The following is a 72,089-nucleotide window of genomic DNA, read 5'->3' as shown; positions in this document are numbered from 1 at the left end:
GTGCACTCGCCTGTAAACTGACAATGCTGACAAGCTGACCCTTATCAAAATGAACAAGGGCTGGATTGGGACAGACTTCTCATCACCACCAAATGACAGCAGAGTAGCATAAAGTCAAATCCACGGTGTTATTTCGGGAGGTGTATTCCCATGCACCGCTTCACACCCACACATGGGTATACGCTTCCTCATTTCGGCTGTTTTTTGCTCTTCTACTTATCCTCAGCCTCCACCACCACTATAAAACCAGTGTGACCATGGTCCGTGATGCCAGCATTGCAAGTTCCTCCGTCCTAATTTTTGGCAGCTTTTGCTTGGAAGGCATAAGCAAAGACTATGGGAGACCCACTCCCCAATAAAGGGAATAATGTTTTTAATATGCTGTTCTGCATGGCTCTTGTAAGGTGCATTAAAACTGTCTTGTTAAGCTTCTATGTCCTCCACCACTCTACCGAGTGGCATTAAAACCGTCTTGTTAAGCTACTGCGACCTCCACCGCTCTTCCAAGGGGCATTAAAACTGTCTTGTTAAGATATTGTGACCTTCACCACTCTTCCAAGGGGCATTAAAACCATCTTGTTAAACCAATCTGATCTCCACGTCTCTTCCAAAGGGCAATAAAACTGTCTTGTTAAGCTACTGTGACCTCCACGACTCTTCCAAGGGGCATTAAAACCGTCTTGTTAAGCTACTGCGACCTACACGTCTCTTCCACCGGGCATTGATATTGTCTTTTTATTCCACGGTAACATCCACCACTCTTCCAAGGGGCATTGATATTGTCTTTTTATTCCACTGCGACCTCCACCACTCTTCCAAGGGGCATTGATATTGCATTTTTATTCCACTGGGACCTCCACGTCTCTTCCAAGGGGCATTTAAACCGTATTGTTAAGCTACTATGACCTCCACCACTCTTCCAAGGGGCATTAAAACCATCTTGTTACGCTACTGCGACCTCCACGTCTCTTCCAAGGGGCATTTAAACTGTCTTGTTAAGCTACTGCGACCTACATGTCTCTTCCAAGGGGCATTAAAACCGTCTTGTTAAGCTACTGCAACCTCCACCACCTTTCCAAGCGGCATTAAAATCGTCTTATTAAGCTACTGTGACCTCCACCGTTCTTCCAAGGGGCATTAAAACTGTCTTGTTAAGCTACTGTGACCTCCACCACTCTTCCAAGGGGCATTAAAACCATCTTGTTAAGCTACTGCAACCTCCACCACTCTACCAAGGGGCATTATAACCGTCTTGTTAAGATACTGTGACCTCCACGCCTCTTCCACGGGCCATTGATATTGTCTTTTTATTCCACTGTAACCTCCACCACTCTTCCAAGGGGCATTGTTATTGTCTTTTTATTCCACTGTAACCTCCACCACTCTTCCAAGTGGCATTGATATTGTCTTTTTATTCCACTGTGACCTCCACGTTTCTTCCAAGGGGCATTAAAACCATCTTGTTAAGCTACTGTGACCTCCACCACTCTTCCAAGGGGCATTAAAACCGTCTTGTTAAGCTACTGCGACCTCCACCACTCTACCAAGGGGCATTAAAACCGTCTTGTTAAGCTACTGTGACCTCCACGCCTCTTCCACAGGGCATTGATATTGTCTTTTTATTCCACTGTAACCTCCACCACTCTTCCAAGGGGCATTGATATTGTCTGTTTATTCCACTGTGACCTCCACACCTCTTCCAAGGGGCATTTAAATCGTCTTGTTAAGCTACTGTGACCTCCACCACTCTTCCAAGGGGCATTAAAACCGTCTTGTTAAGCTACTGTGACCTCCACGTCTCTTCCACTGGGCATTGATATTGTCTTTTTATTACACTGTAACCTTCACAACTCTTCCAAGGGGCATTGATATTGTCTTTTTATTCCACTGCGACCTCCACGTTTCTTCCAAGGGGCATTAAAACCATCTTGTTAAGCTACTGTGACCTCCACCTCTCTTCCAAGGGGCATTAAAACCGTCTTGTTAAGCTACTGCGACTTCCAACGCTCTTCCAAGGGGCATTAAAACTGTCTTGTTAAGCTACTGTGACCTCCACCACTCTTCCAATGGGCATTACAACCATCTTGTTAAACCACTCTGACCTCCACGTCTCTTCCAAGAGGCAATAAAACTGTCTTGTTAAGCTACTGTGACCTCCACCCCTCTTCCAAGGGGCATTAAAATCATCTTGTTAAGCTAGTGCGACCTCCACCACTCTTCCAAGGGGCATTAAAAAAGTCTTGTTAAGCTACTGCGACCTCCAACACTTTTCCAAGGGGCATTAAAACCATCTTGTTAAGATACTGCGACCTCCACCACTCTTCCAAGGAGTATTAAAACCGACTTGTTCAGCTACTGCGACCTTCACCACTCTTCCAAGGGGCATTAATACCATCTTGTTAAGCTACTGCGACTTCCACCACTCTTCCAAGGGGCATTAAAACTGTCTTGTTAAGCTACTGTGACCTCCACCACTCTTCCAAGGGGCATTATAACCATCTTGTTAAACTACTCTGACCTCCACGTCTCTTCCAAGAGGCATTAAAACTGTCTTGTTAAGCTACTGTGACCTCCACCACTCTTCCAAGGGACATTAAAACCATCTTGTTAAGCTACTGCGACCTCCAGGTCTCTTCCAAGGGACATTAAAACTGTCTTGTTAACCTACTGCGACCTCCACGTCTCTTCCAAGGGACATTAAAACCATCTTGTTAAGCTTCTGCGACCTCCACCACTTCTCCAAGGGGCATTAAAACCGTCGTATTAAGCTACTGCGACCTCCACCGCCCTTCCAAGGGGCATTAAACCTGTCTTGTTAAGCTACTGTGACCTCCAAGTCTCTTCCACTGGGCATTGATATTGTCTTTTTATTACACTGTAACCTCCACCACTCTTCCAAGGGGCATTGATATTGTCTTTTTATTCCACTGCAACCTCCACCACTCTTCCAAGTGGCATTGATATTGTCTTTTTATTCCACTGTGACCTCCACGTCTCTTCCAAGGGGCATTAAAACCATCTTAATAAGCTACTGTGACCTCCACCACTCTTCCAAGGGGCATTAAAATCGTCTTGTTAAGCTAGTGCGACCTCCACCACTCTTCCAAGGGGCATTAAAACCGTCTTGTTAAGCTACTGCGACCTACACGTCTCTTCCACAGGGCATTGATATTGTCTTTTTATTCCACTGTAACCTCCACCACTCTTCCAAGGGGCATTGATATTGTCTGTTTATTCCACTGTGACCTCCACACCTCTTCCAAGGGGCATTTAAATCGTCTTGTTAAGCTACTGTGACCTCCACCACTCTTCCAAGGGGCATTAAAACCGTCTTGTTAAGCTACTGTGACCTCCACGTCTCTTCCACTGGGCATTGATATTGTCTTTTTATTACACTGTAACCTCCACAACTCTTCCAAGGGGCATTGATATTGTCTTTTTATTCCACTGCGACCTCCACGTTTCTTCCAAGGGGCATTAAAACCATCTTGTTAAGCTACTGTGACCTCCACCTCTCTTCCAAGGGGCATTAAAACCGTCTTGTTAAGCTACTGCGACTTCCAACGCTCTTCCAAGGGGCATTAAAACTGTCTTGTTAAGCTACTGTGACCTCCACCACTCTTCCAATGGGCATTACAACCATCTTGTTAAACCACTCTGACCTCCACGTCTCTTCCAAGAGGCAATAAAACTGTCTTGTTAAGCTACTGTGACCTCCACCCCTCTTCCAAGGGGCATTAAAATCATCTTGTTAAGCTAGTGCGACCTCCACCACTCTTCCAAGGGGCATTAAAAAAGTCTTGTTAAGCTACTGCGACCTCCAACACTTTTCCAAGGGGCATTAAAACCATCTTGTTAAGATACTGCGACCTCCACCACTCTTCCAAGGAGTATTAAAACCGACTTGTTCAGCTACTGCGACCTTCACCACTCTTCCAAGGGGCATTAATACCATCTTGTTAAGCTACTGCGACTTCCACCACTCTTCCAAGGGGCATTAAAACTGTCTTGTTAAGCTACTGTGACCTCCACCACTCTTCCAAGGGGCATTATAACCATCTTGTTAAACTACTCTGACCTCCACGTCTCTTCCAAGAGGCATTAAAACTGTCTTGTTAAGCTACTGTGACCTCCACCACTCTTCCAAGGGACATTAAAACCGTCTTGTTAAGCTACTGCGACCTCCAGGTCTCTTCCAAGGGACATTAAAACCATCTTGTTAAGCTTCTGCGACCTCCACCACTTCTCCAAGGGGCATTAAAACCGTCGTATTAAGCTACTGCGACCTCCACCGCCCTTCCAAGGGGCATTAAACCTGTCTTGTTAAGCTACTGTGACCTCCAAGTCTCTTCCACTGGGCATTGATATTGTCTTTTTATTACACTGTAACCTCCACCACTCTTCCAAGGGGCATTGATATTGTCTTTTTATTCCACTGCAACCTCCACCACTCTTCCAAGTGGCATTGATATTGTCTTTTTATTCCACTGTGACCTCCACGTCTCTTCCAAGGGGCATTAAAACCATCTTGTTAAGCTACTGTGACCTCCACCACTCGTCCAAGGGGCATTAAAATCGTCTTGTTAAGCTAGTGCGACCTCCACCACTCTTCCAAGGGGCATTAAAACCGTCTTGTTCAGCTACTGCGACCTCCACCACATTTCCAAGGGGCATTAAAACCATCTTGTTAAGATACTGCGACCTCCACCACTCTTCCAAGGGGCATTAAAACTGTCTTGTTCAGCTACTGCGACCTTCACCACTCTTCCAAGGGGCATTAAAACCATCTTGTTAAGCTAGTGCGACCTCCACCGCTCTTCCAAGGGGCATTAAAACTGTCTTGTTAAGCTACTGTGACCTCCACCCCTCTTCCAAGGGGCATATAACCATCTTGTTAAATTACTCTGACCTCCACGTCTCTTCAAAGAGGCATTAAAACTGTCTTGTTAAGCTACTGTGACCTCCACCACTCTTCCAAGGGGCATTAAAACAGTCTCGTTAAGCTCGTGCGACCTACACCACTCTTCCAAGGGGCATTAAAACCGTCTTGTTAAGCTACTGTGACCACCACCACTCTTCCAAGGGGCATTAAAACCGTCTTGTTCAGCTACTGCGACCTTCACCAATCTCCCAAGGGGCAATAAAACCGTCTTGTTAAGCTACTGCGACTTCCACCGCTCTTCCAAGGGGCATTAAAACTGTCTTGTTAAGCTACTGTGACCTCCACCACTCTTCCAATGGGCATTATAACCATCTTGTTAAACCACTCTGACCTCCACGTCTCTTCCAAGAGGCATTAAAACTGTCTTGTTAAGCTACTGTGACCTCCACCACTCTTCCAAGGGGCATTAAAACCGTCTTGTTAAGCTACTGCGACCTCCACCACTCTACCAAGGGGCATTAAAATCGTTTTGTTAAGCTACTGTGACCTCCACGCCTCTTCCACGGGGCATTGATATTGTCTTTTTATTCCACTGTAACCTCCACCACTCTTCCAAGGGGCATTGATATTTTCCTTTTATTCCACTTCGACCTCCACCACTCTTCCAAGGGGCATTGATATTGTCTTTTTATTCCACTGTGACCTCCACATCTCTTCCAAGGGGCATTTAAACCGTCTTGTTAAGAATCATAGAATGGAAGAGTTGGAAGGGACCTCCTGGGTCATCTGGTCCAACCCCCTGCTCAAAGCAGGATTCACTAAATCATCTCAGACAGATGTCTGTCCAGCCTCTGTTTGAAGACGTCCATTGAAGGGGAACTCACCACGTCTCGTGGCAGCCTGTTCCACTCATTAATCACCCTAACTGTCAAAAAGTTTTTTCTAATATCTATAGAATCATAGAAGCTACTGTGACCTCCATGTTTCTTCCACTGGGCATTGATATTGTCTTTTTATTACACTGTAACCTCCACCAATCTTCCAAGGGGCATTAAAACCATCTTGTTAAGCTACTGTGACCTCCACGTCTCTTCCACTGGGCATTGATATTGTCTTTTTATTACACTGTAACCTCCACCACTCTTCCAAGGGGCATTGATATTGTCTTTTTATTCCACTGTGACCTCCACGTCTCTTCCAAGGGGCATTAAAACCATCTTGTTGAGCTACTGTGACCTCCACCACTCTTCCAATGGGCATTATAACCATCTTGTTAAACCACTCTGACCTCCACGTCTCTTCCAAGAGGCATTAAAACCGTCTTGTTAAGCTACTGCGACCTCCACCACTTTTCCAAGGGCATTAAAACCATCTTGTTAAGCTACTGCGACCTCCACTACTCTTCCAAGGGGCATTAAAACCGTCTTTTTCAGCTAATGCGACCTTCACCACTCTTCCAAGGGGCATTAAAACTATCTTGTTAAGCTACTGCGACTTCCACCGCTCTTCCAAGGGGCATTAAAACTGTCTTGTTAAGCTACTGTGACGTCCACCACTCTTCCGATTGGCATTATAACCATCTTGTTAAACTACTCTGACCTCCACGTCTCTTCCAAGAGGCATTAAAACTGTCTTGTTAAGCTACTGTGACCTCCACCCCTCTTCCAAGGGGCATTATAACCATCTTGTTAAACTACTCTGACCTCCACGTCTCTTCCAAGAGGCATTAAAACTGTCTTGTTAAGCTACTGTGACCTCCACCACTCTTCCAAGGGGCATTAAAACCGTCTTGTTAAGCTAGTGCGACCTCCACCACTCTTCCAAGGGGCATTAAAACCGTCTTGTTAAGCTACTGCGACCTCCACGTCTCTTTCAAGGGGCATTTAAACCATCTTGTTAACCTACTGCGACCTCCACTACTTTTCCAAGGGGCATTAAAACCGTCTTATTAAACTAGTGCGACCTCCACCACTCTTCCAAGGGGCATTAAAACTGTCTTGTTAAGCTACTGTGACCTCCACCACTCTTCCAATGGGCATTAAAACCATCTTGTTAAGCTACTGCGACCTCCACCACTCTACCAAGGGGCATTAAAACTGTCTTGTTAAGCTACTGTGACCTCCACGCCTCTTCCACAGGGCATTGATATTGTCTTTTTATTCCACTGTAACCTCCACCACTCTTCCAAGGGGCATTGATATTGTCCTTTTATTCCCCTTCGACCTCCACCACTCTTCCAAGGGGCATTGATATTGTCTTTTCATTCCACTGTGACCTCCACATCTCTTCCAAGCGGCATTTAAATCGTCTTGTTAAGCTACTGTGACCTCCACCACTCTTCCAAGGGGCATTAAAACCGTCTTGTTAAGCTACTGTGACCTCCACGTCTCTTCCACTGGGCAATGATATTGTCTTTTTATTACACTGTAACCTCCACCACTCTTCCAAAAGCGGCATTGATATTGTCTTTTTATTCCACTGCGACCTCCACCACTCTTCCAAGTGGCATTGATATTGTATTTTTATTCCACTGTGACCTCCACGTCTCTTCCAAGGGGCATTAAAACGATCTTGTTAAGCTACTGTGACCACCACCACTCTTCCAAGGGGCATTAAAACCGTCTTGTTCAGCTACTGCGAACTTCACCACTCTCCCAAGGGGCAATAAAACCGTCTTGTTAAGCTACTGTGACTTCCACCGCTCTTCCAAGGGGCATTAAAACTGTCTTGTTAAGCTACTGTGACCTCCACCACTCTTCCAATGGGCATTATAACCATCTTGTTAAACCACTCTGACCTCCACGTCTCTTCCAAGGGGCATTAAAACTGTCTTGTTAAGCTACTGTGACCTCCACCACTCTTCCAAGGGGCATTAAAACCGTCTTGTTAAGCTACTGCGACCTCCACCACTCTACCAAGGGGCATTAAAATCGTCTTGTTAAGCTACTGTGACCTCCACGCCTCTTCCACGGGGCATTGATATTGTCTTTTTATTCCACTGTAACCTCCACCACTCTTCCAAGGGGCATTGATATTGTCCTTTTATTCCACTTCGACCTCCACCACTCTTCCAAGGGGCATTGATATTGTCTTTTTATTCCACTGTGACCTCCACATCTCTTCCAAGGGGCATTTAAATCGTCTTGTTAAGCTACTGCAACCTCCACCACTTTTCCAAGGGGCATTAAAACCGTCTTATTAAGCTACTGCGACCTCCACCGCTCTTCCAAGAGGCATTAAAACTGTCTTGTTAAGCTACTGTGACATCCACCACTCTTCCAAGGGGCATTAAAACCGTCTTGTTAAGCTACTGCGACCTCCACAACTCTACCAAGGGGCATTAAAACCATCTTGTTAAGCTACTGTGACCACCACGCCTCTTCCACGGGGCATTGATATTGTCTTTTTATTCCACTGTAACCTCCACCACTCTTCCAAGGGGCATTGATATTGTCCTTTTATTCCACTTCGACCTCCACCACTCTTCCAAGGGGCATTGATATTGTCTTTTTATTCCACTGTGACCTCCACATCTCTTCCAAGGGGCATTTAAACCATCTTGTTAAGCTACTGTGACCTCCACCACTCTTCCAAGGGGCATTAAAACCATCTTGTTAGGCTACTGTGACCTCCACGTCTCTTCCACTTGGCATTGATATTGTCTTTTTATTACACTGTAACCTCCACCACTCTTCCAAGGGGCATTGATATTGTCTTTTTATTCCACTGCGACCTCCACCACTCTTCCAAGTGGCATTGATATTGTCTTTTTATTCCACTGTGACCTCCACGTCTCTTCCAAGGGGCATTAAAACCATCTTGTTAAGTTACTGTGACCTCCACCACTCTTCCAAGGGGCATTAAAACCGTCTTGTTCAGCTACAGCGACCTTCACCACTCTTCCAAGGGGCATTAAAACCGTCTTGTTAAGCTACTGCGACTTCCACCACTCTTCCAAGGGGCATTAAAACTGTCTTGTTAAGCTACTGTGACCTCAACCACTCTTCCAATGGGCATTATAACCATCTTGTTAAACCACTCTGACCTCCATGTCTCTTCCAAGAGGCATTAAAACTGTCTTGTTAAGGTACTGTGACCTCCACCACTCTTCCAAGGGGCATTAAAACCGTCTTGTTTAGCTAGTGCGACCTCCACCACTCTTCCAAGGGGCATTAAAACCGTCTTCTTAAGCTACTGCGACCTTCACCACTTTTCCAAGGGGCATTAAAACCATCTTGTTAAGCTACTGCGACCTCCACTACTCTTCCAAGGGGCATTAAAACCTTCTTTTTCAGCTACTGCGACCTTCACCACTCTTCCAAGGGGCATTAAAACCATCTTGTTAAGCTACTGCGACTTCCACCGCTCTTCCAAGGGGCATTAAAACTGTCTTGTTAAGCTACTGTGACCTCCACCACTCTTCCAAGGGGCATTATAACCATCTCGTTAAACTACTCTGACCTCCACGTCTCTTCCAAGAGGCATTAAAACTGTCTTGTTAAGTTACTGTGACCTCCACCACTCTTCCAAGGGGCATTAAAACCGTCTTGTTAAGCTAGTGCGACCTCCACCACTCTTCCAAGGGGCATTAAAACCGTCTTGTTAAGCTACTGCGACCTCCACGTCTCTTGGAAGGGGCATTTAAACTGTCTTGTTAAGCTACTGCGTCCTCCACGTCTCTTCCATGGGGCATTAAAACCATCTTGTTAAGCTACTGCGACCTCCACCACTTTTCCAATGGGCATTAAAACCATCTTATTAAGCTACTGCGACCTCCACCACTCTTCCAAGGGGCATTAAAACTGTCTTGTTAAGCTACTGTGACCTCCACCACTCTTCCAAGGGGCATTAAAACCGTCTTGTTAAGCTACTGCGACCTCCACCACTCTACCAAGGGGCATTAAAACCGTCTTGTTAAGCTACTGTGACCTCCACGCCTCTTCCACGAGGCATTGATATTGTCTTTTTATTCCACTGTAACCTCCACCACTCTTCCAAGGGGCATTGATATTGTCCTTTTATTCCACTTCGACCTCCACCACTCTTCCAAGGGGCATTGATATTGTCTTTTTATTCAACTGTGACCTCCACATCTCTTCCAAGGGGCATTTAAACTATCTTGTTAAGCTACAGTCACCTCCACCACTCTTCCAAGGGGCATTAAAACCGTCTTGTTAAGCTACTGTGACCTCCACGTCTCTTCCACTGGGCATTGATATTGTCTTTTTATTACACTGTAACCTCCACCACTCTTCCAAGATCATTGATATTGTCTTTTTATTCCACTGCGACCTCCACCACTCTTCCAAGTGGCACTGATATTGTCTTTTTATTCCACTGTGACCTCCACGTCTCTTCCAAGGGGCATTAAAACCATCTTGTTAAGCTACTGTGACCTCCACCACTCTTCCAAGGGGCATTAAAACCGTCTTGTTCAGCTACTGCGACCTTCACCACTCTTCCAAGGGGCATTAAAACCGTCTTGTTAAGCTACTGCGACTTCCACCGCTCTTCCAAGGGGCATTAAAACTGTCTTGTTAAGCTACTGTGACCTCCACCACTCTTCCAAGGGGCATTATAACCATCTTGTTAAACCACTCTGACCTTCACGTCTCTTCCAAGAGGCATTAAAACTGTCTTGTTAAGCTACTGTGACCTCCACCACTCTTCCAAGGGGCATTAAAACCGTCTTGTTAAGCTAGTGCGACCTCCACCACTCTTCCAAGGGGCATTAAAACCGTCTTGTTAAGCCACTGTGACCTCCACCACTTTTCCAAGGGGCATTAAAACCATCTTGTTAAGCTACTGCGACCTCCACCACTCTTCCAAGGGGCATTGATACTGTCTTTTTATTCCACTGCGACCTCCACCATTCTTCCAAGGGGCATTAATACCATCTTGTTAAGCTACTGTGACCTCCAAGTCTCTACTACGGGGCATTGATATTGTCTTTTTATTCCACTGTAACCTCCACCACTCTTCCAAGGGGCATTAAAACCGTCTTGGTAATCTACTGTGACCTCCACGTCTCTTCCAAGGGGCTTTAAAACCGTCTTGTTAAACCACTCTGAACTCCACAGCTCTTCCAAGGGGCATTGAAATGTTGTTTTTAATTACCTCTAACCTCCACGACTCTTCCAACTGGCATTGCATTTCCTCCTAATTTTAGTCAGCATTTGCTTTTCTATGCATAGGCGAACACTAAGGGAGATCCACTCCCCAATTATGGGTAGAAGGTTTTTAGTCTGCTGTAATCCACATCTGTTTCAAGGGGCATTGCAGTTCGTCATAATTTTTGGAAAGCCTTCCATTCACTGCTTAGGCCAACAGTGTACAGGAGACCCATTTGCTATAAATGGAAAAAACGGTTTAGTTAAGGCCCTCTGACCCCCATGTCACTTCCAAGGAGCATTGGAGTTCCTCAAAATTTTTGGTAGGCATTGCACTCACTGTATGCCCTATAACTGTGTAGCTGAACCGCTCCTTTTGGAACAGAAACATATCCTACAAGACATGTGTGGTTGACTGGCCTGATATTGATGTGAATGGTCCCTGTTCTTCCTGCTCTTTCTCCTTTGCCACCACCTCATCCTTCATTCATCACCTGAAGCTTTGTTTTAACAGGAGTCATAGAACTGGGATAGTAGCAGGAAAACATCCAGCAATCCTCGGAGGAGGTAGGATATGCGCCAAGAAGCTGACCACGTCAGGCCTAGCCGCTACTACACTGTGTTCCAAATTATTATGCAAATAATATTTTCTCAGATTTTCCCAAATTACCTATATGAATTGCAGTCATTGTAATTTTCCAGTCAAATAACTATTAGAGTACAATTGAAAGGTTTTTGTACAAACTGCCTATGATTACAGTATATTTTTATAAAAATAAAACACTGAAACTGCACTCAAAATGCATGTTACAAATTATTATGCGCACCAGAGTTTTCAACCTTTTCATTTTAATAAAGAACAAAAAAATGGTCATTTTTTAAATTATAAGCATTAGCAGGTTATTACAAACTGAAATCAAACAGTTTTCAACTCAAAACTTTATTCTAGGTGATGTTATATTTGCACATAGGACCCCTTGTTCGAAAGGAGCTTCTGAACTCTCTCGTCCATTGAATTTGTCAGTTTTTGGATGGTTTCTGCTTGAATTGTTTTGCATGAGGACAGAATACCCTCCCAGAGCTGTTGCTTAGATGTGAACTGCCTCCCGCCATCATAGACACTCCTTTTGATGATGCTCCAGAGGTTCTCAATGGGGTTGAGGTCAGGGGAGCATGGGGGCCACGCCATAAGTTTGTCCCCTTTTATGCCCATAGCAGCCAGAGATGCAGATGTGTTATGTGCAGCATGAGATGGTGCATTATCATGCATGAAAATGATCTTGCTGCGGAATGTACGGTTCTTCTTCTTGAACCATGGCAGGAAGTGCTGTTTGAGAAACTCAACATACATTATGGAGTTCATCTTTACCCCTTCAGGGATCCTAAAGGGGCCGACAATCTCTCTCCCCATGATTCCAGCCCAAAACATTACTCCACCTCCTCCTTGTTGGCGCCGTAGCCGTGTTTTCATGGGGTGTCCATCAACCAGCCATCCTCCACTCCATCCATCTGGACCATCGAGCATTGCACGGCACTCATCGGTGAACAAAACAGTTTTGAAGTCAGTCTTCATGTATTATTTGGCCCACTGGAGCCGTTTCTGCTTGTGTGCAGTGGATAGAGGAGGTTGACCGGATGGCTTACGCACAGCTGCAAACCTCTGAAGGACCCTGCATCTTGTTGTTCGGGGGACGTTGGAGGCACCAGCAGCTTCAAAAACTTGTCTGCTGCTATGACAAGGCTTTTTTGCCGCTGCTCTTTTAACCTGATGTAATTGCCTGTAGGAAAGAGTCCTCAATTTGCCCTTATCAGCACGCACACGTGTGTACTGTGAATCAGCTACATACTTCTTGATTGTGCGGTGATCACAATGAAGTGTCTTGGCAATGTTGATTGTAGTCATGCCTTGACCTCAACACTCCACAATTTGATGCTTCTCAGCAGCCGACACATCCTTTTTCTTTCCTATTTTGGCAGAAAATGTAGGCTGCTTAATAATGTGGGACAGCCTTCTTAAGTAGTCTTGCCTTTCATTGGACACACCTGCCAAACTAATTAGCACAGGTGTCTGCAATTGCTTACAGTGATATAAAGAGCCCTGACACACATCACCATCAATGAGTTTAACTGACAAACAAAAAAATTCTTACCTTATCACTCCTAAACACTTTTTGCATAATAATTTGAAACACAGTGTACATACATGCACTTGCATTCCAAGGAACAGAAAGCTAAGGAGATGGATAGCCTCATGATCATGAATAATTTACTCGTTGTGTAGGAGGCCGACGACTGCTGCTGTCTACCTTCTGAACTTTGTGTTGAAGCCTGATTGACCCAGGACCCGCAATCCTCTATGTCTGGAGGACGTGTTGCATCGCAGTGTCCAACTGTGTCCCGGCTTCCACAATATTAACCCAGTGTGAAGGCGTCAGTCAGAAGGAACATCCCTGGCCACATTCACTTGTCCATGTGTTTGTGATTAGGCTGTACTTCAAATAGGGGCGGCTGGGGACCGTATATGGACACCCGGCCGCCCCCAGGCGCCTGGGGACTCTGTGTGGGCACCCGGCCGCGGGGCGGCTGGGAACCGAGTATGGACACCCGTCCACCCCCTGGCGGCTGGGGACCGAGCGTGGACACCCGTCCACCGGGCGGCTGGGGATTGAGTATGGATACCAGGCCGCCGATGCTGCCATGACATTGTTGCCGGCGTCTGCCTCTACATGCCTCAAAGGCCCAATTTCAAGTGCAAGCAAGCTAGCAGTATGGTATTGCAGCCTGGGGGTGGGTGGGTGGCAGGTTGCACACTTACACTTGCATTCCAAGAAAACAAAGCAGATGCCAACTTCTATCATCATCATCATGCTCCTCACCTTGGCACTCTCAACTCCCCTGATGGAGAAGCCAGGGCCCACCAGAAGAGTATGTTTCTCTGGTGGGCTCGTCCAAAGCTGCCCTAAAGCAGGCCAGGCTAAGAAAAGTGGGGGGAAGTTCCCAGGAGAAATAGGGGCGGCTGGGGACCATTTATGGACACCCGGCCGTGGGGCGGCTGGGGACCGAGCGTGGACTCCCGGCTGCCGGGCGGCTGGGGATTGAGTATGGATACCAGGCCGCCGATGCAGCCATGACATTGTTGCCGGCGTCTGCCTCCACATGCCTAAAAGGCCCAATTTCAAGTGCCAGCAAGCTAGCAGTATTGTATTGCAGCCTGGGGGTGGGTGGGTGGCAGGTTGCACACTTACGCTTGCATTCCAAGAAAACAAAGCAGATGCTAACTTCTATCATCATCATCATGCTCCTCACCTTGGCACTCTCAACTCCCCTGATAGAGAAGCCAGGGCCCACCGGAGGAGTCTGGTTCTCTGGTGGGCTTGTCCAATGCTGCCCTAAAGCAGGCCAGGCTAAGAAAAGTGTGGGGGAAGTTCCCAGGAGAAATAGGGATGGCTGGGGACCGTTAATGGACACTTGGCTGCCCCCAGGCGGCTGGGGACCGTGTGTGGGCACCCGGCCGCGGGGTGGCTGGGGACCGAGCATGGACACCCGGCCGCTACCTGGCGGCTGGGGACTGAGCGTGGACACCCGGCCGCCGGGCGGCTGGGGACTGAGTATGGATACCAGGCCGCCGACGCAGCCATCACATGGTGGCCGGCGTCTGCCTCCACATTCCTAAAAGGCCCAATTTCAAGTGCAAGCAAGCTAGCAGTATGGTATTGCAGCCTGGGGGTGGGTGGGTGGCAGGTTGCACACTTATGCTTGCATTCCAAGAAAACAAAGCAGATGCTAACTTCTATCTAGTGTTGAGCCACCCCCGTAGTGTTCGAGTTCGGTTCGGTTCGTCGAACACCCGTGTGTTCGCCGAACTGTTCGTCGAACTGTTCGCCGAACTGTTCGTCGAACTGTTCGTCGAACACCTTCGAACACCGTTAAAACCAATGGCAGGCAAACAAAAACACATAGAAACACATAGAAAACACCTTCAAAGGTGTCCAAAAGCTGACAAACTGCTCAGAAGACACAACTAACACATGGAAAAGTGACAAGTACATATAGTCATGCGAAAAGAAAAGAGGTGGAGGAGTAAAAGGAGGGGGAGACACAGATATAGGCATGTCATGCCCTTCTAAAATCCAAAAAGTGAGAAGCCGACACGTTCAGTCCGCTCCTGCCCGTGCCACCTCCGTGTCGCCGGGTTTGTGCCAGAGCCACGGTGAACCCTGACGGCCAGCCCCCCTCTCCCAATACTGGTGCCTGTCCGCTGGTGGGTCGAGCGAGCCCCCCTGTGGTGGAGGCAGCTCTAAGCTTTTTAATTTAAATTGTCTCTCTAAAAAATGAATGAATACACTTTATATCCATTTACAAGGATCTATTGGAGGGCAAGTCTCATGCCAGCAGCCGCGTAATTCCAGCTCCAGTAGCGTCCACTAAAGCTGCTGCAGTTAAAAAGCTTTTATAAGGATCGAGCTCGGCTGTCCACCGCAAGGCATCCTACTGCCAGTCCCAGCCCCTATGCCTTGGGGTGCATCCTGATGCTCTTCACTGAGTATCCCGTGGTCACGAAGCATTTCCTTTGAAAAAATTAAGTGTCCAAACTACAGGTGGTGTAGCTTGCTTAACAGCCGGGATAATCCGCTGACTAGCAGACACTGCTACTAGGCACAAAGTATTTCCTGGGCTAGATGCAGTTAAAAATTTGTAATTAGATACTCTCGTTGGATGCTGAGAAAGCATTCCATAGAGTCTCCTGGCACGCCATATATGATTCTCTTAAAAAGCTTGGGGTAGGGGTCTAGGGGACCCTTTTATAGCCAAAATCACGGCCCTGTATCACAATACGTCACCTAGGCTGAAGATAAATGGAACTGTAGCACCCTGAGGGCTCGGTTGCTACAGAGGTATTGCACCTCACCCAGAGGTGTGATATGTCACTCTCAGGTAAGGATGGAGTGTGGATCAGGACCCGACACCTGCATGCATTACACCACATTGTCGTGGGGCAGGGCGACCAATATGCCTCTGAGATGGGCACGACAGTCCCTGTCTCTGGCTGGAGTGGGGGGAGGGAACTCTGAGGAAGGGGAACCCTGTAGTGCAGGAGCAGGGAGGAAGCAGTTCCTGGGTGCATTGCGAAGGGAGTATAAAAGGTGGGCACCATCTTAGTTCAGTGCAGAGAAGTCTGAGCAGAAGTGGCAGGGAGCAGGGGCTCTGCATGAGCTCTGCTTCGGAGGCGGGAGGCCTGGAAGAGGGAGAAGGAAGGAAGAGGAGCGGAGAAGGCTCCAGGAACGAGGAATGAAGGGATCCCAGGGGTGCGGACGGGCGAGTCGCCACCGCACGCCCGAATCCACCTGCGTGGAGGGCTCAGGCCAAAGGGGGAGACCGGTCCCCGAAACTAGTGGAGGCAGGAAACTACCCTCAGCTAGAAACCGGAGGCTGTGACATTTTATGTGGCGCAGCCCCTCACTACACCCGCTAGGAAGGCACGACATAGGGTCAGGGAAACTGGCGCCAAGTTTACCAAGAGGAGGCCCGAGGCAGCCGGACAGAAGGGTTGGTAAGAAAGGCCAGACAAAGGACACACAAAGGGGGTCCTGTGAAGCACTCCAAAGTTATCCGGGAGTTGTCTGAGCCCCTCACCTGGTGAGCACAGTACGACATGGGCAGCCGTTACCTGCAGACGTGGTCTGGATAATAAGAACTGTGAGTAAAGGCCCTGGACTGCATCACTGACTCCGTGTCATTACTGCTGCTGCCCTGCACCATCACCCCCATCCTCCGCATACACTGCCCTGAGGCTATACTCCTCCCGTGGTCTGCCCTGCAGCGGCGGTTCACTCTGACCGCAATCCACGGGTGGCGTAGTCGGACATTTAAACATCAAAACCACATAAATAGTTCCGCCACTGGTTTGACCACCCTGAGCCACGGAACCGGGTCGCCGCCACGAAGACTACAACCACTAGCATCCACCAAAAAGGGTCCGGCTCCGGGTGTCCCAAGGCCCAGGGGGTGCATCAGAACATTTTCATCACCTTTCACAATCACCAATGGGACAAGGCAGGGATGTCCTCTGTCCCCTCTCTTATACATCCTAGTGACGGAGCACCTGCTCTCATCAATTCGCCATAACCCCAATATTAGGTGGATTGAGGTGGGAGGCACCGAGTACAAGTGCTCTCTATTTGCTGATGATGTCCTAGTATATATCACTCAATCACATATATCCATCCATGCTGTTATGGCTGAAATAGATCACTTTGTTACATGGTCAAATTTTAAAATCAATGCAGCGAAGTCTGAGGCCCTTGATGTCTCCCTCCCCAAATCCATATAGGATTCCATCCAGTCCAACTTTCCCTTTGCCTGGCCCTCACAGGGTATCAAATACTTAGGAATTCCTATTCATAGAGACCTCTCCCATCTATGTTATCTTAATTTTGGGCCCTTTATTGAACAACTCCATACAGACCACGGTTGGCAAGTTAGAACTGTAAGATTCACTACGTAAACCACTGGTGTTTTGTGGAAAAGCACATGTACACTGTGTTCCAAATTATTATGCAAAAAGTGTTTAGGAGTGATAAGGGAAGAATTTGTTTGTTTGTCAGTTAAACTCATTGATGGTGATGTGTGTCAGGGCTCTTTATATCACTGTAAGCAATTGCAGACACCTGTGCTAATTAGTTTGGCAGGTGTGTCCAATGAAAGGCAAGACTACTTAATAATGTGAGACAGAAACGGCTCCAGTGGGCCAAACATTACATGAAGACTGATTTCAAAACTGTTTTGTTCACGGATGAGTGCCGTGCAGCGCTCGATGGTCCAGATGGATGGAGTGGAGGATGGCTGGTTGATGGACACCCCACGCAAACACGGCTACAGCGCCAACAAGGAGGAGGTGGAGTAATGTTTTGGGCTGGAATCATGGGGAGAGAGATTGTCGGCCCCTTTAGGATCCCTGAAGGCGCTAAAGATGAACTTCATAATGTATGTGGATTTTCTCAAACAGCACTTCCTGCCATGGTTCAAGAAGAAGAACTGTGTATTTCACAGCAAGATCATTTTTTTGCATGATAATGCACCATCTCATGCTGCACATAAAACATCTGCATCTCTGGCTGATATGGGCATAAAAGGGGACAAACTTATGGTGTGACCCCCATGCTCCCCTGACCTCTACCCCATTCAGAACCTCTGGAGCATCATCAAAAGGAGTGTCTATGATGGCGGGAGGCAGTTCACATCTAAGCAACAGCTTTGGGAGGGTATTCTGTCCTCATGCAAAACAATTGAAGCAGAAACCATCCAAAACCTGACAAATTCAAAGGACGAGAGAGTTCAGAAGCTCCTTTCGAACAAGGGGTCCTATGTGAAAATGTAACATCACCTAGAATAAAGTTTTGAGTTGAAAACTGTTTGATTTCAGTTTCTAATAACCTGCTAATGCTTATAATTTCAAAAATGACCATTTTTTTGGTCTTTATTAAAATGAAAAGGTTGATCGAAAAGTTTGGGGGATCTAAGAGTGTGGCAACCCAGTAGTCATGATTACTTCGAATTCTGACAATATGAGGGTCATGTTGCAGGTAGTGCAGCAAGAAGGCACTTATGTGTCTTGCGCATCTCGGAGCCCCAAAATTATTTTCCGGGCTAGATGCAGCTAAAAATTATTATTAATTTTAAATCTGGTGGAGCTTAGTATAGATGGCCTAATAGGATCAGTGCTGCACACTGCTACAAAGCCCAAATTATTTTCCAGTCAAGATACAGATAAACATGATTAGTAATTTTAAATCTGGTGGAGCTTATTATAGATGGCCTAATAGAATCAGTGCTGCACACTGCTACAAAGCCCAAATTATTTTCCAGCCAAGAAACAGATAAACATGTTAGTAATTTGAAAGCTTAAAATGGTTGGTAGGGTGATTTTAACCAATCATCAAGCTTTTACTCTCCCCAGGATGACACAGGGGTAGAAAAGTCATTTCGGATCCATGATTTGTTCATCTTTATGAAAGTGAGTCTGTCTACATTATCAGTGGAGAGCCGCGTGCGCTTATCTGTCAGCACACCACCAGCAGCGCTGAACACACGTTCAGACAGAACGCTGGCTGCGGGGCATGACAAGATCTCCAAGGCGTAAGTGGCTAGCTCCGGCCATTTATCCAGATTGGAAGCCCAAAAAGAGCAAGGGTCCAGTGACACAGTCATGGCTTCAATGTTTACTTGGAGATACTCCTGTACCATCGTCTCTAGGCGTTGACTATGTGTCAGACTTCTTGTCTCCTGTGGCCTTGCAAAGGATGGGCTAAAAAAGTAGTGAAATGATTCCGCAAAATTGATGTTACCAGCAGATACTGTGGTTCTGTTACGGTTTGAGTGCTGAACACTTGACGGTCCCACGGTTGGCAAGTTGGAACTGTGAGATTCACTACGTGCACCACTGGTGTTTTGTGGAAAAGCACATGTAAGATTCTGCAACAGTCTCTGCTGATACTCCTGCATGCGTGCATCCCTTTCTATGGCAGGAATAATTTCTGCAAATTTACTTTTGTACCGGTGATCTAACAGTGTGGCAACCCAGTAGTCAGGATTATTTCTAATTCTCACAATTCGAGGGTCATGTTGCAGGTAGTGCAGCAAGAAGGCACTCATGTGTGTTGCGCATCCAGGAGCACCAAGTCCCTGTTGTGTTGGTGGCGAGGTAACAATCATGCTTCCTTCCTCTGTCCTCTCCCCCCAACCTCGCACAACAGAAATGTGATCAAGGTCTCCCTCATCTGATGAGTCTTCCATCAGTTCGTCCTCCACTTCTTCCTGGGCTCCTGCACCTTCCTCACTAGTTTGGCTGCTACCATGCGCCCTGGTAAAACCATCTCCCCCACCCTCACATGCCTGCTGCCTTGGTGCTGCCAACCGTCTGGACCTTGCAGATGTTAGCCCTTCCGCATACAACTCCTCCTCCTCTACTTCCTCCACCTCCTCTTGTGCCACCACCTGACTCCGAATTCTGTTTAACATGTGCTCCAGCATGTAAATCACCGGAATAGTCATGCTGATAATGGCATCGTCAGCACTAAACATCTTCGTCGCCATTTCAAAACTGTGCAGAAGGGTGCATAGGTCCCTGATCTGAGACCACTCCTCCAGCGTGATTTGCCCCACCTCTGGATCTCGTTGGCCCAGGCTATACGTCAGAACGTATTGCACCAGGGCTTGTCGGTGCTGCCACAGTCGCTGCAACATGTGCAGAGTTGAATTCCACCGGGTAGGCACATCGCATTTTAGCCGGTGAAGTGGCAGGCCCAACGACTTCTGTAGAGATGTAATTCGCTGAGCTGCGGGATGTGAACGGCGGAAGTGAGCACACAGCGACCGTGCCCTCTGCAGAAGGCCATCTAGTCTGGGATAGTGGGCTAAAAATTGCTGGACAACCAGGTTCAACAAGTGAGCCATACAAGGCACGTGTGTGACATTGCCCCGGCGAAGGACCGCACCCAGGAGTGCAGCATTGTCGCACACGGCCTTCCCTGGTTTCAGGTCCAGTGGAGACAACCATTCATGAAATTGGTTCTCCAGAGCTGACCACAACTCCTCAGCTGTGTGACTCACTTTTCCCAGACATTTCAAAGTAAAAACCGCCTGATGACGTTGAGCCCTACTGCCAGCATAGTAAGGAGGTGTGCAGGATCCCTTCTGCGCAGTTAGAAAGCTTGTGGCATGACCAGACAGGCTTTGGGTGCAGGTGGAAGACCGAGAGGAGGTTGAGGAGGCAGAAGCAGTGGAGGAACTTTGACATAAAGAGGATTGACGCACAACTCGTGGGGACGGCAAGACTTGGACAGCAGCCCCTTGTCCTGCTGTCACCATAGTTACCCAGTGCCCAGTCAGCGACATGTAACGCCCCTGTCCATGCCTACTCGTCCAAGTGTCTGTGGTGAAATGCACCCTGTCACACACAGAGTTTCTCAAAGAAGGGGTGATGTTGTGTGCGACATGCTGGTGGAGCGCAGGCACACCTTTCTTTGAGAAGTAGTGCCGACTGGGCATCTGGTACTGGGGCACTGCGATGGACATAAGGTCTCGAAAATCCTCTGTGTCCACCAGGCGGAAAGGCAGAATTTCTGTAGCCAAGAGCTTGCAGATGGTGAAATTCAACCTCTTAGCTTTCTCATGGCTAGGAGGAAATGGTCTTTTACTTGTCCACATCTGAGGGACCGAGGGCTGGCTATTGTGCTTAGACGGGGTTGATAAGGGTGTCCCCGGCAAACTGCCGGTCTGTGAGGAAGATGCAGGCGGACATGTTAGGTTGCCTTGATCCAAAGGTGGTGCTATCGATGTCGGACAGCGCTCAACACCAGCTGGTGTTACCACCTCCAAAGAAAATGATGACCTGCCAATCACGCTGGCTGTTGCGGGTAAAGAGGTGGCAGGTCTGCGCCCCAAAACAGGTCTGACTGCTGTCCCCCCAGTCACAGAGGATGAATAGGCCGCGGATGCACAAGATATGGCAGACGGTGGTTGGCCCGGCCGGCTAGGCCGCATTGTAGCACACTGAGCTTCCCACTGCAACTTATGCTTCATGTCCATGTGCCGGTTCATGCATGAAGTATTCAAACTATGTATTTTTTGGCCTCTACTTAGCTTTTGCTGACAAATGTTACAGATAACACGAGTTGGGTCATCTTTATCGATCTGAAAAAATGCCCAGGCTATGCAAGGCTTAGCACCCATGCGACCTGAAGAGCCACCACGACTTGTGGTGAGAGGCAGAGTTGTGTTTGAGGATGCAGTTGTTGACGTGCTTCCAGTACTACGTCTCTGTCCAGGAAGGTGCAACCTGACCTCGTCGTCACTAGCATCTTCCTCCACCTCCTCTGCTGACCTCATCTCTTGGTTGACTGTGGGTTGACAGTAAGTGGGATCTCCAACCTCATCATCATCACCCTGTGCGTTATCACACCCGTCGTCCTCAGAGCCAACCTGTTCCTGCCCTGACAAAAAACTAAAGTTGTCGCTCCAATCAGGTATTTGAGTCTCATCATCGTCTTCCTCATTGTCTCCACCAACAGGAGTTACTGTTTGGGAATGAGGGTCTACATTATGGTCAGAACCTTCTGCGTCTGGTCCTGGATCTGACTCATAAAGATTCTGGGCATCAGTGCAGATCATTTCCTCATCTGGATTCACAGAAGCGCTGGAGTCGACTTCTGATTCCCAGGCTATAGTATGAGTAAACAGCTCTGCAGACTCAACCATCTGTTCTACCTCATACTCAGACGGGCAGCTGGAGATTTGGGAGCTGTGAGGAAGCAAGTGCGATTGGGGTGACACCTTTGAGGACTGGATTATTTGTGATGTTGAAGTTGATGTGGAGGAGAGCCCACTTAAAGGAGCTCTTGATATCCGTTGAAGCACCTGCTGTTTTTGTGCCTCATCTGGAATTTGTAGCGATTGGCGTGGCCGTAAGAAAGGGATCTTATCACATTGTCCGCTAAAAGAAGTAGACATTTTAGTTTTGCTGGAAGATGGTCTTTCTTCTGCAGATGTTACTGTTGCTTTAACACCTACCCCACGGACACAACCTTTTTTCCCCTTCCCAACACGCCTATTCCCCTTTCCACTCATTTTGGTGGTTAACTAATTCACAACTCTGGAGTTGTTTGCACAAAAAAACAATGGATGGGAACCGAGCAGAGCTGAGTGGCCAAACTGTGGTATTAGGCCAAAACTATTGGCTGGGTTAGATGCAGAAAAAAATTATATTCAATTTGCAACCTGATGGAGGTCAGTATAGATGGACTAATAGAACAAGTCCCACACACAGCTAGAAGCCCAAATATTTTTTCAGAGGTAGATGCAGAAAAAAATTGTATTCAGTTTGCAACCTGATGGAGGTCAGTATAGATGGACTAATAGAACAAGTCCTACACACAGCTAGAAGCCCAAATATTTTTTCAGAGGTAGATGCAGAAAAAAAATATATTCAGTTTGCAACCTGATGGAGGTCAGTATAGATGGACTAATAGAGAAAGTCCCACACACTGCTAGAAGGCCAAATATTTTTTCAGAGCTAGATGCAGACAAAAAATTATTTTAAATTTGCAACCTGATGGAGGTCAGTATAGGTGGACTAATAGAACAAGTCCCACACACTGCTAGAAGGCCAAATATTTTTTCAGAGCTAGATGCAGAAAAAAATTATATTCAGTTTGCAACCTGATGGAGGTCAGTACAGATGGACTAATAGAACAAGTCCCACACACAGCTAGAAGCCCAAATATTTTTTCAGAGGTAGATGCAGAAAAAAATTATATTCAGTTTGCAACCTGATGGAGGTCTGTATAGATGGATTAATAGACAAGTCCCACACACAGCTAGAAGCCCAATATTTTTTCAGAGGTAGATGCAGAAAAAAAATATATTCAGTTTGCAACCTGATGGAGGTCAGTATAGATGGACTAATAGAGAAAGTCCCACACACTGCTAGAAGGCCAAATATTTTTTCAGAGCTAGATGCAGACAAAAAATTATTTTTAATTTGCAACCTGATGGAGGTCAGTATATATGGACTAATAGAGAAAGTCCCACACACTGCTAGAAGGCCAAATATTTTTTCAGAGCTAGATGCAGATAAAAATTATTTTTAATTTGCAACCTGATGGAGGTCAGTATAGATGGACTAATAGAGAAAGTCCCACACACTGCTAGAAGGCCAAATATTTTTTCAGAGCTAGATGCAGAAAAAAATTATATTCAGTTTGCAACCTGATGGAGGTCAGTATAGATGGACTAATAGAACAAGTCCCACACACAGCTAGAAGGCCAAATATTTTTTCAGAGGTAGATGCAGATAAAAATTATTTTTAATTTGCAGCCTGATGGAGGTCAGTATAGATTGACTAATAGAGAAAGTCCCACACACTGCTAGAAGGCCAAATATTTTTTCAGAGCTAGATGCAGACAAAAAATTATTTTTAATTTGCAACCTGATGGAGGTCAGTATAGATGGACTAATAGAGAAAGTCCCACACACTGCTAGAAGGCCAAATATTTTTTCAGAGCTAGATGCAGATAAAAATTATTTTTAATTTGCAACCTGATGGAGGTCAGTATAGATGGACTAATAGAGAAAGTCCCACACACTGCTAGAAGGCCAAATATTTTTTCAGAGCTAGATGCAGAAAAAAATTATATTCAGTTTGCAACCTGATGGAGGTCAGTATAGATGGACTAATAGAACAAGTCCCACACACAGCTAGAAGCCCAAATATTTTTTCAGAGGTAGATGCAGATAAAAATTATTTTTAATTTGCAACCTGATGGAGGTCAGTATAGATGGACTAATAGAGAAAGTCCCACACACTGCTAGAAGGCCAAATATTTTTTCAGAGCTAGATGCAGACAAAAAATTATTTTGAATTTGCAGCGTGATGGAGGTCAGTATAGATGGACTAATAGAACAAGTCCCACACACTGCTAGAAGGCCAAATATTTTTTCAGAGCTAGATGCAGATAAAAAATTATATTCAGTTTGCAACCTGATGGAGGTCAGTATAGATGGACTAATAGAACAAGTCCCACACACTGCTAGAAGCCCAAATATTTTTTCAGAGCTAGATGCAGAAAAAAATTATATTCAATTTGCAACCTGATGGAGGTCAGTATAGATGGACTAATAGAATGATGCTATGCCCAAAAGATTTTACTTCACTAGGTGCAGTAAAAAAATTGGTATTCTATACACATGTGGTATATCTTGCAACACAGATAGGCTACTCCACTGACTAACACACTCTGCAATAGGCCAAAAAGGATTAGCTTTGCTAGATTCAGCCAAATGCTGTGAAAAAAACTTGCACAGCACTGGCACAGACCTGCCTGGCAAAAACTGATAGGAACTGATGTAACCTAGTACTGAAAAGGACTGCAATTACAATTAGTCTTTACTCCCACAATCTATCTATTTAAGAGCACAGACCTGCCTGATAAAAGTCGTAGGAAATGCTGTAACCTAGTCCTTAAAAGGACTGCAATCACAACTATTCCCTACTCCCAAGCTATCTGTAGATTTGTGCGAAAATTGGCTTGAAATTAACAAGGTATAGCGCACACAGCAACAGCGGTGCCGTCTAACACGCAGCTGCAGCAGTGAGAAAATGGTGGCGACGGGGAAAATGGCTTGGTCTTATAGGGCAAGGACATGTGACATACACTGCCAATGACACATGCCCTTGCTTGTGTGAAAGAAAGCACTTCGCTCCGTGTGTGCGCTGCTGATAGGCTGACAGATTGCACCTCCCCACTGTAAATGCGGGAAAGAGAAAAAAAAATGGAGATCTTCATTATTCCTGCAGAGATCCATCCCCTGCCCCTCCCCCCACCCCGCTGTACACTCAAACTGCGTATTAACATTAATTTTCATCATTACTGAGAAAAAATCCAGTTATGATTTTGGTGCACGAACAGTTATCGAACATAACCTCGAACAGCCGAATTTTTCTCAAATCGTTCGTGTTCGCCGAACGGCTCGAACACCGCCCAAAACAGCTCGAATTTGAGATTGGCGAACAGTTCGAGTCGAACAACGCTCATCTCTAGTGGTGATACAAAATATGTTTATTTATCAATTTTTATATTTCTTTATTTTTGGATTGGGAAGAGTGAGCAAGACAAACTTTCATATATTTTTTATATTTTTAAAACTTCTTTTATATTAACTTTCAAATATCTTTTAGCCCCTATTAGGAATATAAACCTGCAGTCGAACAACGCTCATCTCTACTTCTATCATCATCATCATGCTCCTCAGCTTGGCACTCTCAACTCCCCTGATAGAGAAGCCAGGGCCCACCGGAGGAGTCTGGTTCTCTGGTGGGCTCGTCCAATGCTGCCCTAAAGCAGGCCAGGCTAAGAAAAGTGTGGGGGAAGTTCCCAGGAAAAATCGGGGCGGCTGGGGACCGTTTATGGACACCTGGCTGTCCCCAGGCGGCTGGGGACCGTGTGTGAGCACCTGGCCGCGGGGCAGCTGGCGACCGAATATGGACATCCGGCCGCCCCCTGGCGGCTGGGAACCGAGCGTGGACACCAGGCCGCAGGGCGGCCGGGGACTGAGTACGGATATCCGGCCGCCAACTCAGCCATGACATGGTGGCCGGCGTCTGCCTCCACATGCTTAAAAGGCCCAATTTCAAGTGCAAGCAAGCTAGCAGCATGGTATTACAGCCTTGGGGGTGGGTGGATGGCAGGTTGCACACTTACTCTTGCATTCCAACAAAACAAAGCAGATGCTATCTTCTATCATCATCATCATGCTCCTCATCTTGGCACTCTCAACTCCCCTGATGGAGAAGCCAGGGCCCACCGGAGGAGTCTGGTTCTCTGGTGGGCTTGTCCAATGCTGCCCTAAAGCAGGCCAGGCTAAGAAAAGTGTGGGGGAAGTTCCCAGGAGAAATAGGGACGGCTCGGGACCGTTTATGGACACCCGGCCGCCCCCAGGCGGCTGGGGACCGTGTGTGGGCACCCGGCCGCGGGGCGGCTGGGGACCGAGTATGGACACCTGGCCGCCCCCTGGCGGCTGGGGACTGAACATGGACACCCGGCCGCCGGGCGGCTGGGGACTGAGTATGGATACCAGGCCACCGATGCAGCCATGACATGGTGGCCGGCGTCTGCCTGCACATGCCTAAAAGGCCCAATTTCAAGTGCAAGCAAGCTAGCAGTATGGTATTGCAGCCTGGAGGTGGGTGGGTGGCAGGTTGCACACTTACGCTTGCATTCCAAGAAAACAAAGCAGATGCTAACTTCTTTCATCATCATCATGCTCCTCACCTTGGCACTCTCAACTCCCCTGATAGAGAAGCCAGGGCCCACAGGAGGAGTCTGGTTCTCTGGTGGGCTCGTCCAATGCTGCCCTAAAGCAGGCCAGGATAAGAAAAGTGTGGGGGAAGTTCCCAGGAGAAATAGGGGTGGCTGGGGACCGTTTATGGACACCCAGCCGCCACCAGGCGGCTGGGGACCATGTGTGAGCACCCGGCCTGGGGCGGCTGGGGACCGAATATGGAGACCCGGCCGCCCCCTGGCGGCTGGGGACCGAGCTTGGACACCCGGCTGCTGGGCGGCTGGGAACTGAGTATGGATACCAGGCCGCCAATGCAGCCATGACTTGGTGGCCGGCGTCTGCCTCCACATGCCTAAAAGGCCCAATTTCAAGTGCAAGCAAGCTAGCAGTATGGTATTGCAGCCTGGGGGTGGGTGGGTGGCAGGTTGCACACTTAGGCTTGCATTCCAACAAAACAAAGCAGATGCTATCTTCTATCATTATCATCATGCTCCTCATCTTGGCACTCTCAACTCCCCTGATGGAGAAGCCAGTGCCCACTGGAGGAGTCTGGTTCTCTGGTGGGCTCGTCCAATGCTGCCCTAAAGCAGGCTAGGCTAAGAAAAGTGTGGGGGAAGTTCCCAGGAGAAATAGGGACGGCTGGGGACCGTTTATGGACACCCGGCCGCCGGGCGGCTGGGGACTGAGTATGGATACCAGGCCGCCAACGCAGCCATGACATGGTGGCCGGCGTCTGCCTCCACATGCCTAAAAGGCCCAATTTCAAGTGCAAGCAAGCTAGCAGTATGGTATTGCAGCCTGCGGGTGGGTGGGTGGCAGGCTGCATACTTGCGCTTGCATTGCAAGGAATGAGGGATGTACAATTGAACACTGCCCTGGGACAAGAACTTGCACGGGGATAGTTGCAAGTCTGCATCTTCTGATGCGGCAAGGATCACTTCTGATGGGCACACTTTTAGGCAGTGACCTGGTTGTCAGAGATGCTTCCAGGGGTCTTCCCCATGCTGTTCCCATGTCTTTTCAGCACTGTATGCATGTGTCACACAGCACATGGCCAGATAAGGTTGTAAAATGTTTTTGACATTTCCCGGTGAATGCATTTGTCACGGTTGAAAGCAATACAAAAGTGCAAAAAAGCATAAAAAATGCTACTTGTGAACATAGCCCAAGGTGTGGAGGAGTATTTTTGTTTTTGGTTATTTATTTTACCTTATACACAAGTCTTTACCCTGGAAAGGAAGTTCCTTAACATATTTAACAGGAAAACCGTTTCAGTTTCGTTTTTGAACGTTTTATTGTGAGCCCGTAAAAGTGACTTAATACCTCTGACCACGTTGCTGACAGCAGTGACCTGGGGGTCAGAATTACTTCCTGGGGCGATGCCCATGCTGTCCCCGTGTCTTTTGAGCACTGTCACTATCATTTTGGGCACATTTTTGAGGCTTTCTACAGACTGCCGGGGTGCCGCCGCAAAAATGCTCGGGTCTCCCATAGACTAACATTGGGCTCGTTGCTCGGATCGAGCACCCGAGTATCACGGCGAGCTCGGCCCGAACTTCGAGCACCCGAGCATTTTAGTGCTCGCTCAACACTACTTATGACCATGTGATATTTCAGTTTTTCTTTCTTAATAAATTAGCAAAAATGTCTACATTTCTGTTTTTTTTTCAGTCAGAGTGTACTTTAATGAGAAAAAAAATTAACTTTTTAGAATTTACCAAATGGCTGCAATGAAACAAAGAGTGAAAAATTTAAAGGGGTCTGAATACTTTCCGTACCCACTGTATATATTTGCTTCAATTACAAAGGAAATGTGTCGTCTTTAACTTTATCCCTTTTAGAGATCATTTCATCTTCAGTTTGCTTAACTGTTCACAATAACAGTAATTTTGACCAAGGGTGCCCAAACTTTTACATGCCATTGTATATAGTTTTTCAGCAGCACATCGCATAGTTACATAGAGCAATGTGCTGCATATAAAAATGATTTTAATGCCTGCTAAAAAATCATCGCATCCAATGAACAAGTGTTTTATTCATTCGTTGGGTGATTGCCGGCCAATACTCATGAATAAACATTCCTATAAATGCTTATTAATTAATTATTGGCCTGTCTGAATGGATCTTAAGATTATATTGCATATGCTCTACAGCTTTATTGATATATTATGATATTGTTTGAATGGGTATACCTTATAATGCATTCAATTACTAATATAGTCTTTCAAGTTAAATGCTGTAGCCCCTCATGTACAGTCATGGCCAAAAGTATTGAGAATGAGACAAATAGTAATTTTTCCAAAGTTTACTGCTTCATTTTTTGTAATGGCAATTTGCATATACTCCTGAATGTCAAAGAGTGATCAGCTTAACAGCAATTACTGTACTTGCAAAGTCAATATTTGCCCAGAAAATGAACTTTAACCCCCAAAACACATTTCAACATCATTGCAGTCCTGCCTTAAAAGGAGCAGCTAACATCGTTTTAGTGATTGATCCATTAACACAGGTGAGGGTTTTGATGAGGACAGGGCTGGCGATCAATCAGTCATGATTAAGTAAGAATGACATCACTGGACACTTTAAAAGGAGGCTGGTTCTTGGTATCATTGTTTCTCTTCAGTTAACCATGGTTATCTCTAAAGAAACACGTGCAGCCATCATTGCACTGCACAAAAATGGCCTAACAGGGAAGAGTATCGCAGCTACAGAGATTGCACCTCAGTCAACAATTTATCGCATCATCAAGATCTTCAAGGAGAGAGCTTCCATTGTTGTCAAAAAGGCTCCAGGGCGCCCAAGAAAGACCAGCAAGCGCCAGGACCGTATCTTAAAACTGTTTCAGCTGCGGGATCGGACTACCAGCAGTGCCGAGCTTGCTCAGGAATGGCAGCAGGCTGGTGTGAGTGCTTCTGCACGCACTGTGAGGCGGAGACTCTTTGAGCAAGGGCTGGTTTCAAGGAGGGCAGCAAAGAAGCCACTTCTCTCCAGAAAAAACATCAGGGACCGACTGATATTCTGCAAAAGGTACAGGGAGTGGACTGCTGAGGACTGGGGCAAAGTCATTTTCTGTGATGAATCCCCTTTTAGATTGTTTGGGACATCTGGAAAACAGCTTATTCGGAGAAGAAGAGGTGGGCGCTACCACCAGTCTTGTCTCATGCCAACTGTAAAGCATCCTGAAACCATTCATGTGTGGGGTTGCTTCTCAGCCAAGGGAATCGGCTCACTCACAGTCTTGCCTAAAAACTCAGCCATGAATAAAGAATGGTACCAGAATGTCCTCCAAGAGAAACTTCTCCCAACCGTCCAAGAGCAGTTTGGCGCCCAACAATGCCTTTTCCAGCATGATGGAGCACCTTGCCATAAAGCAAAGGTGATAACTAAATGGCTCATGGAACAAAACATAGAGATTTTGGGTCCATGGCCTGGAAACTCCCCAGATCTTAATCCCATTGAGAACTTGTGGTCAATCATCAAGAGACGGGTGGACAAACAAAAACCAACAAATTCTGGCAAAATGCAACATTGATTATGCAAGAATGGACTGCTATCAGTCAGGATTTGGTCCAAAAGTTGATTGAGAGCATGCCAGGGAGAATTACAGAGGTCTTGAAGAAGAAGGGGCTACACTGCAAATATTGACTTGCTGCATTAACTCATTCTAACTGTCAATATAACCTATTGGTACTCATAATATGATTGCAATTATTTTTCTGTATGTGATATAAACATCATACAAACACTAATAAAAACAAGAGGCCAGCAGATCATGTGAAAATATAATTTTGGTGTCATTCTCAAAACTTTTGGCCATGACTGTACAGTAGGGAAAATAAGTATATGATACACTGCCGAGTTTGCAAGTTTTCCTACCTACAAAGAATGGAGAGATCTGTAATTTGTATCATAGGTACACTTCAACTGTGAGAGACAGAATCTTAAAAAAATCCAGAAAATCACATTGTATGATTTTTACATAATTAATTTGCATTTCATTTTATGAAACAAGTATTTGATTCAATAAAAAAACAGAACTTAATATTTGGTATTGAAACCTTTGTTTGCAATTACAGAGGTCAGACGATTCCTGTGGTTCTTGACCAAGCTTGCACACACTGCAGCAGGGATTTTGGCGCATTCCTCCATATAGATCTTCTCCAGATCTTTCCGGTTTCGGGGCTATTGAGTTTCAGATCCCTCCAAAGACTTTCTATTGGGTTCAGGTCTGGAGACCGGGTAGGCAACTCCAGGACCTTGAAATAAGTCTTACGGAGCCAATCCTTAGTTGCCCTGGCTGTATGTTTCGGGTCATTGTAATGCTGGAAGACCCAGCCCCGATCCATCTTCAATCCTCTTACTGAGGAAAGGAAGTTGTTGGCCAAAATTTCACGATATATGACCCCATCCATCCTTCCTTCAATACGGTTTAGTCATCATGTCCCCTTTGCAGAAAAGCACCCCCAAAGTATGATATTTCCCCCACCATGCTTCACGGTTGGGATTGTGTTCTTGGGGTTGCACTCATTCTTCTTCTTCCTCCAAACACGTAGAGTTGAGTTGATACCAAAAAGTGTTATTTTGGTCTCCTCTGACCACATGACCTTTTCCCATGCCTCCTCTGGATTATCCAGATGGTCATTGGTGAACTTAAAACGGCCAGGACATGTGCTGGAATGAGCAGGGGGACCTTGCGTGCCCTGCAGGATTTTAATCCATGACGGCATAGTGTGTTACTAGCTTTAATGTTTGAGACTGTGATCCCAGCTGTCTTCAGTTCATTGACAGGGTCCTCCCATGTAGTTCTGGGTTGATTCCTGACCATTCTCTGAATCATCCTTACCCCACAAGGTGAGATCTTGCATGAAGCCCCAGACCGATCAAGATTGACAGTCATCTTGTGTTTCTTCCATTTTCTAATAATTGTGCCAACAGTTATTGCCTTCTCACCAAGCTGCTTGCCTTTTGTCCTGTAGCCCATCCCAGCCTTGGGCCGGTCTACAATTTTGTCCCTGGTGTCCTTAGGCAGCTTTTTGTCTTGGCCATGGTGGAGAGGTTGAATTGTGATCGATTGAGTGTATGGACAGGTGTCTTTTATACAGGTAACAAGTTCAAACAGGTGCAATTAATACAGGTAATGAGTCCAGAGTAGGAGGACTTCTTAAAAAAAACTAACAAGTCTGTGAGAGCCAGAATTCTTGCTGGTTGGTAGGTGATCAAATTCTTATTTCATGCAATAAAATGCAATTAAATTATTTAAAAATCATAGAATGTGATTTTCAGTTTTTATTTTTAGATTCTGTCTCTCACGATTGAAGTGTACCTATGATAAAAATTACAGACTTCTCCATTCTCTGTAGGTGGGAAAACTTGCAAATCGGGAGGATATCAAATACTTATTTTCCCCCACTGTATATTAAAAAGAATGTTATACTCACCTCACACACCGGAGCCATTACAACAGTATTTGTGGCAGGATTCACGGCACTTGTGTTAAATTGTGTGATTGCTGCTGCCTATTAGTGTCTGCCAATAGGCAGGAGGTATGCGCCTAGGCAGGAGGTATATGATTTTTTGGGTTTTACAAAAGGGGACTACAGCATTTAAGAAGGGGTTATCCAATTAGTAGAAAACCCCTTTAACCTTAATTCCTACCCGACATAGGACATAAAAGTATGTCCTATGTCAGGTACATGTATATGTAGCCGGCTCAGTTTCTGAGCCTGCTATAATATACAGCTGATGCGAGTCGGGATTCATATGTCTCTAACAACAGCAACCAACAGCAACCTATGAAGCCCGGCCTGCAGCACAGGAGGTTGGCTTTTTTACAATATACTGCAATACCAAACTTTGCAGGTTTATATTCCTAATAGGGGCTAAAAGATATTTGAAAGTTAATATAAAAGAAGTTTTAAAAATATAAAAAATATATGAAAGTTTGTCTCGCTCACTCTTCCCAATCCAAAAATAAAGAAATATAAAAATTGATAAATAAACATATTTTGTATCACCACTAGAGATGAGCGTTGTTCGACTCGAACTGTTCGCCAATCTCAAATTCGAGCTGTTTTGGGCGGTGTTCGAGCCGTTCGGCGAACACGAACGATTTGAGAAAAATTCGGCTGTTCGAGGTTATGTTCGATAACTGTTCGTGCACCAAAATCATAACTGGATTTTTTCTCAGTAATGATGAAAATTAATGTTAATACGCAGTTTGAGTGTACAGCGGGGTGGGGGGAGGGGCAGGGGATGGATCTCTGCAGGAATAATGAAGATCTCCATTTTTTTTTCTCTTTCCCGCATTTACAGTGGGGAGGTGCAATCTGTCAGCCTATCAGCAGCGCACACACGGAGCGAAGTGCTTTTTTTCACACAAGCAAGGGCATGTGTCATTGGCAGTGTATGTCACATGTCCTTGCCCTATAAGACCAAGCCATTTTCCCCGTCGCCACCATTTTCTCACTGCTGCAGCTGCGTGTTAGACGGCACCGCTGTTGCTGTGTGCGCTATACCTTGCTAATTTCAAGCCAATTTTCGCACAAATCTACAGATAGCTTGGGAGTAGGGAATAGTTGTGATTGCAGTCCTTTTAAGGACTAGGTTACAGCATTTCCTACGACTTTTATCAGGCAGGTCTGTGCTCTTAAATAGATAGATTGTGGGAGTAAAGACTAATTGTAATTGCAGTCCTTTTCAGGACTAGGTTACATCAGTTCCTATCAGTTTTTGCCAGGCAGGTCTGTGCCAGTGCTGTGCAAGTTTTTTTCACAGCATTTGGCTGAATCTAGCAAAGCTAATCCTTTTTGGCCTATTGCAGAGTGTGTTAGTCAGTGGAGTAGCCTATCTGTGTTGCAAGATATACCACCTGTGTATAGAATACCAATTTTTTTACTGCACCTAGTGAAGTAAAATCTTTTGGGCATAGCATCATTCTATTAGTCCATCTATACTGACCTCCATCAGGTTGCAAATTGAATATAATTTTTTTCTGCATCTAGCTCTGAAAAAATATTTGGGCTTCTAGCAGTGTGTGGGACTTGTTCTATTAGTCCATCTATACTGACCTCCATCAGGTTGCAAACTGAATATAATTTTTTTCTGCATCTAGCTCTGAAAAAATATTTGGCCTTCTAGCAGTGTGTGGGACTTTCTCTATTAGTCCATCTATACTGACCTCCATCAGGCTGCAAATTAAAAATAATTTTTATCTGCATCTACCTCTGAAAAAATATTTGGCCTTCTAGCTGTGTGTGGGACTTGTTCTATTAGTCCATCTATACTGACCTCCATCAGGTTGCAAACTGAATATAATTTTTTTCTGAATCTAGCTCTGAAAAAATATTTGGCCTTCTAGCAGTGTGTGGGACTTTCTCTATTAGTCCATCTATACTGACCTCCATCAGGTTGCAAATTAAAAATAATTTATATCTGCATCTAACTCTGAAAAAATATTTGGCCTTCTAGCAGTGTGTGGGACTTTCTCTATTAGTCCATCTATACTGACCTCCATCAGGTTGCAAATTAAAAATAATTTTTTGTCTGCATCTAGCTCTGAAAAAATATTTGGCCTTCTAGCAGTGTGTGGGACTTTCTCTATTAGTCCATCTATACTGACCTCCATCAGGTTGCAAATTCAAAATAATTTTTTTTCTGCATCTAGCTCTGAAAAAATATTTGGCCTTCTAGCAGTGTGTGGGACTTTCTCTATTAGTCCATCTATCCTGACCTCCATCAGGTTGCAAATTAAAAATAATTTTTATCTACATCTAGCTCTGAAAAAATATTTGGCCTTCTAGCAGTGTGTGGGACTTTCTATATTAGTCCATCTATACTGACCTCCATCAGGTTGCAAATTAAAAATAATTTTTTGTCTGCATCTAGCTCTGAAAAAATATTTGGCCTTCTAGCAGTGTGTGGGACTTTCTCTATTAGTCCATCTATACTGACCTCCATCAGGTTGCAAATTCAAAATAATTTTTTGTCTGCATCTAGCTCTGAAAAAATATTTGGCCCTCTAGCAGTGTGTGGGACTTGTTCTATTAGTCCATCTATACTGACCTCCATCAGGTTGCAAACTGAATATATTTTTTTTCTGCATCTACCTCTGAAAAAATATTTGGGCTTCTAGCTGTGTGTGGGACTTGTTCTATTAGTCCATCTATACTGACCTCCATCAGGTTGCAAACTGAATATAATTTTTTCTGCATCTACCTCTGAAAAAATATTTGGGCTTCTAGCTGTGTGTAGGACTTGTTCTATTAGTCCATCTATACTGACCTCCATCAGGTTGCAAACTGAATACAATTTTTTTCTGCATCTACCTCAGAAAAAATATTTGGGCTTCTAGCTGTGTGTGGGACTTGTTCTATTCGTCCATCTATACTGACCTCCATCAGGTTGCAAATTGAATATAATTTTTTTCTGCATCTAACCCAGCCAATAGTTTTGGCCTAATACCACAGTTTGGCCACTCAGCTCTGCTCGGTTCCCATCCATTGTTTTTTTGTGCAAACAACTCCAGAGTTGTGAATTAGTTAACCACCAAAATGAGTGGAAAAAGGCCTGCTGCTGGTGGAAAGGGGAATAGGCGTGTTGGGAAGGGGAAAAAAGGTTGTGTCCGTGGGGTAGGTGTTAAAGCAACAGTAACATCTGCAGAAGAAAGACCATCTTCCAGCCAAACTAAAATGTCTACTTCTTTTAGCGGACAATGTGATAAGATCCCTTTCTTACGGCCACGCCAATCGCTACAAATTCCAGATGAGGCACAAAAACAGCAGGTGCTTCAACAGATATCAAGTGCTCCTTTAAGTGGGCTCTCCTCCACATCAACTTCAACATCACAAATACTCCAGTCCTCAAAGGTGTCACCCCAATCGCACTTGCTTCCTCACAGCTCCCAAATCTCCAGCTGCCCGTCTGAGTATGAGGTAGAACAGATGGTTGAGTCTGCAGAGCTGTTTACTCATACTATAGCCTGGGAATCAGAGGTCGACTCCAGCGCTTCTGTGAATCCAGACGAGGAAATGATCTGCACTGATGCCCAGAATCTTTATGAGTCGGATCCAGGACCAGACGCAGAAGGTTCTGACCATAATGTAGACCCTCATTCCCAAACTGTAACTCCTGTTGGTGGAGACAATGAGGAAGACGATGATGAGACTCAAATACCTGATTGGAGCGACAACTTTAGTTTTTTGTCAGGGCAGGAACAGGTTGGCTCTGAGGACGACGGGTGTGATAACGCACAGGATGATGATGATGAGGTTGGAGATCCCACTTACTGTCAACCCACAGTCAGCCAAGAGATGAGGTCAGCAGAGGAGGTGGAGGAAGATGCTAGTGACGACGAGGTCAGGTTGCGCCTTCCTGGACAGAGACGTAGTACTGGAAACACGTCAACAACTGCATCCTCAAACACAACTCTGCCTCTCACCACAAGTCGTGGTGGCTCTTCAGGTCGCATGGGTGCTAAGCTTTGCATAGCCTGGGCATTTTTTCAGATCGATAAAGATGACCCAACTCGTGTTATCTGTAACATTTGTCAGCAAAAGCTAAGTAGAGGCCAAAAAATACATAGTTTGAGTTCTTCATGCATGAACCAGCACATAGACATGAAGCATAAGTTGCAGTGGGAAACTCAGTGTGCTACAATGCGGCCTAGCCGGCCGGGCCAACCACCGTCTGCCATATCTTGTGCATCCGCGGCCTCTTCATGCTCTGTGACTGGGGGGACAGCAGTCACACCTGTTTTGGGGCACAGACCTGCCACCTTTTACCCGCAACAGCCAGCGTGATTGGCAGGTCATCATTTTCTTTGGAGGTGGTAACACCAGCTGGTGTTGAGCGCTGTGCGACATCGATAGCACCACCTTTGGATCAAGGCAACCTAACATGTCCGCCTGCATCTTCCTCACAGACCGGCAGTTTGCCGGGGACACCCTTATCAACCCCGTCTAAGCACAATAGCCAGCCGTCGGTCCCTCAGATGTGGACAAGTAAAAGACTATTTCCTCCTAGCCATGAGAAAGCTAAGAGGTTGAATTTCACCATCTGCAAGCTCTTGGCTACAGAAATGCTGCCTTTCCGCCTGGTGGACACAGAGGATTTTCGAGACCTTATGTCCATCGCAGTGCCCCAGTACCAGATGCCCAGTCGGCACTACTTCTCAAAGAAAGGTGTGCCTGCGCTCCACCAGCATGTCGCACACAACATCACCGCTTCTTTGAGAAACTCTGTGTGTGACAGGGTGCATTTCACCACAGACACTTGGACGAGTAGGCATGGACAGGGGCGTTACATGTCGCTGACTGGGCATTGGGTAACTATGGTGACAGCAGGACAAGGGGCTGCTGTCCAAGTCTTGCCGTCCCCACGAGTTGTGCGTCAATCCTCTTTATGTCAAAGTTCCTCCACTGCTTCTGCTTCCTCAACCTCCTCTCGGTCTTCCACCTGCACCCAAAGCCTGTCTGGTCATGCCACAAGCTTTCTAACTGCGCAGAAGGGATCCTGCACACCTCCTTACTATGCTGGCAGTAGGGCTCAACGTCATCAGGTGGTTTTTACTTTGAAATGTCTGGGAAAAGTGAGTCACACAGCTGAGGAGTTGTGGTCAGCTCTGGAGAACCAATTTCATGAATGGTTGTCTCCACTGGACCTGAAACCAGGGAAGGCCGTGTGCGACAATGCTGCAAACCTGGGTGCGGCCCTTCGCCGGGGCAATGTCACACACGTGCCTTGTATGGCTCACGTGTTGAACCTGGTTGTCCAGCAATTTTTAGCCCACTATCCTAGACTAGATGGCCTTCTGCAGAGGGCACGGTCGCTGTGTGCTCACTTCCGCCGTTCGCATCCCACAGCTCAGCGACTTACATCTCTACAGAAGTCGTTGGGCCTGCCACTTCACCGGATAAAATGCGATGTGCCTACCCGGTGGAATTCAACTCTGCACATGTTGCAGCGACTGTGGCAGCACCGACAAGCCCTGGTGCAATACGTTCTGACGTATAGCCTGGGCCAACGAGATCCAGAGGTGGGGCAAATCACGCTGGAGGAGTGGTCTCAGATCAGGGACCTATGCACCCTTCTGCACAGTTTTGAAATGGCGACGAAGATGTATAGTGCTGACAATGCCATTATCAGCATGACTATTCTGGTGATTTACATGCTGGAGCACATGTTAAACAGAATTCGGAGTCAGGTGGTGGCACAAGAGGAGGTGGAGGAAGTAGAGGAGGAGGAGTTGTATGCGGAAGGGCTAACATCTGCAAGGTCCAGACGGTCGGCAGCACCAAGGCGGCAGGCATGTGAGGGTGGGGGAGATGGTCTTACCAGGGCGCATGGTAGCTGCCAAACTAGTGAGGAAGGTGCAGGAGCCCAGGAAGAAGTGGAGGACGAACTGATGGAAGACTCATCAGATGAGGGAGACCTTGATCACATTTCTGTTGTGCGAGGTTGGGGGGAGAGGACAGAGGAAGGAAGCATGATTGTTACCTCGCCACCAACACAACAGGGACTTGGTGCTCCTGGATGCGCAACACACATGAGTGCCTTCTTGCTGCACTACCTGCAACATGACCCTCGAATTGTGAGAATTAGAAATAATCCTGACTACTGGGTTGCCACACTGTTAGATCCCCGGTACAAAAGTAAATTTGCAGAAATTATTCCTGCCATAGAAAGGGATGCACGCATGCAGGAGTATCAGCAGAGACTGTTGCAGAATCTTACATGTGCTTTTCCACAAAACACCAGTGGTGCACGTAGTGAATCTAACAGTTCCAACTTGCCAACCGTGGGACCGTCAAGTGTTCAGCACTCAAACCGTAACAGAACCACAGAATCTGCTGGTAACATCAATTTTGCGGAATCATTTCACCACTTTTTTAGCCCATCCTTTGCAAGGCCACAGGAGACAAGAAGTCTGACACATAGTCAACGCCTAGAGACGATGGTACAGGAGTATCTCCAAGTAAACATTGAAGCCATGACTGTGTCACTGGACCCTTGCTCTTTTTGGGCTTCCAATCTGGATAAATGGCCGGAGCTAGCCACTTACGCCTTGGAGATCTTGTCATGCCCCGCAGCCAGCGTTCTGTCTGAACGTGTGTTCAGCGCTGCTGGTGGTGTGCAGACAGATAAGCGCACGCGGCTCTCCACTGATAATGTAGACAGACTCACGTTCAAATCATGGATCCGAAACGACTTTTCTACCCCTGTGTCATCCTGGGGAGAGTAAAAGCTTGATGATTGGTTAAAATCACCCTACCAACCATTTTAAGCTTTCAAATTACTAATCATGTTTATCTGTATCTTGGCTGGAAAATTATTTGGGCTTTGTAGCAGTGTGCAGCACTGATTCTCTTAGGCCATCTATAATAAGCTCCACCAGATTTAAAATTACTAATCATGTTTATCTGTATCTTGACTGGAAAATAATTTGGGCTTTGTAGCAGTGTGCAGCACTGATCCTATTAGACCATCTATACTAAGCTCCACCAGATTTAAAATTAATAATAATTTTTAGCTGCATCTAGCCCGGAAAATAATTTTGGGGCTCCGAGATGCGCAAGACACATAAGTGCCTTCTTGCTGCACTACCTGCAACATGACCCTCATATTGTCAGAATTCGAAGTAATCATGACTACTGGGTTGCCACACTCTTAGATCCCCCAAACTTTTCGATCAACCTTTTCATTTTAATAAAGACCAAAAAAATTGTCATTTTTGAAATTATAAGCATTAGCAGGTTATTAGAAACTGAAATCAAACAGTTTTCAACTCAAAACTTTATTCTAGGTGATGTTACATTTTCACATAGGACCCCTTGTTCGAAAGGAGCTTCTGAACTCTCTCGTCCATTGAATTTGTCAGGTTTTGGATGGTTTCTGCTTCAATTGTTTTGCATGAGGACAGAATACCCTCCCAGAGCTGTTGCTTAGATGTGAACAGCCTCCCGCCATCATAGACACTCCTTTTGATGATGCTCCAGAGGTTCTGAATGGGGTAGAGGTCAGGGGAGCATGGGGGTCACACCATAAGTTTGTCCCTTTTTATGCCCATATCAGCCAGAGATGCAGATGTTTTATGTGCAGCATGAGATGGTGCATTATCATGCAAAAAAATGATCTTGCTGTGAAATACACGGTTCTTCTTCTTGAACCATGGCAGGAAGTGCTGTTTGAGAAAATCCACATACATTATGGAGTTCATCTTTAGCGCCTTCAGGGATCCTAAAGGGGCCGACAATCTCTCTACCCATGATTCCAGCCCAAAACATTACTCCACCTCCTCCTTGTTGGCGCTGTAGCCGTGTTTGCGTGGGGTGTCCATCAACCAGCCATCCTCCACTCCATCCATCTGGACCATCGAGCGCTGCACGGCACTCATCCGTGAACAAAACAGTTTTGAAATCAGAATTCATGTAATGTTTGGCCCACTGGAGCCGTTTCTGCTTGTGTGAAGTGGATAGAGGAGGTCGACAGGATGGCGTATGCACAGCTGCAAACCTCTGAAGGACCCTGCATCTTGTTGTTCGGGGGACGTTGGAGGCACCAGCAGCTCCAAAAACTTGTCTGCTGCTATGACAAGGCTTTTCTGCCGCTGCTCTTTTAACCTGACGTAATTGCCTGTAGGAAAGAGTCCTCAATTTGCCCTTATCAGCACGCACACGTGTGTACTGTGAATCAGCTACATACTTCTTGATTGCCAAGACACTTCATCCTGATCATCGCACAATGTTGATTGTAGTCATGCCTTGACCTAAACACTCCACAATTTGTTGCTTCTCAGCAGCCGACACATCCTTTTTCTTTCCCATTTTGGCAGAAAATGTAGGCTGCTTAATAATGTGAGACAGCCTTCTTAAGTAGTCTTGCCTTTCATTGGACACACCTGCCAAACTAATTAGCACAGGTGTCTGCAATTGCTTACAGTGATATAAAGAGCCCTGACACACATCACCATCAATGAGTTTAACTGACAAACAAACAAATTCTTCCCTTATCACTCCTAAACACTTTTTGCATAATAATTTGGAACACAGTGTACATGTGCTTTTCCACAAAACACCAGTGGTTCACGTAGTGAATCTTACAGTTCTAACTTGCCAACCGTGGTCTGTATGGAGTTGTTCAATAAAGGGCCCAAAATTAAGATAACATAGATGGGAGAGGTCTCTATGAATAGGAATTCCTAAGTATTTGATACCCTGTGAGGGCCAGGCAAAATGAAAGTTGGACTGGATGGAATCCTATATGGATTTGGGGAGGGAGACATCGAGGGCCTCAGACTTCGCTGCATTGATTTTAAAATTTGACCATGTAACAAAGTGATCTATTTCAGCCAAAACAGCATGGATGGATATATGTGATTGAGTGATATATACTAGGACATCATCAGCAAATAGAGAGCACTTGTACTCGGTGCCTCCCACTTCAATCCACCTAATATTGGGGTTATGGCGAATTGATGAGAGCAGGTGCTCCGTCACTAGGATGTATAAGAGAGGGGACAGAGGACATCCCTGCCTTGTCCCATTGGTGATTGTGAAAGGTGATGAAAATGTTCTGATGCACCCCCTGGGCCTTGGGACACCCGGAGCCGGACCCTTTTTGGTGGATGCTGGTGGTTGTAGTCTTCGTGGCGGCGACCCGGTTCCATGGCTCAGGGTGGTCAAACCAGTGGCGGAACTATTTATGTGGTTTTGATGTTTAAATGTCCGACTACGCCACCCGTGGATTGCGGTCAGAGTGAACCGCCGCTGCAGGGCAGACCGCTGAAGCTGGTGTTGTGGGTGCAGCAGAGCGTAGCATAACTCCCTACGGGAGGAGTATAGCCTCAGGGCAGTGTATGCGGAGGATGGGGGTGATGGTGCAGGGCAGCAGCAGTAACGACACGGAGTCAGTGATGCAGTCCAGGGCCTTTACTCACAGTTCTTATTATCCAGACCACGTTTGCAGGTAACGGCTGCCCACGTCGTACTGTGCTCACCAGGTGAGGGGCTCAGACAACTCCCAGATAACTTTGGAGCGCTTCACAGGACCCCCTTTGTGTGTCCTTTGTCTGGCCTTTCTTACCAACCCTTCTGTCCGGCTGCCTCGGGCCTCCTCTTGGTAAACTTGGCGCCAGTTTCCCTGACCCTATGTGGTGCCTTCCTAGCGGGTGTAGCGAGGGGCTGCGCCACATAAAATGTCACAGCCTCCGGTTTATAGCTGAGGGTCGTTTCCTGCCTCCACTAGTTTCGGGGACCGGTCTCCCCCTTTGGCCTGACCCCTCCACGCAGGTGGATTCGGGCGTGCGGTGGCGACTCACCCGTCCGCACCCCTGGGATCCCTTCATTCCTCGTTCCTGGAGCCTTCTCCGCTCCTCTTCCTTCCTTCTCCCTCTTCCAGGCCTGGGCCTCTGTTACTAGGCCCGCCTCCGGAGCAGAGCTCATGCAGAGCCCCTGCTCCCTGCCACTTCTGCTCAGACTTCTCTGCACTGAACTAAGATGGTGCCCACCTTTTATACTCCCTTCTCAATGCACCCAGGAACTGCTTCCTCCCTGCTCCTGCACTACAGGGTTCCCCTTCCTCAGTGTTCCCTCCCCCCACTCCAGCCAGGGACAGGGACTATCGTGCCCATCTCAGAGGCATATTGGTCGCCCTGCCCCACGACAATGTGGTGTAATGCATGCAGGTGTCGGGTCCTGATCCACACTCCATCCTTACCTGAGAGTGAGATATCACACCTCTGGGTGAGGTGCAATACCTCTGTAGCAACCGAGCCCTCAGGGTGCTACAGTTCCATTTATCTTCAGCCTAGGTGACGTATTGTGATACAGGGCCGTGATTTTGGCTATAAAAGGGTCCCCTAGACCCCTACCCCAAGCTTTTTAAGAAAATCATATATGGCGTGCCAGGAGACTCTATGGAATGCTTTCTCAGCATCCAACGAGAGTATCTAATTACAAATTTTTAACTGCATCTAGCCCAGGAAATACTTTGTGCCAAGTAGCAGTGTCTGCTAGTCAGCAGATTATCCCGGCTGTTAAGCAAGCTACACCACCTGTAGTTTGGACACTTAATTTTTTCAAAGGAAATGCTTCGGGACCACGGGATACTCAGTGAAGAGCATCAGGAGGCACCCCAAGGCATAGGGGCTGGGACTGGCAGTAGGATGCCTTGCGGTGGACAGCCGAGCTCGATCCTTATAAAAGCTTTTTAACTGCAGCAGCTTTAGTGGACGCTACTGGAGCTGGAATTACGCGGCTGCTGGCATGAGACTTGCCCTCCAATAGATCCTTGTAAATGGATTTAAAGTGTATTCATTCAAATTAGAGAGACAATTTAAATTAAAAAGCTTAGAGCTGCCTCCACCACAGGGGGGCTCGCTCGACCCACCAGCGGACAGGCACCAGTATTGGGAGAGGGGGGCTGGCCGTCAGGGTTCACCGCGGCTCTGGCACAAACCCGGCGACACGGAGGTGGCACGGGCAGGAGCGGACTGAACGTGTCGGCTTCTCACTTTTTGGATTTTAGAAGGGCATGACATGCCTATATCTGTGTCTCCCCCTCCTTTTACTCCTCCACCTCTTTTCTTTTCGCATGACTATATGTACTTGTCACTTTTCCATGTGTTAGTTGTGTCTTCTGAGCAGTTTGTCAGCTTTTGGACACCTTTGAAGGTGTTTTCTATGTGTTTCTATGTGTTTTTGTTTGCCTGCCATTGGTTTTAACGGTGTTCGAAGGTGTTCGACGAACAGTTCGACGAACAGTTCGGCGAACACACGGGTGTTCGACGAACCGAACCGAACTCGAACACTACGGGGGTGGCTCAACACTAATCACCACACTAGTAAAAGTACAATTTCTGAAAATATAAGATTAATTAACCCATACGGTAAATGATATAAAGAAAAAAAAATAAACACATGATTGGAAATTTTTGTCTATCCCACAAAAATGTAATAAAAAGCAATCAAAATGTCATATGTACGCCATCATTTTACCAATAAAAGCTACAGCTATATAAATAAAAAGATTACTATTATTTTTAAAGCTCACCACACAAAAAAACAAGGCAAGCCCTAACAAAGCTTCATGGATGGAACCATACAAGCTTTTACTTCTCAGAATATCACATCGCACACCAAACTTATTTTTTAAAAAGGTCTTATTTTTTCTAAACCACTGAAATAAAAAATAAGTTACGTTAGATAGTGCCATAATTGTATTTATTTTTTTTTTTATGTTACTATTTTATGGCTGTTGAGCAAGAGGAGGAAACAACAAAAGTACAAAAACAAAAAAAGTGCCTGTACATGAGGGGTTTAAATTTCACTTTCTATTTCTTGTTCAGTTTTGTCACTTGCTGCTGTGTGAAATTTATGCAATACACATAAAGCCGTGATCTACAGGAAAATGGCCGCCTGAGCATGCACCGTATGGGAGCTCGGGCGACCATTTTTCTGTGGATCACAGCTTCATGTAGATGGCCGCAGCCACCGGAAAGCCGCACCGCTACACCCACCACCGCGGCCACCGAATAGCAGTGCACACCGCTCTCAGACCTTAGGCCCGGGCCCCAGCCAGACCACAGGCCCAGGCACCGGCCCCATCCAGACCACAGGCCTGAGCCAGGCTCCAGCCCCACCACAGGCCCCAGCCAGGCTCCAGCCCCTCCACAGGCCCAGGACCCACCACAGGCCAAGGCCCTACCATAGGCCCCAGCCAGACCACAGGCTCAGGGCCCACTACAGGCCCAAGCCCACCACAGGCCCAGGCCCCACCACAGGCCCTGGTGTCCACAGTCTTCCTCCACTTCCGCCGGCTTCCTGAAGGACCCTGCCTTCTGTGACCCCTCCTCCACCACCCCCCAGCTAAAATACCTATTCAGACTATAAGACGGACCCCCATCTTATAAAAAATATTTTTTTCCTATTTTCAACCCCAAAATTTGGGGTGCTTCTTATGGTCCCGTGCGTCTTATAGTCTGAAAAATATGGTATTTATTTCTCCGTGTTTCCTGTCCTACACTGTGTAAAAAAAGTCAGGGAATTTGGTAGAAGGGAATTGTCTATTTCCCTGCTCTCTTAAGTTTTTCAGTTTTTCCCAATAGTTGTGGCTAATCACCTACAATGCTCAATTATGGTAGGAAAGGGTAAAGTCCGTAAACTGATTGCTCTCTCGCTGCTCCTTGTGGTACTTCTGTAAAGCAATAATTTCTTTGGGGAAGCTGTGCACTAAGCCCATGTTTTGTGAATAAGGATTTGGTTTATAATTAGTGGCTAGCCAGGCTAGGATTTTATTTTGCATTCTTTGTGTTTTTCTTTTGCAGATTTATATACAAAACTAATAAAACTGGTTGCCTTTGTCATGGACCATGACTAAGGGACTTCTGCCGAAATGCGTCGGTTAGTGTTTCCAGGATTCTTCATGGTGTCTACATGTTTTAAAATGTTACATGATGGAAGAATAAACTATGGACTTTTTATAAATAATATGTTTTTCTTTTTCGCAAGAGAAAGCAGAATTACTAAATGGGTTTTTCAGTTCTGTATATACCAAAGAATCTGAAGTGGCTTATCTACCCAATACCAAAGTGATTAATACATCAACTAATATTCTTAGCAGGCTAAAAGTAGACATAGTAAAGGCAGTTACACAAAATCAGTGTGAACAAGGTCCCAGGCTTCATCCAAATGTTCTTAAAGAGCTCAGCTCAGTTATTGCTGTGCCCTTATACATAATTTTTAGAGACTCTCTAGTGACAGTTACTGTGCTGAGCGGCTAACACAAAACTAATATGGAGTCCTTTTTCAAAAGGGCTACAGGTCCAGTTAACATTCATTGTAGGAAATATGTTTGAAGGGCTTGTAGCGGGCCATATACAGGAGTGTGTGGCAGCAAAACGTCCAAGCTATTACTTATTATTTTGCAGTATTTTCTAAGGACAGAAGATGTCAAACTAACCTGATAAGTTTTTATAAAGCATGGAAGCACGGACAGAGGAGTAGCTATATATATATAGTGTTTTTGAACTTTGTAAAGGCATTTGACATTGTCCCTCATAGAAACCTAATGTGAAAATTAAAGTCTATGAGCTTAGTAAGTAAACTTTGTAATTGTATTAAAACAGTATTTAAGACCGCACCCAGAGAGTTGTTGAAAATCTGCTGTTCTCTGGTTATAAGTGGTATACACTAATGTTAGGTGCTGGGTCTGCTATTCATCTTATTTATCAATAATATAGAAGACGTGATTGATATCATTTTTATTTTTGCAGATACTACCAAACTATGTAGTATAGTTCAATCTATGGAAGATGTCCATAAGTCACAATATGACTTTGACAAACTAAATATTTGGGCATCAACGTGACATGTGTAGGAATGTAAAGTTACACATCTGAGCTCTAATATCCTCTAATAATCCTGCAGGCATCATATGTTCAAAGGGGCAGTAAAACAAGGATAGTAACTTGTAAATAAGGATATGGGTTAACTTGTAGATCACAGACTAAATAACATCATCCAATGTCAATCATCTGCTTCTAAAGCCAGCAGAATATGGTCATGTATTAAAACCAGTTCATCGAAAGGATGCCCTGGACTTAGAAAAAGTACAAAGAAAAGGCACAAAACTGATAAGAGACTAAGAGGAAAGATTAAAAAAATACATTTAATTAGTCTTGAGAAGAGATGAATAAGATGATTAACATGTACAGTACAAGTAACTGGCCCATCCAAAATGATGGTCAAAAACTGTTTCATGTAAAACCACTAGGGTTGAGCAAGCATGCTTGCCACTGCTCGATACTCGATCGAGCATCAGGGTGCTGGGGCACGCTCGATACATGATCGATTATCGCTGGTGCTCGAGTGCCATTCTCGAGTCCCCTCCTCGCATGTTTCGCGGCTGTTAGACAGCCAATGAACATGCAGGGATTGCCCGCCATGCACGGTAATGTCATTGCCATGTTGGCTACTGGCATTACTGTGATTGGCCTGCCCCATCGCATCATAGGGTCTTATATAAGACCCAGTGATGTGATGCTCGACACACTGTGTTCTGGAAGCAGTTCAGGGAGAGTTGTTATTGTTAGGAGAGCAGGGATATAGTCAGGGTTAAAAGTCCTTATCAGGGCTAAATATTTTTCTTTCTGTAGTAAAACCACTGTTACCTGCATTCAGTGGAGGGAAAGTTTAGGGTTAGAGGCATCTAGGCAGGGTTTAATATTACTTTTGCAGTACTAGTATACCATCGCTGCTGCACCATAAAAACAACAGTCTTTGCCAGGGCTAAATATTTTTTTCCCTATTAATACTGTAAAGTTTGCAGGCATATATGCCTAATTTCAAATGCGCAAGGCGTGCGGTAAGGGACGGGAAGTGGACGTGCTGCTGATGGTGCAAGTAGAGGCCAAGGCCAAGGTGAAAGTGTGCCTGCTGCATGAGCACAACAAACACACTTATCCACAAGACCTAGCTTCCTGTCCCACTTTGCAAGGGAGCACGGGACACCACTCTTGAAGGCAGAACAATGCAAACAGGTGGTCGGTTGGATGGTTGATAATATTTCCAGTATATTTCCCAGCACCACCCTGTCTTCCACACAGTCCATTCTTACTAGCCAAGAGTCTAGACCACATAATCCTGACACTGATCCTCCTTCTTCTCACCATGGCTAGCAACAGGAGACAAGTGATCCCACACTCAGACACTCAGAAGAGTTCTTTACATGTCCATTTATTGATTCTGGCCTCTCGCCCTGCACGTTTCAAGAGGGACATGAGGAGATCATCTGCAGTGATGCCAAAATATTTGAGCAACCACGGTTAGAAGATGATGATGAGGAAAGGCAGCTAGTGTCTTAAGAGGTAGATGATGATGAGACACAGTTGACAACAAGTGATGTTGTTAAGTCAAAAAGTCAGAAGGACCAGAGGGAGGAAGTGGAAGATGAGGTGGGTGATGAAGTCACTGACCCAATCTGGGAAGATATCATGCAGAGCGAGGTCAGCAGCACAGAGAGGGAGGGATCTGCAGCACCGCAACATGCAGGAAGAGGCAATGGGGTTGCCAGAGGGAGAAAGCAGGCAACCCTTCCACAGAGCACCCACACATGGCAAGTTCTCAGGCCAAGGGTTAGGTTTTGCCCAGTATGGCTCTTTTTTAAAGAAAGTGCGGATGATAAATGAATAATTATTTGCAACCTGTGCCAATCCAAGATCAGCAGGGGTCTGACCACAACCAGCCTGACCACCATCATCATGTTAGGCGCATGTCATCAAAGCACCCGACTAGGTGGGCCAAACGCCTGGGTCCACAATCAGTGTCTGCAGATAACACCATTGCTTCTTCCCCTCTCCTTCATGCTTGCCAATCACCTGTCCATGATGCAGGTGCGGATGCCTCATGCTCTGCACCTGTCGTTGCACATTCAGAAGCACCATCAGCAAGCATGTCCACTTCTTTGTCCCAGAACAGGGTTCAGCTGTCTTTGCCCCAGGCCTTGGAACGCAAGCGTAAATACACAGCCACTCACCCACAGTCCCAAACACTAAATGGACACATTTACAGACTTCTTGCCCTGGAAAGGTTGCCATTTAGGCTTGTGGACACAGTCTTTCCACAACCTCACGGCGGTTGTCCTTCGGTGTTAGGACACTAGCCGACACTATTTTTCTCAGTGTGCCATTCCCACCTTATACCAGAACGTGTCCCATAACATCACCCGTGCTGTGACCAATGCAGTTACTTAACGATCGACAGATGGACAAGTACTTCCTACAGCTGCCACTGATCTGGCACTGCTGCAGCAATGCTTGCAAGTGCCAGCTCACTAATTTGTGAACAACGTGACCATGCGGTGGAACTCCACATTACACATGTTGGCAAGGCTTTGTGAGCAGCAGAGGGCAGAAGTTGAAAACCAAACTACTCCGGTCAGCCTCTGCACATCTGTGGGGTTTTCCAAAATTCTGAGGAATCAAGCAAGATGGTGAGCGGTGATGACACCATAATCAGTGTAACCATCCCGCTTCTGTGTCTACTCAAATGATCACTGCTCACAATTAAAAAGGAAGCTTTGCATGCGGACCAGGTAGAGATGGAGGAAGAAAGTAAACAGGGTGATACTACCCAGCTCAGCCTCATCTCATCTTCTAAGCGCAGATCGGGTGATAATGAAGAGGAGGAGGCTGAGGAGGAAGAGGAACAGGAGATGGTTGCCTGTGCTACAGAGGATACTAGCCACACCAGCTACATCCTGTCTGTTCAGCGTGGATGGGCTGAAGAGGAGGAAAAGAGGCAGGAGGTGGAAATGGAGAATCATCCTCCTGGTGGGGACAGGAAATTATTGCCTTTTGGGAGTCTGGCACACATGGCTGACATTATTTTCCGTTGCCTTTCCCGTGACCCATGTGTTATATGCATTTTGGCCAACACTGATTACTCGTTGTTCATCCTTCCCAACCCACACTATTAGGAGAACTTTCCATTTCCATCTACGTGCTCCGACGTGCTGCGAGAGGACAGTTTGTAAATGGAAGATGAGAAGGAGGAGGGGGTGCAGGAACTGCTGTAGTTGGTGGAATAAAACTAGGGCCCACAATACTCTACGTCATTAGCAAGTGTGTTGTCCCAGGATGCAACTTGGTCCCGGTCTCCACAAGGTTCACCCAGTGACATCAGGGAAATGTAGCATATCTGGCCACAAGCACGTGTCCACGTTTCGGTCGTTAAGTGGATCTTGCCAGTAACTGCATTGCTCAGGGCACGGGTGATGTTATAGATCACGTGATGGTGTAAGGTGGGTTCGGCACACCGGGAAAAATAGTGGTGGCTGGTGGCCGGGTACCGCCATGAGGTTGTGGACAGCCCAAGTGTCCACAAAACTAAACGGCAACATTTCCAGGGCAAGCAGTCTGAAAATGTGGCCATTTAGTGTGGGTGGGTGGCTGAGAATTGTTGTTTGCATTCCAAGGACTGGGGTTAGGACAGCTGAACGCTGTGCTGGGACAAAGAATTGGACATGGTTGCTGATGGTGCTTGCGAATGTGCAACAACGGGTGCAGGGTGGGAGGCATCCACGCCTACATCCTGGACAGGTGATTGGCAAGCATGTAGCACAGGGGAAGAGGCATTCATGTCACCTGCATGTTTATTGGCTGTCTAACAGGCAAAAGGCACAAGCACCTGTGACACTTGATTGAATAACAAGCGTATCCGAGCACCCCAATGCTCGATTGAGTATCGAGCAGTGCTGAACACGCTCTCTCATCACTAGTCATGATGGTTTATTTGCATCTCCAATGGTTTTATTGTTTTCTGTCTATTTTTCTATGTCTATGTTATTTTCTATTCAGTGAACGTAGCATTAAATTCTTCAGTGTTGTAAAAATAAAAATACATATTATACATGGCTACATTCACACGTGTTTTAGTTTTTACACTAATTTAAAAGTGGACCGTTTTTCTCCCATATATTATCCGCCTATTTGCATCCGTGCATGTCTTTTTATCCATTTAAAACTAATAAGGGTAAATTGTCTGATTTTTTTTCTGTTGAGAATAATCAATGTTCAGATAAAAATGGATGGAAAATGGATGTTTTCAACTGTTCATCCATTTTTGATGGATACCCATTCACTTGGCTGACTCTAGTCCTAATCCAAACAAACAGATTAGAATAAGGCATTTACTGAGTTTAACATGTAGATCCATTAAAAAAAATGGATGTTTTAATAGTTCCATTAAAATCAATGGGTCAAAATCACAGAACGCGTCTCTTTACTGTAAAAACAGTGAGACTATGGAACTCTGCCACATGATGTTGTAATGGTTGACTCACTATAAAAGTACAAGAATGCTTGGATGTCTATCTTGAAAATAATAATATTAGAGGCTATGGGCATTTGATTCTGTGATGGGGCATTGATCTAGGAAACTAGTCTGATTGCCATATGTGGAGTTTGGAAGGAATTTTTCCCCTAATATGGAGCTATCAGTGGCTGCACCACAGGGTTTTTGCATTCCTCTGGATCAACACAGTAGGCTATAGGATGAATTCAATGGATTTATGTCTGCCTCCAACCTTAAAAATTATAAAACTATGACACCAAACTGATAAGAAAAATGTACATAGCCTAAATATTATGCATGCTCCAAGCTCAATAGGTTAAATTGTCTTGAATTCTGCTATCAATTGCCTTACAACTTATCTAGCTTAAAGACAAATATCATTAACTGTAATCACCTTAACAGCATTAAACAGAATGCTGAGACTTCAATACTTTTCTTTCCGATTACTTATTTATTCCCAGACTATGCGTAGTTTAGGATGTCCTATGCCACACATTTTTCAGCCAACTGCCAACATCCCAGAAACTCATCAAGTATTGTAGACTCCCCTCTTCACCAAAGGCTATAATGAGCCTCATGCATCATTTTAATTCAACTGTTGCACAATAAGCTTACTTTTCTGCAAGTCATTATTTAAAACTGCAGTACCACGGGAATGTAATTAATATAGCTGTCCTCCTGATCTGCTATCTGTACTCTTCCCCATTACTAGTGCTCCACAAGAGTTTGAAACAAGCTGTCACTTTCTATTCCTTGAGATTCCTCATATTTGATACTGGTTGTGTGATGTTCCTTTTGGGAAAACAGAACATGGAATCAGCACAGTTTCTTAGTAACAATTAAACTGAAAAGTTTTAGTTACAGTGAACAATCTCTTGGCAGTGTAATTGACACATCACATTAAGATGAGCATATCCCATCTGTTCTTGCATCTGATTATAAATGCAAAAAAAGAACCTTTTATAATTACATCATTTAAATGTAAGAAAGGTATCATTTAAATGACTTTTTTCTGTTCATGTATCAGTGTCATTCAGTTTAGATGACTATCAAAAAACTCTTATCAAGTGTTTGTCATATAATTGAAAAAGTTCAGTTATTTGTCTATGCAATATTAACTTTCCAGGGACTTCCATAGGTGCTTATTTTTTCACATTTATTTTTCATATTTATTTATTTATTATTACATAGATACCAGAACATATGTCACATCCCAGCCCATAAAAAGCACTCAAACCAATTCCATTTTCATGATGCTCACTGTCTAATCACTCTTTCTCCCATACTTCATAGAAAAGCAAATTATTAATATATGGAGAGCGTTAGAAAACCGGCATAGCCTGGAAACCCATCCATGACGAGAACATGCAAGTTTATGGCGGATAAATTCATGTGTTCATATTAAAAGCTAAATCTGCCATAGACATAACCATTAACTTTATAGATCAGAGAGATAATTATGGTATGATGGTTATAAAATGACTGGTTCTGAGTCCTGACTAATGGAAATGTAGAATCGGTTATTGAACATGCCTCAATATTTTTTATGCTGCCCCATAATTCACATTTGCTACTATACATAGAAAGAAGAAGCTGGGTAAATTGTTGTTGCCATTTGCTGATGAACCAAATTCTATATCTTAATACATTGTAACAAAATCCATATTACAATCCTAAAATAAAATATGCCAATACTGTAGGCTTCTTGCATTAATTATACCTAGCAAAGGCCACAAATATAATTACCATCACTGAGAAAATACTTAGGGTGAATGCTGGCTGCCTTCTGTATTCACAGCCACATTTACTGTTGCAGAATTTCCTTTTGTCAATTTGTCAATATTAGGAAACTGCTTTTGAATAAGGAATCAGCGGAATATGATTCTACAAGAAGAACGGATAACACAAAGTTCTGATCTGAGTTTATTTCCTCAAAATGTAGCTTGTTTTATAACTTTTCACTTTACAAGAGCTTGCTTGAATTTCTTCTAACAGGAGGAGTTCACACCTCCATGGGTGAAAAGCAAAAAAAATGATAATTAAACAATAGGCCATTAACCCTTTCATGACCTGTCATTTTTTTTTTATTTTTACGCCAACATTTTTTTTCCTCATGTCCTTTCAAGAGCCATATTTATTTGTATTTTTCTGTCGACTTAGCCATATAGGGGCTTGTTTTTGTGGGATGAGTTTTGAGTGGCATCATTCATTTTACCATATCATGTACGGAAGAACAGAACAAAATGCAATAGTGCTATTGTTTATTGAGTTTTGTTCTTTACAGCGTTAATTGTGCTGTAAAAATGACCGGGCAATATGAGTTTCCAACTTAACATGATAAACGTATACATTTTTTTTTCTTATATTTTAATGGTTTAAAAAAATTCAAAACTGTAAAAAACAGTTTCCTGGTGCCATTTTCTGAGATTCATAACTTTTTTCTATTAGCCTGTTTTAGGGCTTCTATTTCCATTGAGTTGATCTTTTTATTGATACAATTTAAGGGTAAAAAATCCAATTTGATTGCTTTTCATTGCACTTTTTAGTGGAAGTTTGGCAAATGATACAGTGATGGACATATCATTGGTGGAACCTGTGCAGTTTCACAAGGCCCCAAGAGGTAAGGGGACCATTTCCACATCCAAAGAAGTTGAAATTTTACATTATGATGAGTTAATGCACTACAAAGGGCCCATATAATATTCTTGCACAGGGACCCTTCTCTGCCTTTTGAGTGAAAAGAAAAATAGTAATTTTGGCAGGTTGATTTGCTTTTTTTTTGGCATATAAGGCATGGTTAAGTTTATATCTTGATAGATCAAACTTTTATTGGCAGAACGATTAAAAATATGATTATTTTTAACATTTTACATTTTATTTTTGTATAAGTAAAAAAGGAAACTGATTTAAATTTTTATTTATTTATTTTTTAAAATATATTTTTAAAAGGTATACTCTATTTTTTGATCCCTTAAGGAAACTTGAACATGCAATTGTTTGATGGCTCATACCACACTAAATTATTGAAGTATATAGTTTAAATGATAGTTTCCTATGAAGCCCAACCTGAAGCTTTAGTTCACAAAATGATTAAGATGGAAGCTATGTGGGCCTTCACCAGGCCCAAGCTGCAATTGTAATCAATAGGCTCCCCAAGCAGTCATTTGTATTAATTAATTAATTACATTTATTTAATTGTTAAAAAGCAAAAATAGTGAAACACAGCCAGCATTTGCTCAGTATAGGAGCACTCCTGAACTTTAACCTCTTCCCTAGGGTACTATATTCTAATGTACTGCAAGTTTATCAAGTTTATCAATCTCATATAAAGCTCTGTTTTTGTCTGGGCTTAATAGAAGTACAAAGATAGTGAAGATTCTTCACTAGGCTTGCCTCTGTCTAACCATTGTGAGCTTCTCTGCTTATCTATCCCATAGTCAGATTTACAAACACTCTCCTTGTCCAAGCATGAGGGAGTGGAGTAGACAGAGCTCGAACTGGAGCATGAATTTTTGGTAGAGCTGCTGTGCAAATCAGCTACTGTGAGTGCATGAACAAGGCACAGCACTTTCAGCATGGAGTTAAGCAGTGTAAGAGAAAAGGAAGCAAAACAAGGAATAGAGTATATTAAAAAGATTTATAATTTTGCAAAACCTGATTAATAATTACATGAAATAAAAAAAGAGTAGTTACTCTTTAAGTTCATTGAGGTTTGTGGGCATTCATTTTTGCACAGCTTTCTTAAGATCCTGCCACAGCATTTTAATTTGGTTGAGGACTGGACTCTGACTGAGCCATTGCAACAACTGGATTATTTTATTTTTCCACCATTATGATGTAGATTTGCTGGTGTGCTTGGGATCATTGTCATGTTGCTTGACCCCATTTCAGCCAAGCATTAGTGTGTGGATAGATTGCTTCACATTTGCCTTTGGTATACAGAGGCGCTCATTGGTGAGTAAATGGCTGTAAGGTGAACAGGTTCACTGGCTTGATAGCTGGGATGACGTGTTATTACTGTGTTTGGTTTCTCCCAAGTGTGATGCATAGCATGAATTTGCTAGAATTTCCACTCCTTGGAAAATTGTCAACTGTCTTCAATGTTTTCCTACTTGTGAATATTCTTTATCGTTGTAGAGTAGCCTTATAACGCTTCCAAAATTTATGGCAGCAATCAGCGTCGGACTGGAGTACATTGGGGCCACCAGAGAAAGTCATTCTTATTATTCTTGGGGCCAACTATGTAGCTATATAGAAATAAATACAAGACCACCAATTGTGTGGTAACACGCTAATATCAGGGTATAATATAAGATAATACACTTCTTATTGTTATAGAAAGAGCTGGTGCCCACATTTTGGTGCAAACTCAATGATAAATGTCCCCTGATGTGTAATAACAACTAAATCAATGTTTTATAGCACCAGTGTAGTGGATGGATTTTATGACATCTCATTCATATGCTGAGAAAATCCAGAGCGTGAATTAACCGATGCTGCGGATTTCACATGAGCAATGTGTCAATATACGCTGCGGATATTCACCACCGACTTCATCCATTGCAATACAAAAGGATCAAGTCAGACTACGTTCCCACAGAGTGAAGCCACTGCGGGCCCGATGCTGCAGTAGAGCCGCAGCACTTCCGCCCTCATTATGCTAATGAGCAGATTTTAGTCTATGCGGAAAGTCCACATGTAGACCCGCAAGAGACATGCTGCGGGTCTGGAAGATGCGTTGCATGTCAGTATCCACGAGTGATCCGCAGCCTCAGATGCACACATAGTGGATATGGGATTTCTAGAAATTTCATCCACTATGCTGTAACATCTGGCCACTGCTGTTTTTGTATAAACACGCATCGTCAAAACCACAGAGAATTCTGAACGTGGGAACATATCCTCAATGGTAAAGATGCACCAGCGGTAAACACAGCAATATCTGCACAATATCGGTGTGGATATTACCACTGTTAATTTTCTGTGGGATTTCCATTGTAGAAATTCTGCAGCAAATGCATTATGCGAATGTATCCACTAATAGTAGTGGGGGCCCTAAATCACTTATGTGTGGCGTTATTAGTGATATCAAAAAAGAGCTTTCCCTTACGTAAATTTCTCTGCCACATTTAACGCCATAACTTCTTATGAAGGGCCTCATTTTGTTAGTAGTGGGTGTGAGGCAGTGACCGGGATCGTATACGAGGGACGTTATATATCCCCCAGAATGTGTACAGAGACCTATTAAATCCATTGGAGTGCATTGCAGTCACAGACACAGCTGCGGCTGCAATGCAGGAATGAAGGTGAGCAATGACCTGGTCAGACTTCCTGGCTAAGGCAGATTAAGTAAAACCCGGCAGGGCCTTCATTTCTTGGAGGAGGTCACAGGAGGCAGTGGGGCGACCTCCTCCCTCCAACCCGGGTTTTCCAGTGGTTCTTGCCACAGGTCTTTTAAAATCCCTGCACTAAGGATTAGTGGTGTTCTATGTTGCAACCTGCTAGGAGAACAGCAGGAAAGCTCAGCAGGATTGAGCGTGGCTGAACCACCGCCTAGGAAGGCTCTGCACCTCTCAGGCTCTGAGCGGCCCGGCGCGGCCATTGTCCCCGTCAAACATTGTTTATGGACTCATGTTAACCCGGCTGCGAACCGGAGGACTTTCTGTTTACCCTTGAGTTGCTGAATAAAAGCTGTTTATGTTGGACTTGCTTGGGTCACTGCCTCAGATACTGCACGGTGTAAACACTGCCGCCTTACATGGGGAAAAAAAACTTCTAGTAAGTCTGGGGTGATAGAGGGAGAGGGGGCTAAGTCAGTCAGGGGTGATAGAGGGAGAGAGGGCTAAGTCAGTCAGGGGTGATAGAGGGAGAGGGGTTGCAGTCAGTCAGGGGTGATAGGGGGAGAGGGGGTGCAGTCAGGGGTGATACAGGGAAAGGGGGTGCAGTCAAGGGTGATACAGGGAGAAAGGGCGCAGTCAGGGCTGAAAAAGAGAGAGGGGGCGCAGTCAGTGGTGATACAGGGAGAGGGGGCTCAGTCAAGGGTTTTACAGGGAGAGGGGGCTCGGCCAGGGGTGATACAGGGAGAGAGGGTGCAGTCAGGGGTTATACAGGAAGAGGGGGCTCAGGTCAGGGGATGCTGTCAGGGATGATACAGGAAGAGGGGGTGCAGTCAGGGGTCATACAGGGAGAGGGGGCTAAGTAATGTAACCCCTGACTAAAGGCCCCCCATTTGCATTTACTCACTGTTAAGTTGTCAGGGGGGCTCCTTCAATCATTGCAGGCAGCTGTAACAGAGAGTCATCTATCTCCCTCTGCTGCCAGTGTTTACACTGTGGGGGAGGGGTGCACACTTTGTAAAATAGAGCACAGCTCATTACTGGAGCTGTGCTGTCCAGCCAGCAAGGACATAAACAAAGCTGGCTGGATAAGAGCTTATCAAGAGCTGCACGCTCTCCTTGCTGCTTCAATGCAGGAAAGAGCGGTGACATAACAAGCTATCAGGGCGCAGCAGCTCTGTTACTTACAACAAGTGCACCACAGTCTGCAGCAGGGGAGCGGGTCCTCAGTGTGATCAGTGATGCGCACAGTGTGCTCTCCCGGTTTGTTTAATTCTGGAAGGAACTGCAAGGAGTAGTGAAGTACTGGTCGCGGCTCCTCCCAGAGTAACCTGGGAGAGCTCAGCGCACACATCACTGATCACACTGAGGACTGCAGCGTGCACTACTTGTAAGTAACAGAGCACTGTTAGCTTTTTAGAGCTTTTTATCTATTTTAGAGCATCGCTGGCACATGTGATGTATGTTCACTGTGCCAGCAGATATCAGTGCCTGGGCCCACCGGAAGATTCTCCGGTCCCACGGTGGGCCAGTCCGACCCTGGCAGCAATTCATCTCTGAGATCACAGCTGATGTCTTTTCTCCTGGGCATTTTGTTAACATGCTTGAAAACTCTAGACCAGCAAGTTGAAAAAACTTCTGCTTTTATTGATGTGGTCATACTTGCTGTTAATTGATATAAAAGCAGTGAGGATATAATTATTTTTTTTCTCTCAACCTCTGCATTTTTATCTAGTTTTTAAAATAAATAACACAGTGTAATTTTGTAATTTTTTTTATGTCCTGATATGTAAAACCATGGAATGCAAAGAGAGTGTTCCTAGTTTTTCTCATGTCCATATATGCTAAGTAAAATTAGTTTTGTACTAGACTTTGCTATCTAACTGAATTTCCGTTAGACTGCTTCAATTTAGAATGTTAAAATTTTGACATATACACACGCGGTCCAAATTTTTGGGACCCCTCATTTAATGAAAGAAAAACCCACAATGGTCACAGAAATAACTTGAATCTGACAGAGTCTCACGGCTTTCAGTATTACCTCTATGCTGATGACACCCAGATCTACATCTCTGGACCTGATATCCTTACTAACCAGAATCCCACAATGTCTGTTCGCTATTTCATCTTTCTTTTTCTTTGTTTTTGCTCAAACTATTGTACTTGTTGTTTGCTACATATACCCCTTTTGCACATGTAAAGCACATGTAAAGCGCCATGGAATTAATGGTGCTATAATAAATAATAAAAATAATAATAATAAATATATCAAGATGAGGGAAAAATAGACAATACAAAGGCTACTTGTAACATGTTATGTGACATTGTCTAAATATATAAAAAATACTGTAAGTATGTACAACACGTGGTCAAAATTGTTGGTACCCCTCGTTTAATGAAAGAAAAACCCACAATGGTCACAGAAATAACTTGAATCTGAGAAAAGTTATAATAAATTAAAAATCTATGGAAATGAAAAATGAAAGCCAGTCATTCTTTTTCAACCCTGCTTCCACTCTATGAGCTGTCCCAGGCTGAAGGTGTAGATGGAGAAGAACAGGGGTCCTAGAGCTGAACCTTGGGGGATCACGACAGATAGGGGGCGAGATGAGGAGGTGGTGTGTGAGTGGGAGACGCCGAATGTCCGATCTGTTAGGTATGAGGAGATCCAAGATAGGGCCAAGTCTGTGATGCCGAGAGATGAGAGAGTCTGTAGTAAGAGGGAATGGTCTACTGTGTCAAAAGCAGAGGACAGGTCCAGGAGGAGGAGGACAGAGTAGTGTCGCTTGGATTTGGCGGTTAATAGGTTGTTGATGACTTTAGTCAGGACAGTTTCAGTGGAATGGTGAGGTCGGAAGCCAGATTGTAAGTGGTCAAAGAGGGAGCAGGAGGAGAGGTGGGGGACAGTTCAAAATGGACATGTTGTTCCAGTAATTTTGAGGCATAGGGGAGAAGTGAGATGGGGTGATAGCTAGACAGAGAGGATGGGTCAAGGGAGGGCTTTTTGAGGAAGGGTGTGATCAAGGCATGTTTGAAGCATAAGGGGAAGATGCCAGTTGTTACTGACAGGTGGGTTAGGGTTGGGATGAAGACTGCGGTGAGGTTTGGGATGAGGTGGGACGGGATTGGGTCAAGTACACAGGTGGTGAGATGTGACTTGGAGAGTAAAGAAGAAAGTTGATCTATTTAAGGCCCAGTTACTCTCATATTTGATATGAATATATCTAATTTCTCCAAGTACAGCATATGGATATCATGAGGGTTAGGAGGGAATATGTCCTTGCTTTACATGGACACTGAGGTGCTAAAAATTCTGAGCCCATTCCCATCAGTTAATGTAAAGTGCAAGTGATTTGAATCAAAATCTGTAGTGAAGACTTTGCTTATCCTTCAGCATATCCTTATTTGGAGAATATAGTGATGATGCACACAAAGGTTTGATTTATATGACTTGTTGTTTCATTATCTTTTAGTGCTATATACCCAAATAAAATATTTTCACAATTCAATTATTTTTTTCATCAAACATTTCTTTTACACTTGTCATATAAAGTTTTTGAACAAGACAATCACAGGATTTGTCTGATTTAATCTGACATCTGACTAATATCTTGGTTCTGTGAGTGTCACAGTATATCATTTTGTAACTCGGCTGGAGTTTGATTGATGTATTCAGAGTATCATCATGTATCTGCAAGTTTTGTAGTACATCATTTTGTGACACTGTCAGGGCTTGATTGACCTAATTAACAATACATAGCAAGTAGATTATTATTTTTTTTTAATTTTTATTTGATTTTTCAAAACATAAATACATAGCATATATCTAATCTGGTACATAGAGAGGTAAGAGTGCCCGTATGCAGACTAGGTTAATAACAACTCTATTCACATATTTAATTGGTATAACAAAGTAGATTATTTTTATTACAGAATATTATTTTTAATTCTTTGAAGACAAGGATAATAACGACAATGCTATACATTGATATATTTTAGAATTACATTATATCCAAGCATGATATTTTTTAACAGCAAATAACTACAAAAGAATAAGTTAATAATATATGTCGCTACTACTACTACTAATAATAATATTATGACATGTTCTGTATCCCATATGTCCTGAAACAGTGACTTTGTGTCTTTAGTTTAAGAGCATCAAATGATTATAACTTGGACCCTAAAAAACTGTATCTCTTAATTAACCCCTTTACGACATAGGGTGTATTAATACGTATCTGTGCCCTGGGCTTTAAGGACCAGATACGTATTAATACGCCCTGGCGATTTCGCCCGCACACAAGCGGTGCGGGCGTGATCGCCGCTGGGTGTCAGCTGATTGTCACAGCTGACACCCGGGGCTATGTGCAGGGAGCGGTCCCGGCACATTAACCCCCGCAATGCTGCGATCGAAGTCGATCAAAGTTGATCACAGCACTGCGGTGGCTAAGGGGAGGTGATCGTATACTCACCTCCTCTTCTGGCCTCCAGCGCTGTCTGCCGCGGCTTCAAGGATGTTGCCATGATGACCCGATGTCGTCATGACAACATCCGGGTCACAAGACAGCAGGAAGATTTTTTGGACATGCGCAGAGCATTTCCAAACTATCTTCTCCCTGTCATGCGCTAACAGCCTGCATGGCACAGGGATGGTGCTCCATTCCTGTGCCATGCAGGCGATCAGAGTAAAAAAAGTGAAAGTCCCATAGTGGGACAAAGTAAAAAAGTAAAAAAAACTGTCAGAAAGTGAAAAAAAAAAAAATTGTAAAAAAAATAAATAAAAAATAATTCACCAAAAATAAAAATATAATGTACCCATCAATAAATATTATTATTATTATGAAAAAAAAACAATAAAAGTACACATATTTGGTATCGCTGCGTCCGGAACAACCTGACCTATAAAACTGTCCCACTAGTTAACCCCTTCAGTGAACACGGTAAAAAACAAAACAAAGTAAAAATCAATGCTTTATCACCATAATGCCAAACAAAAAATGGAATAACACGCGTTCAAAAAGACGAATATAAATAAAAATGGTACCCCTGAAAACGTCATCTCGTCCCGCAAAAAACAAGCTGCCATACAGCTCCATCAGCCGAAAAATAAAAAAGTTATAGCTCTCAGAATAAAGCGATGCTAAAAAATATTTTTTTCTATAAAATTGCTTTTATTATGTAAAAGTACAAAACATAGAAAAACGATATAAATGTGGTACCGCTGTAAACGTACTGACCCAAGGAATAAAGCTGCCTTATCAATTTTACCACACGCGGAGTAGAATAAAAAAACAAAAACAAAAAACAATTCCTGAATTGTTGGTTTTTGTTTATTCTGCCTCCTAAAAATCGGAATAGAAAGCGATCAAAAAATGTCACGTGCCTGAAAATGGCACCAATAAAAACGTCAACTCATCCCGCAAAAAACAAGCCATCACATGACTCTGTCTGCCAAAATATGGAAAAATTATAGCTCTCAAAATATGGCGATGCAAAAACTAGATTTTACAATAAATGCGTCTTTTAGTGTGTGACCGCTGTCAATCATAAAAACCCCATATGATTCTGGTATCGCTGTAATCGCACCGACCCAAAGAATAAAGTTGTCTAATCACTTATACCGCACGAGGAACGGCGTAAAAAATAAACTCTCGGGTTAGGGTTGTGCTAGGGTTAGGGTTGGGCTAGGGTTAGGGCTGGGGTTGGGGTTAGGGTCGGGGTTAGGGTTGTGATGGGGTTGTGATTTTTTTCAAAAGTAAGAAAAAAAGATGACGATATGGCAACTAGTGTTGAGCGCAAGTGCTCGCTACTTGAGTTTGCATTGGGTGCTCTGGTATGCATTGAGTATCGTGGGTATTTGAGCGACATGCTCGAGTCTCCGCCCCATATGCTTCGCGGCCAAAAAAACTTTGCGGGGATTGCCTGCAATGCACGAGCGATCCCCGCATGTTTTTTTTGGGGTGTCTAATAACCGTGAAACATGCGGGGCAGGGACTCGAGCATGTCACTCGAGCACACGCAGTACATGGTGCATACCTGAGTACCCGATGCAAACTCAAGTAGTGAGCACTTGAGCTCAAGACTAATGACAACTTATTCAATATGATGACCTAATGTTATCAAATTCTGTGTCGTACCCCTGGGTTCAAAATGTTCACTATACCCCTTGATAAAATCCTTGAGGGGTCTAGTTTCCAAAATGGGGTCACTTGTGGGGGGTTTCCACTGTTTAGGCACACAGGGGCTCTCCAAACGCGACATGGTGTTCGCTAACAAATTGAATGGAAAATCGGCTCAAATTGTTAGCGGACACCATGTTGCGTTTGGAGAGCCCCTGTGTGCCTAAACATTGGAGTTCCCCCACAAGTGACCCAATTTTGGAAACTAGACCCCCCAAGGCACCTAGATGCACTTTTTCATTTTAAGAATCAATTTGTGAAGCACCTGGGGGTTCCAAGTGCTCACTGTGCATCTAGATAGGTGCCTTGGGGGGTCTGGTTTCCAAAATGGGGTCACTTGTGGGGGAGCTCCAATGTTTAGGCACACAGGGGCTCTCCAAACGCAACATGGCGTCCGCTAATTATTCAAGCAAATTTTACAATCAAAAAGTCAAATGGCGCTCCTTCCCTTCCGAGCCCTGCTGTGCACCCAAACAGTGGTTTTTCCCCACATATGGGGTATCTTCGTGCCCAGGGGAAATTGCACAACAAATTTTGGGGTCCATTTTTTCTTGTTACCCATGCGAAAATAAAAAAAATTGGGTCTAAAGTAACATTTTTGTGAAAAAAGTTAAATGTTCATTTTTTTCTTCCACATTCCAAAAATTCCTGTGAAGCACCTGAAGGGTTAATAAAGTTCATGAATGTGGTTTTGAGCACCTTGAGGGGTGCAATTTTTAGAATGGTGTCATTTTTGGGCATTTTCTGTCATAAAGACCTCTCAAAGTGACTTCAAATGTGATGTGGTCCCTAAAAAAATGTTTTTGTAAATTTTGTTGGAAAAATGAGAAATCGCTGGTCAACTTTTAACCCTTATAGCTCCCTAATAAAAAAAAATGTTGGTTCCAAAATTGTGCTGATGTAAAGTAAACATGTGGAAAATGTTATTTATTAACTATTTTGTGTGACATATCTCTCTGATTTAAGGGCATAAAAATTCAAATTTTGAAAATTGCAAAATTTTTACAATTTTTGCCAAATTTCCATTTTTTTCACAAATAAATGCAAGTGATATTGAAGAATTTTACCACAATCATGAAGTACAATATGTCATGAAAAAACATTCTCAGAATCAGGGGGATCCGTTGAAGCGTTCCAGAGTAATTACCTCATAAAGTGACAGTGGTCAGAATTGTAAAAATTGGCCTGGTCATTAATGTGCAAACCACCCTCGGGGGTAAAGGGGTTAAGGATGGAAACATAGATAGATCCAGCAATTTTTAATTTTTGCTGTTTTGTTTTTTCTTACTTTTCTTCCATGAACCATAACTTTTTAATCTTCCCATCTGCATAGCTGTATTTGGGCTGTTTTTTTGCAGGATGAGATGTAGTTTTCATTTTACTAATGTACTGACAAAAAGGCAAAAGACTCAAAGTGGAGTGGAATTTTAATAAAAAAAGAAGTAATTCCACCATTGTTTTGGGGTTTTGTTTTTATGATATTCATTTTGCTGTAAAAATGTACGTTTATGGGGATCCCAAGTTTATAAAGTTTTTTTTTTAAAATTTTGCTCGATAGAGTTGTACTAAGATTTTTTTTTTTCGAGGCAAGCTGTAGTTTTTTGTTTGTACTATTTTGGGGTTCATATGACTTTTTGTTTTCCAATAATTTTTATTACATCTTTTAAAGTGCACGGTAGGGAGAGCGGGAAGAGATAGACAACAAGGGGGGATGGGGTGGGAGGGGGATAGGAAGAGGGAAGGATGGGGAGGGAAAATTGGAGAACTTGATTGCATAGGTACAGAGGATAATATGACATTAATAAACCAAGTAAAGTAACGTAATCATCGTATACAACATGAGATATGATTAAACATAGAAAACATAATAAAAACATAATAACCTAATAACGTAATATAATCTAAACAAACTTAATAAAGTGTTCAATATTATGGAAGAGTAAAAATAGCCTGGTATAAAATAACAGTGACTTCACATAATAATGTGGGGCAGAAGTATGAGCGTTCGTGGTAGGTAAAACTAAGGACTGGGAAACGTAGAAATCCAATGATCACATTTTTTAGAATATTTTGTTAGACAGTCGTTGTTGATGGCAAAACGGAGTTCAAGTGCACTGTGTAAGGAAATCTTTTCCAATATATCAGATAGTTTAGGCACATAGTTTTTTTTTCCAAAAATAGACTATTGAATTGAATTTTTAACCACTAGAAAAGTATGAATTATAACAAATCTAACCGTTACATTTATGTCTTCGCGGCCTATATAGAGGAGAGCCATCTGAGGAGTAATCAAGAGTGTTCTATTAAGGAGTCTGTTTATGGTAAGGGTAATTACACACAGTTTCTTCAACATAGTGGAGAATTTTCAGAATTTATATGACCACCTAACCCGTAGCTTATTTCATATGACTTTTTGATTGTTTTTTATTCCATTTTTTTTGGGAAGGATGTGACCAAAAACAAAGCAATACTGCCATTTTAAGAAAAAAGAAAACAGCACTCGCCAGTGGATGCCGGCGTAAAATCCTTTAGTCCGGATTCAACATACAGAGGGTGGACAGCGGCTGGCTAGAGGGTGCTGGGGTGGAGGGTGGACAACGGCCGTTTCGCGCAATGACTGCGCTTCTACGGGTCCAATCATTAAATTACTCCAATGCATGGGACTATTGACTGAAATAGGTGTTTAAGAGATTGTTGGCTGGCAGCTTCTCTTTTATGTCTGCCATTTTAATCTTGTTTCTGTTTCAGCCTTTACTGCATATTTTTAGGTTTGTTTGTTCGGACAATTTTACATACGATGCTAAATGTTTTTTTTTGCTATTTAACTTGCGCGAAATGGGAGTCAGTAAAGTTTGTTGCTTTTATTAAATATATTTTTTATGTTTTTATTTTTTAGTATACTTTGCACTGCAAGTTAATTGTATAATTAGCATGGGCTGGTATTCATGGGAGTACTAGCATGACAGACAGGGGGGCCTTCAGAAAGAATACAGCTACCATGGCAACCAATCGGCAACCCTCCATCTTGGGTGCTAGCCATATAACGCAATCAGCACTTTTACTGAATGGAGCAGATTCAACCCTTTCGCCATATATGTCTGGCATTCATTGCTAAAGGGTTAAATAATGATTAGTGATGAACCTATGAAATCTATAAATGGCTTCATAGTCTATATTTTTTTTATAACCATGCCCTATATTGAGCTATTGCTCAGTCTTATGAACAATAAAGGGAGCAATGATGGGCAAGCAATACCATTGTTGAATTCAAATGGGGCACCAAAGAGCCCTAGTCTTGGGATCAGTGGGGCTCTAGCATAAATTGTTTTGGTCAGTTGTTTCATCAGCTGAGCAAAAGTCTCTACAAATTACAGTTCAAAACATGAGGCTGTCATGAAGACCTTCTGTCCACATATATTTACATATTAATAGGCTACAAGGTCTCCAAGATAACATTCTATTTGGCAGGAATCAGAACAAAAAACTACAAGCTTTAGGCCTGTACCATAAGGGGTTATTCTGACACTTTTCACTTCTGTACAAAAGAAAAAGAACGGCACTCCTCGTATAGCTTGTGCACGGATAGGGTCCCAACCCTTTTTGCACAAAATAATATGGAATCCAGCACTCAATCAAGTGTTATTTTCTTGAAATGAAGAATAGTGTATAGCATAAATTGTCGTTTCGGTCTATATGACCTTCCTATGTACACTATAGATTAATCATGTTACTAACACACATGTAGGAAATAAGGAATCTGGCTGATCAAGAAACCAGATAGCCGCCCTAAATGTCCTGGTTAGGAGAATATGTATCCAAAGAAGTGGTATACCCTCAGTGTGATAATGCGTGTCCCCTCAGTTCCCGGGCTTCAAATCTGCAGTATCTGCAGTATCAGCGAATGGCGACCAGCGTCGCTTTCTCAGCTATTGACTCCAGCTGAGAGAGCGACGCTGGATATTGGGAAGAGATTAAAAAAAATGACATAGATTTTGATAACCCAGAAATAACAGAGAATGAATGCCTCTATTTTCCAAGAGAAAAATATCCCTACCTGACCATAGTTCAGTGCACCTTCCCATGCACTTTTTTTCCATCTATCTCTGCCCTTCTCTGGCTCTATAAAGCCAAATCTGTCAATCAACGAAGATGGTGGAGATAGCGGGAAAGCAAGTAAATGGAAAGGTGCACTTAAATGTTTGGTCAATTCAAGGGTGTACTGAGTGCCTGTACTTGGTTTGAACAGTCATTCTATACTGACATTCTTTACCACTTTAAATTCTCTGAATTTGTCCTGTGGTATTCAGCAGATCCTTCAAGTAAGTCATGAAGTTATAGAGTAATGCCATAAACTGGACACACATGAGTGCCCACCATGCTTGCTCTATGGAGTACATCAAGTTTCAGTGACTTTAAACAAGGGCTACTGAGCAGAGCGGGGGCTGCATTTTAAGTGCGGGGCTGCAGATACATGCATAGTTATATACAATATCATGGTTTAACACAAGAGCATAGTTTGGTGTTTTCCTTACAAGTTTTCCATTTTCTCTGCTTTTATCTGTACTGTTTATCCCCATTTAATATGTTCTCCATATGCAATGCTACCAGGTATGCATCTTGTGAGATGTATGCATGCCTTGAACAACCGTTTGAGGGTGGATATATGTGTGCTTGATGTCAGCATGTTACATGTTTGGAAGCTCAGGTAATAGATCTAAATATGCAGCTTACAATACTCAGGAGCATTGCAAACCCAGAGAGGAGTTTATAGCTTAAATAAGCATGCTCTAGCTGGGGCCAGTGATATGGAGGAAGGGGAAGATGGAGAAGATCAAGCCCCAGATGTAGGCAGCTGAGTATCAGTTAGAAGAATGTTTAGGGGAAAAAGGTGTCAGCGAGCCTAGTCCTGATCTGGCACAACCTAGTACATATGCCTGTTTGGCTGATATTAGAAATGCAAGCCCAGGACTAGGATCACTACAGAAGGACATTGATCCGAGCAACCAGGAAAATGACTGCTGTAGGAAGGAGGGAAATAGGAGTGCAGCAAAGTCCAGACACGTGTTGGTGGTAGGGGACTTTATAATTAGGCAGACAGACAGGTTCATCTGCTGCCGAGACCGAACAGTGTGTTGTCTGCTAGGTTTTCGGGTTCATCATATTGTGGATCAGATAGACAGATTAATGGATGGGGCTGGGGAAAACACAAAGGTCATGATATACATTGGTAACAATGGCAAATTTAGAGGAAGGTGGAAGGTCCTTTAGGCTCTGTGACCACGATGCGTTTTTTAAACGTTTCCGCAGCGGCAAAAACGCTACAGAAACACTTAAAAAATGCATGGTAGAAGGCCTGACATGTTCCCTAATGATAATCCGCATGTGCTGTGCACATGCTGCGGAAATCTCCGCTGCGGATTATCATTGCGGAAAAAAACGCAGCACTACCAATTATTTTGCAGAAGCGCGGCGTTTTTGCCACCATTGACTTGCATTGCATCGCTTGGATTCCGCATCACTGGATCTGTAGATGCAGAATCCAAGTGTTTCAATGTGCAGATGGTACCCGGGTGTGGAGCACAGGAGACTCTCCTCCGGTACCATAGAACCTGCAAAAAGAAGAATAAAATAAAAAATAAATATTATATTTATCTTCTGATGGCCCCCGCTGCGCTTGTCCTCCCTTGCCGGCAGATCGCGATGGACTGAAGGACCTGCGCTGACGTCATAGTCATGAGATGGCAGGTCCTTCAGTGTAGTGTACTGCGAGCTGCCTGCAAGGGAGGACGGAGCGAAGCAAGACTCCGAGGGCCATCAGAAGGTAAGTATAGATTTATTTTTTTATTTTTAAACATTCTAAGGTCACACTATATAAATCCATGCCGTTTGCATGGATTTATATAGTGTGACCAAGTTGACAAGCACTTTCCAAGTGATACTAAAATCGCTTGGAAAGCGCTTGTCAACCCGCATGCGGAAATGCATGTGAAGAACGCTTCACATCCGCATGTCCCTAGCAGGAAAAACGCATGCACAATCCACATGCGTTTTTTCTGCCACGGAGATGCAGAAACGCTTAGGAAAAAATCCTGAGAATTTCTGCATCGTGGGCACGTAGCCTAATAATGATTACTGGGAACTAGGAGAAAAGCTGAAGTCCAGGACCTCCAAGGTCATAAATACTGCCAGTGCCACAAGCATCACTAGAAAGACAGTGGGAACTTAGAGAGATAAATAAGTGGCTTAGAAATTGTTGCAGGAAGAAAGGGTTGGGATTCATGGAGAACTGGACCAACTTCTCTGTTGGCTACAAGCTCTACGGTAGGGACGGGCTGCATCTCAATGGGGAAGGTGAAGTGGTGCTGGGTAAAAAATGGTCAGACAAATGGAGAATCTTTAAGTCTAGGATCTGAGGGAAGGGCAACTGTGCAAATAAGGGGATATATCGAGTAGACAGAGAGTGCGAGACAGTAGTGGGTCAATGAGGATTTGGGGGGGCTGGGACATACAAGGAAAGTAGGGAGGTGAGTATGAGTAATAAATGCACTAATAGTATTAAATTAAACTTTCAATGTAATATTCAATAAAACATTTCAAAGAGGGAATGCAAAAACCTGGAACTTTGGGAAAGATGATTTCAACAAATTAAAGGAAGAGCTTAATTGTGTAGACTAGGTCCATGTCATGGTAACTGGGGATACTGAATATAAATGGGGCATGCTTTAAGGATATACTACTAGAAACATGTAGAAAACTTATACCCTCTGGTAATAGCATTTTCAGGAATAAAAAACCATTATTGATAAATAAGACAGTACAAAGTTTAATAAAACAAAGACAAAGGGCATTCAAAATATTGAAGGCTGAGAATACAGAAATAGCATTTCAGGAGTACAAAGATCTCACAAAGAAATGTAAAAAAGAAATCAAGCTAGCAAAGTTAGCTACTGAAACACAAATCACCAGCGACATTAAAATAAATCCCCAAAAATGTTATAAATACATCAATCCCAAAATGAAAACACGGATGGCATTGGCCTCTTAAAAGATGATAATAGCAAGATAATTATAGAGCACAAAGAAAAGGCTGAGATATTAAACAGGCACTTCTCATCCGTGTTCACCAATGAACTGACTGTACCAGGGATCATTCAACACGGCAAAAATCAAAGGTCACCACCTGATATAACTAGTTGAACACAAGAAGTACGCCTGCGACTGAGCAAATTAAATTTCGACAAACGCCCAGGCCAGATGGCATTCATTCATGGATATTGAGGGAATTGAGCTGTGGGGTATCACAGGAATCTGTGCTAGGGCTGATTCTTTTTAATCTCTTTATTAATGACCTTGCGGATGAGATTGAGAGTAAAGTGTCAGTCTGTGCTGACGACACCAAACTATGTAGAATATTATGAACTGACTTTGACAGTACAATATTACAAAAGGATCTGGATAAGATGTCTGAATGGGAAAATACTTGGCAAATGAGATTTAATATTGATAAATGTAGAGTAAACCACCTAGGACAGAGCAATCCCATTGCTGCATATGCATTAAATGGAACTATACTCAAGACTACAGAAAAGTAGAAGGACTTAGGTATCCTCATTACAAGCAAACAAGGTTTTAGGCTGTATACAACGAGAGATCTCAACATATTGTTATCCCCTTATAAATCACTTGTAAGGCTACATCTAGAGTATGGGATACAGTTTCAGGTTCCATATTTTAAAAAGGATATTTAGAAGTTAGAGTCAGTTTAAAGGGGGGCAACTAAATTATTACAAGGGATGGGAGGCCTCTCATATGATGAAATATTGGAAAAGTTGGGCTTGTTTAGCTTAGGAAAAAAAAACAGCTCAGAGGAGATCTCATTTATATTCATACAGTGGGGAAATAAGAATTTAATACACTATCGATTTTGCAAGTTTTACCACCTATAAAGAATGAAGAGGTCTTTAATTTTTATCGTTGGTACTCTTCAACTGTAAGAGACAGAATCTCAATTAATTTGCATTTTATTGCATAAAATAATAATAATAAGAAAAACAGAACTTAATATTTGCTACAAAAACCTTTGTTTGCAATTGCAGAGGTCAGATGTTTCCTGTAGTTCTTGACTAAGTTTGCACACCCTGCAGCTGGCATTTTGGCCCACTCCTCCATACAGATCTTTCAAGTTTGGGGGCTGTTAATGGGCAACATTGAGTTTCAGCTCCCTCCAAAGATTTTCTATTGGGTACAGGTCTTGAGACTGGCTAGGCAACTCCAGGACCTTGAAATGCTTCTTACAGAGCCCCTCCTTAGTTACCCTGGCTGTGTGTTTTGGGTCATTGTCATGCTGGAAGATCCAGCCATGACCCATCTTCGATCTTACTGAGGGAAGGAGGTTGCTGGCCAAGATCTTGCGATACATGACCCTATCCATTGTCCTTTCAATATGTTGTAGTTGTCATGTCCCATTTAGAAAAGCACCCCAAAAGTATGATGTTTCCCTCACCATGATTCACGGTTGGGACAATGTTTTCTGGGTTTTACTCATCCTTCTTCTTCCTCCAAACAAGGCAAGTTGAGTTGATACCAAAAAGTTTTATTGTGGTCTCATCTGACCACATGACCTTCTCTCATGCCTCCTCTGGATCATCCAGATGGTTATTGGCAAACTTTAAATGGGCCTGGACTCATGCTGGCGTGAGCAGGGGGACCTTGCGTGCCCTGCAGAATTTTAATCCATGAAGGAATAATGTTACTAGCTATAATATTTGAGACTGTGGCCCCAGTTCTCTTGAGGTCATTGACCAGGTCCTGCCATGTAGTTCTGAGCTGATTCCTGACCTTTCTCAGAATTATCCTCACCCCACGAGGCAAGATCTTGTATGGAGCCCCAGACCGACTAAGATTGACAGTCATCTTGTGTTTCTTCCATTTTCTAATAATTGTGCCAACAGTTGTTGCCTTCTCACCAAGCTGCTTGCTTATTGTCCTGTAGCATATCCCAGCCTTGTGCAGGTCTACAATTTTGTCCCTGGTGTCCTTAGGCAGCTCTTTGGTCTTGGCCATGGTAGAGAGTTTGGAGTGTGATTGATTGAGTGTGTGGACAGGTGTCTTTTATACAGGTAATGAGTGCAGAGTAGGAGGGCTTCTTAAAGAAAAACTAACTGGTCTGTGAATGCCAGAATTCTTACTGGTTGGTAGATGATGAAATACTTAATTCATGCAATAAAATGCAATTTAATTTTTTAGAAATCATACAATGTGATTTTCTGGTTTTTATTTTTAGATTATGTCTCTCACATTTGAAGTGTACCTACTTAACTTACCTACCTCTCCATTCTGTATAAGTGGGATAGCTTGCAAAATCTGCAGTGTATCAAATACTTATTTTCCCCACTGTAAATACATGTGTTCAATACAAACAACTGGCACATCATTTATTCATTCCAAAAACCATACTAAGGACCAGGGTGTACTCATTATGGGTGGAAGAAAGTTGATTCCTGCAGCTAAATAGGAAAGGGTTATTTACAGCCAGATGTAGTAATGGCAGGCAATATAACAGCTTTTAGAAAAGAGATGGATGAGTACACATAACATCAGAGGTGTATCTAGGTCTTCTGGCACCCGGGGAAAAAATTCAGTTTGGTGCCCCCCCCACCCACAAGCACATATGCGATTTGCACACTTAGTCATGTGCTGACTAACTTCTCTCCCTAATTCTCTCAATATTCAATGGAAAACAGAGAAGCTCGTTGTCAGGTGACCGTCAGTATGAAAATTGTGTATGAGTGAAGTGGCCGTTTGATGACTGATGGAAACAGCAAGCTGAGTTAAATCCTGACAGTGAGTTTATTACACTCTGTTAGGATTGGCTACTGGAGTTAATTTTATAACT

This window comes from Phyllobates terribilis, unplaced genomic scaffold (assembly GCF_046119375.1).
Source record: "Phyllobates terribilis strain yellow unplaced genomic scaffold, ASM4611937v1 Scaffold_11__3_contigs__length_659146591, whole genome shotgun sequence".
Lineage (NCBI taxonomy): Eukaryota > Metazoa > Chordata > Amphibia > Anura > Dendrobatidae > Phyllobates > Phyllobates terribilis.
Note: the sequence above shows the minus strand (reverse complement) of the source record.